Genomic DNA, 72089 nt, shown 5'->3' with positions numbered 1-72089 from the left:
TCGTGCTGACAAAACTCTCCCTCGACCCTCTGCTGGATCAAGAGTTAAAGGGACGTCATTGAGCTGAACGTGTGCTGAACTCGGAGGTGTCGTACGTTCGGTACTAGATCGGTTGGATCGTGCAGACGTTCGACTACATCAACAGCGTTAACCTAACGCTTCCGCTTTCGGTCTACGAGGGTACATGGACACACTCTCCCCCTCTCATTGCTATGCATCTCCTAGATAGATCTTGCGTGATCGTAGGAATTTTTTTGAAATTGCATGCTACGTTCCCTAAAAGTGTCATGCAAGCGGGTGTATGGGTCATGTAGAAGCTGTAATGGGTGTTGATGGATTGATCACTTATGTAAATAGGGAGGGGGGAGAGAGAGGAGGAGTACAATGAGAATAGGACGGACTCTGTATGGGAAGATAAGGAAATAAGATGAGAAGAAATGGAGCTACCAACCTTGGGGCTACAGGGGAATTGACGGCCGTGTTTGTCAAGGCCTCGGTCAACCACGAATGTGTTCATGAGCTCATGTATATTGTGAAGACACATAGGCCGAAAATTGTTTTCTTATCGGAGACTAAGCAGAATAAGGCGTGGGTGGAGGGGTTATGCCTCCGCCTTGGCATGAGTCATGTTTTTTTCGTGCCTGTCTTAGGTAAAGGAAAAGGAGTAGTAATTTGTTGGGATGATAGTTGCATCCTATAGTCGGATAAATTTAGTGAGCATTTTACTGACTAGCACGTTTTTCGACTAAATAAAATAAAATAGAGGACAACCTTTGTGTATGGTGAAACTTCTACTTCTAGGGGACCTGTAATGTGGGGTTTACTTTGGAGAATAAAACCTTTAGGTATGGGTCCTTGGTTCATGGTTGCAGATTTCAATGTAGCTACGTGGCAACATGAGCATTTTATTCTCACCGTAGATCTTGATGTATGATGAAAAACTTCCATTACCCCATCGTAACTTTTTTTGACTTGGGATTTGTTGGGATTTCTTGGACTTCCAATAACAAGAAGAAGGGGAGAAGGAATGTTAGAGTCCACTTAGACCACAGCAGGGGTTGCCCAGATTGGTATTCTATATATCCTTAATGCCAGGTATTTTCACACTATCTCTTCCAGATCGGATCATTGTCCTTTGTTTGTTCATCTCTTTGTCCCCTCTTGTACGAGGCTATTTCTTCGTAGCTTGAGATATGAATCTTATTGGGAATGTGAGGGGAGTTTATTTAATGATCATGGGAAGTTTTATTGGGAGAAAAGGGGATTATTATGGATTTAGGAAATGTGGCTGCAAAATTTACAGGATGAATGGAATCCTTACATGGGTGGAGCATGAAACATATTGGTTTTGTCCACACAAAAAAAGTGGACTAGGAAGACAACTGAGATGTTAGCCAGTAGGAGGGATAGTGTGGCTATTTTGAAGAGGAACAATATTCTTCATGATATGGATGAATTATATTTTTAAAGGAGAGATGATGTGGAAATAAAGATAGAGAATTGAATGGTTAAAATGTGGTGAACAGGATACTAAGTATTTTCACTGAAAGTCCTCTTGGTGTGCTAAGAAAAATAATATGTCGGGCCTTAAAAAGGTAGATGATTTAATCCTAGAGGATATTGCCGAAGTTCACTCTATAACAAATGACTTTTTTCAGAACTTATATGTTGGGAAATCTACGGTGGATCCTTCCTTTATTTTATCCATAGTGCAACCAAAAGTTAATCGTAAATATGTGTTCTGTTGTGCGCAGATTTTTAGATGAGGAAATTAGCAATGCACTGTTCCTTATTGGTCCCATTAAAGCTTCGACTCCGGATGGTTTTCCAGCAAGATTTCCAGAGGGGCTGGGATTTACTTAAAGAAGATATTATACGAGTCATTAAATATTATTTTGCTCCTAGAAGCATGCCCGTGGAGTGAATGACACGACTATTGTGCTTATTCCAAAGCTGAAGAATCCATTTGACCATAAATACTTCCGCCCTATTAGCTTGTATAATGTCATTTATAAAATGATTTCTAAATGTCTAGTAAATAGTATGTGTCTTATTCTGGATAGGATGCTATTGGCGACCCAAAGTGCTTTCACTCTTGGAAAACTAATTACAGATAATGCTCTCATTTCATTTGAATTTTTGCATAATATTGACAAAAGATCATAAAAAGAATTTCTGTGCATACAAGTTGGACATGGAGAAAACATACGATAGAGTGGATTAGTTTTTAAGGGTATGGTATTATCTCTAGATGTGTGAATGGATGGATTAATTGGATTATGGAGTGTGTAACATCGGTAAAATTCTCTATCCGGTTGGGAAGCATCTTCAATCCTTCTCAACTTCCCGAGGTATTAGACAAGGTGATCCCCCATCACCTTATTTGTTTTTTGTGCCTAATGCATTATGTCTGGTAATGAACGATTTTGTATATAAGAGAGGTCATGAAGAGTTGGAAATTAGCTGACAAGCACTAGGGGTATCTCAGTTGCTCTCTGTGGATGACTGCCTATTTTTCCTTAAATATAATTTCACTCAATATTTTATCATAAAAGAGCCTTTGGCCAGAGGACCAAGTTTCTACCATGGTAACTGTCGAGGTAGTAGCTGATAACTTTGAAGAGAGATATTTGGTCCTTCTGAATCCGGAGGGGTGCATGAAAGAGTAGTAGCTCTTTGGTTAGGTGTTGAAGCACATTACCTGTTGATAAATTGTTAACTTTAGGTCTTTTTTAGGTCAAAAGGTTTTACACACTAGGAACATGCAAGCGTGGAGGTTTGAGTCCTCTTTAAGGCATAATATGGAGAATGTTCACTTGATGAGCATTCCCTGTAGAAGTATTCTAGAAATTTAGGCTTTATCTTATCTTACTTTCCTAGTTGTGATAAGTCGTGCGTGTGATACAATGTTCCTGGTAGAGAAATTCTTTGAGTAATCCTATTTTTCTACACCTTGTAAATGTAGTAGATAATAGTGGAGCTCGAAAATTGATATGTAAACTATATGGATAACCCAGTAATGAAAAGTTTCATAAGGGGACTGGAGCAGGATACCATGAGATAGGATATCAAATGGTTGTCCACCTACCTTTATCATCGGAACCCAGGAGAAAGCCCATTTAGTTATGTTTTGTCATATGAATCTCTTATCGCCCGCTATTGGAGATCCTATTTGTGTACCAACCCAAGACATGCTTATTGAAAAGAAAGGATATGAATCTACCGCTTAGAAGAAAAGATATCATGATAGTTAATATGGGCCACCACTTGTGCGGACCCTCGTCAATTCCTTTGTGTGTCATTCTTGCGAACGTACTCCCCTATGGTACAATACACTGGGGGTGGCCCATCTACCAGGAAGCCTGGTGTTGGGCCGGCCTCGGGGCCTAGTAGGTGGCGACAGCATGGCTCAAGGAGGCAGTCTGACGGCCCATCTTGGAGGAAGAACTTCATCTTGGTGTACAAGCCCAGGAACCCTCACGCCCAAGGTCGGTTAGGAGCCCTGTAAACCCTAGCTCTTTCCCCCTTTATAAGGTGAGGCTAGGCGTAGCTCACATCCATCTACTACGTACACACAACTCTTAGTAGCTACATTCACCAGCCTCTTGTAACCCCCTCGCATGAGGTGATCCCACAACAATACAAAACAAAGCAGGATGTGGGGTATTACCTCACCATGAGGGCCCAAACCTGGGTAAACCACCCTGCAAACTCCCCTATGGTACTTTCTGCTACACTTGCTACCCTTTGGATCTGATGGTTTTCTACACCGCCAGTCGGTTCATCAGGCACGGACTACATGGGCCGGAGACAGACTCCAGATCGGATCTCTAGTCATGCCTGACGACTTCACGTCGGGCCAAACGTTCATCTTTGGCTCCTTCAAGTTTGTCGCCGACTGGTGAGGGATGCTTGACGAAAAGACATCGCCTTTCCACGTCAACACCATGTTTTCGGGCGGTTTGGTGTACTTCCTCCTGGCACTCGAGAAACAAATGCTACGTGGCATGCGCTATTTCCGTCAGCTAGCCGCCAATCTACTTTATTTTGCTGAGTACCTTCTTTTGACACTCATAATACTCTTTTTTAAGGGACAATGGAAGTAGTTCTTGCTTTTCATATTACAAGAGGGAAAAGGAACCAAGGTTCCAATGTGTCGTACAGAGACTTGAAACCCACACACTCATAGGAATACACTCTAAACACTAGGAAAAACCTATGTTGTAGCCTCCTTGAACAAACAAATCTCGTCTCTAGCCAGAGCAGTTATAGTTTTAGGGGAGCACCTCTTTCCCTCAAAGTTGTGCTTATTCCTCTCTTTCGCAAGATTTGATGCCACATAAACAACCGAGGTGATCTGCGCGGAAAATCCTGGGTGCTTGTGTAGGGCCCAAATCCTTCTCCACAATGCCTTGATTGTCATCAATGTTGTACCAGCATTGGCAACCTCCTCTTTGATGGAAGGATAGAAAAACTTCCCGCGAAAAAGGGCAGGTAAGCGTGAGATGGACAGCCGACTCGAGGATCTGATCACAAAACAAACACATGTCATTGTGTTGCCAGCACCTCATCGCTAGACGATACGTCATCCAGTTCCTATTCTAAATTGCAAGCCACAAGTAGAACTTCAACTTCGGCTTGTCCTTGATCTTCCAAGTTGCATGCAGTACGGTTAAGCGATGTGACCAATGAACTTTGCATTATATGTAGACATGGTGAAGTAGAAGCCGTTATTTGCGAGCTTCCAACGGATGTTATCAGGAACATTAGAAAGGGTAATGAGTTGTAGCAGGTCCCATAGTGTGACAAGTTGGTCGAGGAGCTGCTTGAAGTTAATTCGTTCAAAACCCTTCATCCATCAACTACCAGCTAGTGTGTCTCTTACAATGAGATATTTTTCGTCGTGCCAAGTAGAACAAACTGGGGGTAATAGCCTCGAGAGCCATGCTAACAGACCATCGATCATTCGAGTATCAAGCATGATGCCCATTACCCAGGATTATCTCCATGCAAGTAGAGATAAGCAACATGCCCATAAAGTCACAAGGGGTGGGGTGTCCTACCAAGGCCTTGGATTGCAGCTCCACTTGGTACAACCCCAGTGTATCCAGAGTGCACGGTTGAAGCAGACTATATCTTTGATGCCCGGACCTCCAAAATCCTTTGGAGAACAAACCCTTTTCAATTTGACAAAGCACTTGCCTCCACTGCACTCGTCGTCACCATTCCATAGGAAGTTCCGCTGAATCTTCTCCATTTTCTTTATGCCCATTCATCAACTACGAAACCGGTTAGCCTCCGCTTCACTCCTTGTCGCCATTCCATAGGAAGTTCCACTGAATCTTCTCCATTTTAATTCTCACCCATTCGTCAGCTGCAAAACCGGTTAAGAAGTAGGTTGCCATAGACGTCAACATAGAGTTTATCAAGGTGAATCTGCCCGGTCTGGCCATGAGTTTGCCTTTCCATCCTTTAAGTCTACCATCCATGTCGACAATGAGAGGGAGGGTCTCAGTTCTCCTAAGCTTGCGGTGACTAAGTGGAAGGCCTAGATAGCGACTGTCGGTGTCAAAACCAGCGGATCTCGGGTAGGGGGTCTCGAACTGTGCGTCTAAGGTCGATGGTAACAGGAGACGGGGGACACGATGTTTACCCAGGTTCGGGCCCTCTCTATGGAGGTAATACCCTACTTCCTGCTTGATTGATCTTGATGAATATGAGTATTACAAGAGTTGATCTACCATGAGATCGAGATGGCTAAACCCTAAAAGCCTAGCCTGTACGACTATGGTAATGAGTATCTCCCCCTCCGGACTAAGTCCTCCGGTTTATATAGACACCGGGAGGATCTAGGGTTACACAAGGTTGGTTACAAAGAAAGGAATCTACATATTCGGTCACCAAGCTTGCCTTCCACGCCAAGGAGAGTCCCATACGGACACGGGTGCAATCTTCGGTCTTCGTATCTTCATAGCCCATCAGTCCGGCCCATGGCTAACAGGCCGGACGCCCGAGGACCCCTTAGTCCGGGACTCCCTCAGTAGCCCCTAAACCTCGCTTCAATGACAAGGTATCCGGCGCGTAGATCTGTCTTCGGCATTGCAAGGTGGGTTCCTCCTTCCAAACTCCAAGATAGTCCTCGGATGTATTGAACGTATCCGGACCTGCAACATACACACCACACACAACCACAGAGAGAATATAATTTTACATGAGTCCAATCTGCTGACAACTTTCTGTAACATGACATCACATCTGTCCGGTCATAATTTCGAACCGTTTTTCGTCTGCCGCTCCATGTTTCGAGACGTGGTTGCCATTGGCACGTCTTGTCAAAGCAGAGATCGTGTCCCCTTATTTCGGGATTCTCATCAATACAGGCGTGGGTAACCCAACCGTGCCGTTTACACAGTCCTTGGGAATAGGCGAGTTTTAAGGAGAGTGGGGAGGCGCTTGACATTCACGGCCTTTATAAGGGGATAAGGATTCGTCCCCATTTACTCATGCCTTCTCCTTCCTCCACCCATCCATTCTCGAGCTCCAGCGCCCAAGCTCTAGCTTTCCCCGCCCGAGAAAGTACTCCAACCATGTCCGGATCCGGAGCTGGAGGCAAGTGGATGGCCTCCTCCGTTAAGAAGAAGGATATCAAGGAGCTCCGAGAGGCCGTATACCTGGCCAAGGACCCGGCCAAGGGACACATCGTCCCTACCCAGAGCCCCATGAGAGGGTTGTGTTTCTCGCGCATTTCGTCCGCGGGCTGGGATTCCCTCTCCACCCGTTTGTCTGCGGACTGATGTTTTACTATGGGCTGGACTTCCATGATCTAGCTCCCAACTTTATCCTCAACATCTCGGCATTTATAGTCGTGTGTGAGGCCTTCCTCCGCATCCCACCTCACTTCGGCCTATGGCTGAAGACCTTCAATGTGAAGCCGAAGGTGGTGAGCGGCCAACAAGCAGAGTGCGGAGGTGCCATGGTGGGCAAGATGCCCAATGTCACCTGGCTTGAAGGTTCCTTCGTGGAGATGGTGAAGGGGTGGCAGTCGGGGTGGTTCTACATCACCGAGCCGCGCGACACCAACTGGGCGGCGGCCCCCGAATTCCGATCCGGAGTTCCGATGCGGCTCACCTCCTGGCAAGAGAAGGGCCTAACCTGGGGTTCTTCGAATGAGCTGACTGGGCTCCAGACATGCGTCCAAAACATGATAACCAAGAGAATCAAACTTGTCAACGTGATCCAGGTTATGCTCATTAACCGGATCCTCCCGTGCCAACGCCGGACTTGCTATTTGTGGGAGTTCGATCCGGCCAAGCACCAGACGTTGCTAGAGCTCTTCGGCACGACGCACGAAGACATCTGGAAAGTGCTCTTCAAGGCCGGCGAGACACCACCGCCTACGACTGAGGATCGCGGGCTTAGCTTAAAACGACAGGCTAATTCGGTAAGTTCTTTCATGTTTTCAAGGTATAGCCTTTACTGGCATATTTTGAGGAAGGAGTCTAAGCCTTCCTATCAATTTTTTAGGCCTGGACCGACATAGCGGGGCGGATTAATTGTCCGGACCCACTACCCGAAGACGAAGAAACCCCACTCCTGACGAAGATGCTGTTTTCGGCGCCTTATGATGTGCCGGAGAAGAAGGTCAAGAAAACAGCCAAAGGGACCAGGAGTGGCCTTCGCCGAAGAGGTGCTTCGGACATGTCGTCCGAAGAGACTCACTCTTCGGCCGCCGAAGACGACGACGAGGAGGAGGAAGAAAGCGACTCCCCCTGAGGGGGGAAGGAAGAAAAGGGGGGCCTCCACAAATCCGGAGGCGAAGGCGCCCAAGAGGGGGAAGGGCTCCCTTGCGGATAACTCCGCGTGGGATGTCGATAGCAGTCCGGAGCGAATGCCCCGGGCCAAGCCTCGGGCCACCTCATAAGTACCAAAAACCTTATGCACATCCAAATGCCTGGCCTTTCCACTTTGTAATATGAATATGTTTAAATTATGCCATTGCGGTCCGGCCCGCGACAGCTCCCTGCGATCCTCGACAGAGGGTTCGCTAGTTCAAAGGAGATGGCTAGCATGTCACCGCCGCCCGCTCACTCTGTCTCGGCCAAGGGTGATGACGAAGTGGTGTCCCAAAGGACCTTCCCAGACCGGGGGAGGTTCTGGAGATCGTCGGGGTGGCGCCCAAGGATGACTCCTCGGCCGCCGGACACATGGGGGAAAAAGCCCCCATGGGGACTGGTGATGGGGGCCAAATTCCATTCGGCCCCCAGCCGAATACCATTCCGGAGACCTACGCGGCCCCGGAGTCCAGCGAACGGCCTTCTCCAAAAGGAGGAGGTGTGCTTGTTCCGCCGGTGACCTCTGTCCAACTAGAAGCACTGGATAATCTGCTGGAAGCGCTGCGAGGCGCTTCCATTGTGGATGAACACCATGTCCTTATGGGTAGGGTGATCGAGAAGGTTCAGTCCGCCAAAAGCGGACTGACCGAAGCCTGCGCTAGCCTTTTAACAGGCTTGGAGGTAAGTAATGTAATTGTAGAAAGAATATCACAGTGTAGATAGTAGCCCCTGATGCTCTGTTCGGTGTTCGGAAAGAAAAAGCCGAACAGAGGATCAAAATAATTTTCGCAGGAGTCTAACATAAGATGTCTATGTGAATAAGCAGGCGTCGCTGCTGGCTGCTGCCGCTCATACTGCGGAGGTCTCCAGCCTGAAGCAGAGCCTGGAGCGGGCCGAAGAAGAGCTCGGCCTCATGAAGAAGCAGCTGCAGGACAACCAAGGTATGCGGTAACCTGCGCGTATATTTAGGAAGGATGAATGTTTCGTGCTGACTAAAGTGTTATGAACTTTATTAGGGGCCACGACCGAGGTGAAGGCCCTTAAGAAGGCGTTAGCCGAGGCCGAGGACAAAGCGGCCAAGGAGCGCGCTGCGCGCGAGAAGCACGAGGCCCGGGTCAGTGAGGTCCAGTAAGAGCTCCAGGACGCCGTCAAGAAGTACGAGTCCTGAGCGTGATTCTAAGACGCAAGCGTCCGAACTTGCGAAGGCCCGCCAGAGCGCACAAGAGGCTCGAGCCGAGGCCCAGAGCGCCCTTCAGGAAATCCAGGCGGCCAAGAAGATCGCGGCGGGTAAGGCTTTCATTATGCAAAGCAAGTCTATGAAGGAAACGTTGCTTTTACTTACCCGAATTTGGAGCTCTCCAGGGGCGTTTACTGATTTGCCGCGCAGCATATCAGATGCTGCCGAGTTCTATCAAGCCGAAGAAGGGAGTTCCACAGAGAAGCTGTTCTGGTCTCAATATCTTGGACCAGAACATCCGGTGCCTTTCAGCGACCAGCTGAAACAGCTGGTCGAGCTGCACAAGGCGGCCGAGCTAGCCATGAAGGACCTGATAGTCCGACTATGGCCTGTCGCGCCGATACCGAGCAGCTACTTCGGACTTGTGAAGCGGCTTGTTAGTGCCTGCCCACGGCTTGAGGTCATAAAGCGGTCGGTCTGTATTGAAGGTGCACGGATGGCCTTTGCCCGCGTCAAGATGCACTGGGCGAAGATGGATGCCAAGAAGCTGATGACCGAGGGGCCGCCTGAGGGCAAGGAGCACCGTCGACCCGAGTTATATTTTGATGGTGTCCTGGAGGGATCCCGCCTTGTGGCGGAGCAATGTGCGAAGGATGTTATATTCCCATGAAAACATTCGTATTATCCTGTCCTGTAATATGAAACAATGATGTTATGTAATATAATGCTTGTGACTTTAAAATTTTACCTCCTGTGCGGCCGTTTATGAAATCTGAGGGTTGGCCAGTCGTCGACTTCTGCCCCCACGTAGATAGTACGGGGGTGTTCGGGATAAATCTAAACACTCTTTACTCCACATTCTGGTCCTTAAAGGAGGTGTTTAGCGCAACGAACGAGACAATCAGACTATACGGCCTTTATCGCCCTCACTTAGCCATAGGAGTTTGACAATGAGAATTTTGGCGAAGCCCCTGGTATTCGGAAGGCCGAACTTGGGGCATTATACGCACCTGATCGGATAAAAACCGATTCCTCACATAAAGCGGAAAAAATCTCTAAGGATTTGAAACCTCTCGAACAGCTGACCAGCTCTTGCTGCATCATCACAGTCAGTTTTCGGCTTTCTCTACTGAGGTGCTCGTCCGGAAGAATCGGGACACAATCGCAGTAGTTCTCCCTTTACTACCCTAGCCGATATAGCGGAACGTAAGGTAGTAAGCATAGGAGCCGGGCAACCCAACTATTGACCAAAGACATGATTCGGAGCCGATGCATATAATGCTATAAGTTCGGGGTGCCGAACTGTACTAAAAAAGGTGTTCGGACTTTATTGCCGTACTGCGGGGCGCGAAAGCCCCTGGTGAAGTAAAATGTACGAGAGTGTATGGGTGCAATGAGTAATAAATACAAAGGTAAGGCAAAAAGAAAAATCAAGTAATAAGCTGACGCTACCATTTATTTTCCATTGTAATGTGACTAATACGTCGGGGCGTACTTGTACAAGTAATGCAATAAGCAAGTAAGGCTATTTAACATGCCATGACCAAGAGCGAGCTGCGTGCGGGTATGTAAAACAGGTATAGCAATCGTTAGCAGAGACCACCTGGGGATTCCCTTGTACGTCAAAGCTCCTTGCCTCCTCGGTGTGTCCGTGCCGTGATCGGTCCGATGATCGGGTTATCAGAAAAAGCCTCGAAAAGAGAAAAACCCGAAAGGAAAAGTGAAGGTGTGTGAATCCAGGGTCGGTCGAGCCGCACTGTGGATCACGAGCTAGCTATGCCTCCGTCAATGCCCATGGGATTTTGAGTGCGTAGTTATATACGCGCGGTATGAATGCCGCTGTTTGATCGGGACTGGGACGGAGGCCAAATTGCTAACTAAGCTCTTGACGAGCCGGGCTGTCTTGCTGCAGAATAGTCCGGACTCTTTTAATGGTGTCCTGGGGCTTGGCCGCCGAACTAAGGTTCTGCTGGAAAAGGTCGCGTTGTATTTCTGCTGCTAAGGCCGTGGTATGCTCCTCGGTACGGAGGGAGCGTTCCGTATTTCCATTGATTGTTATGACGCCACGTGTTCCGGGCATCTTGAGCTTGAGATAAGCGTAGTGAGGTACCGCATTGAATCGAGCAAATGCGATTCGTCCGAGCAGTGCGTGATAGCCGCTGCGAAAGGGGACGATATCGAAGATTAACTCCTCGCTTCGGAAGTTGTCCGGAGATCCGAAGACGACCTCTAGTGTGATTGAGCCCATACAGCGGGCCTCTACGCCTGGTATGACTCCTTTAAAGGTAGTCCTTGTGGGTTTGATCTGTGATGGGTTAATGCCCGTTTTGCGTACTGTGTCCTGATAGAGCGGATTGAGGCTACTGCCACCGTCCATGAGGACTCGTGTCAGGTGGAATCCATCAATGATTGGGTCTAGGACTAGTGCGGCTGATCCGCCATGCCGGATACTGGTCGGATGATCCCTACGGTCAAAAGTGATCGGGCACGATGACCATGGATTGAATTTTGGGGCGACTGGCTCTATCGCATAGACATCCCTGAGTGCGCGCTTGCGCTCCCTCTTGGGGATGTGCGTAGCATATATCATGTTCACCGTTTTGACCTGGTGGGGAAACTTCTTATGTCCCCCTGTAGTTGGCTGTAGGGGCTCCTCATCATCGTCCTTGCTCTGCGATCCATTTTCCTTGTTCTCGGCGTTTAACTTGCCGGCTTGCTTAAAACCCAGCAATCGCTGTTGGTATGTTTGGCTAGTTTGTGTGGGGTGCCATGGATTTGGCACGGACGGTTAAGTATGCGGTCCATGCTAGATGGTCCCTGATTATTTCTTTGATACGACTTTTTCCGCTGACCGGACTTGGAGCCGCTGAATCCGGCGTTTACAGCAGTGTTATCGGTGTTATCGCCATTGCTTCGGCGCTTGTGTCTGCTGCGTCGGAACTTGCTGTTGCTGTTTTTGGCCTCGGAGGGGCCTGCCTCGCTGGCCGTATTTTTACTATGAGCCAGCCAGCTGTCCTCACCCGCACAAAAGCGGGTCATGAGTGCCGTGAGGGCTGCCATAGATTTCGGCTTTTCTTGGCCGAGGTGGCGGGCGAGCCATTCGTCACGGATGCTATGTTTAAAGGCCGCTAGGGCTTCGGCATCCGGACAGTCGACGATTTGGTTCTTTTTTGTTAGGAACCTAGTCCAAAATTTCCTGGCTGACTCTCCAGGTTGTTGGACTATGTGGCTTAAATCATCGGCATCTGGTGGCCGGACATATGTACCTTGGAAGTTGTCAAGGAAGGCTTCTTTCAAGTCCTCCCAGCTGCCGATAGAGTTTTCAGGCAGGCTGTTTAACCAGTGTCGAGCTGGCCCTTTGAGTTTTAGTGGGAGGTATTTGATGGCGTGAAGATCATCCCCGCGGGCCATGTGTATGTGGAGAATGAAATCCTCGATCCATACCGCGGGATCGGTTGTTCCGTCGTATGATTCAATGTTAACGGGTTTGAACCCTTCGGGGAATTCGTGATCCATTACTTCATTGGTGAAGAAAAGAGGGTATGCGGCGCCTCTATATCGGGCCGCGTTGCGACATAGCTCCGATGGAGTCCGTCTACGGTTGTCGGGTCGGGTGTGACTAGGTTTGTCACGTCCGAATAGGTAGCCATCATCACGTGTCGAGGAACATCCTCGCGATCCGTAGATCGATCGGGTATATCCTGCTCTACTATCCAGGGTTTGCCGGAGGTCTTATGTATGACCCCAAACTGTTTTGTCTCTGTTTTTTCGTGGCGGCGGGGCGGGCTGCTGTTCGGCTTGAGTTGCCGCTCTATCCCGACCACGAGGTGGTCGGTCCACCGCACTGTCCCGACCGCGTAGTGCTCGGTCGGCCGCATTACGCGAGGGAAGTATGGGCTCTGATGCCTCTTCATCGAACTGAGGTAGCAACCTTCGCTTCGGGTAACTCTTGGCTGGGCGTCTGAGGCCTTGTTCTTCGGCTGCCAGGACATCAGTCCATTTGTCGACGAGCAGATCTTGGTCAGCTTGAAGCTGCTGCTGCTTCGTTTTCAGGCTCCTTGCGGTGGCTATTAGCTGGCGCTTGAAGCGCTCCTACTCGAGAGGTTCCTCAGGCACGATGAAATCTTCGTTGCCGAGGCTTTCCTCATCCTCGGAGAGCGGACGGTAACTACCGTCCTCCGAGTCGTTGGGCCTGGCCTGTTCGTCGGGGCTAGCTTGCCCGTTTTCTTGCTCCTCCTGTTCGGATGTTACCTCAGCGAGGTCTTCATTGTTTTCGGCATCGTCCGGAGTATTCTTTTCACCGATGCCAGCATTGCTGTCTTTTGAACGACGTGACTTAGAGCGGCGCCGAGGACGCCGGCGTTTTTGCTGTGTCTCAGGAGGTTTATTCTCGACTGAATTTTCCTTGTCATCGTCGTTGGTTGTTTTGGGTTATCCACCATGTACACATCGTATGAAGAAGTCGCCATCCAGCGTCCAGTATATGGCAGGTTTTGGTCTTGCTCTTCATCAGCATCGTCGTCCATACCGTCGATGTCTTCGGAGCCGTAATCAAGCGTGTCGGTTAAATCCTCAACCGTGGCTATGAAGTGGGTGGCGGGTGGGAAGCAAAATTCTCCATTATCAGCCTCTAGTTCGTACCGAACATAGTTCGGCTGTGAGTCCCCGGCCAGGGACAAGTTCTTTAATGAGTTCAGCACATCGCCCAAGGGCGAGTGCTGGAAGATGTCTGCGGCGCTGAACTCGAAGATCGATAAGCGATCAAGTTCGGCATCCGCGGACTCACATGGTTCGGAACTTATACCCGGAGAAGAGTCCGGAGTTCCGGTGACACGAGTATTGTGTGAGGTTAAGTCCATGTGCTGCTCCAACGCTGGGGAATCTGTGGCCTCTGTGGTGGGGTTGAGCCTCCAATCCTTGGATGCCGCAGTGTGATCTGGATCTAAGGCCAGAGTGGTTACAGGAGCTATCTCCTGGATGCGGTCTGACGACAGATTTAGGTCATGTTCGTCAAGGTGACCAGGAGCGGCCGCCGCGGTCTCAAATCCGGCGAAGATCAAATCTCCACGGATGTCCGCAACGTAATTCAAGCACCCAAATCTGACCTGATGGCCAGGGGCGTAGCTATCGATCTGCTCCAGGTGGCCAAACGAGTTGGCCCGCAGCGCGAAGCCGCCGAACACGAAGATCTGTCCGGGGAGGAAGGTTTCTCCTTGGACAGCGTCATTGTTGAAGATTGAAGGGACCATCGAACCTTTTGGGGACGGCACAGTGGAACTCTCAATGAAAGCACCAATGTCGGTGTCAAAACCGGCGGATCTCGGGTAGGGGGTCCCGAACTGTGCGTCTAAGGTCGATGGTAACAGGAGACGGGGGACACGATGTTTACCCAGGTTCGGGCCCTCTCTATGGAGGTAATACCCTACTTCCTGCTTGATTGATCTTGATGAATATGAGTATTACAAGAGTTGATCTACCACGAGATCGAGATGGCTAAACCCTAAAAGCCTAGCCTGTACGACTATGGTAATGAGTATCTCCCCCTCCGGACTAAGTCCTCCGGTTTATATAGACACCGGGAGGATCTAGGGTTACACAAGGTCGGTTACAAAGAAAGGAATCTACATATTCGGTCGCCAAGCTTGTCTTCCACGCCAAGGAGAGTCCCATCCGTACACGGGTGCAGTCTTCGGTCTTCGTATCTTCATAGCCCATCAGTCCGGCCCAGGGCTAACAGGCCGGACGCCCGAGGACCCCTTAGTCCAGGACTCCCTCAGCGACAAAGCCCATCATCCCACCAAAATCCTGGATGATGTCCTGGAAATCAAGCTCCTCACACCTAAACCGGATATGCAATGCATTTCTTAGCACTGATCTTTAGTCCAAAGGCATCACCATTTCTCCAAAATTGCTCTGACCGCTACCACATCCTCCTTGATATGGTTTATAATAATGCCACACCATCCGCATATAAGCTTGTTTGAAGTCTGGTAGCCTTAGGCCCAAGCTGGGATAAAGCAACACATTCTGTGGCAAGATCCATCGGTCTAGGAAGGGGTTCCATAGCCAAAATGGACAACATTGGAGACTAGGGATCCCCTATCTAAGTCTAGGCATGTGCCTGAAGGTTCCATGAGTGCCATTAAGCAAAATTCTGGAAGAAGAAGAGCTCATGCAGATACGATGACTTTCCAAAGCTGACCAAAACTGAAAACAAACAAGGCCTCCAAAAGATATCCCCAACCAAGTGAATCAAACACTTTGGCAATGTTAAGCTTGAGGAAAATTATTGGCTTCTTTTTGTCTTGGCCTCTATCATAATATTGTGCACATAAAGGAACATGCCCTGAATACATCTCTTCTTAATGAAAGCGCTCTGGGAATGCGATACAAGGAATCATGCTCTAGGGCAAGCCTATTAGCCAGTAGCTTGCAAAGGATCTTGGCAATGCTATGCTTCAAACTTACTAGCATGTAATCAAGGGAGCTTTCGGGAGCATCCTTCTTCCGCAAGAAAATGATATGGGCTGAATTTAGGAGATTCCAATGGTATGTCCGGGGCGAGTGAGCAAGATTAGTAGTCTTCATGAGATCTCTTTATCAAGTGCCAAACGGAAGGAACTTGGCATAGCCCGCTTTGCCTGAAGGGGGTATGCCGGGTGCAACACTTGGCAATGCATTTGTCGAGTACAACACTCAGCAAAGCCTTTGCCGAGTGTTTTTGGGTTTTCGCCGAGTTCTGTTACTCGGCTTATAACGACATTTCAGTAGTGATGCCCCGTGCCTGAGCTTGGTTACTGTTACACAGTTAATTCTAAAAGCAAGTTCTTGCTATATTTTGTTGCGAGCTGTGTTTGATGTCTGCCACAATTTTGTTAATTTAAGAGTGACTTTTTGGTTAGTGGATGTAAAGAGTATGTCAAACAAAAATTAATTGTGGATGTGATCAGTTTGACGAACACAGTTTCTTTAGCTTTTTTATCTTAATAAAAATATAATAGCAATAGCTTTCTTAAAAGATTTTATAGTAATACAAAACTGATATCAAAGCACACACGACCTACACAACAACTCAATATCAAGACCTAGTCCTAGCGAGAAAGCGAGGATGCCACAACCAAACTACTAATAAAACAAAAATAACAAACATGACACCACAAATGCAGTTCTAGACCTAGTCCTAGTCGAGAAATCAAGGATGTCACAACCAAACTAAAAAAGACATGACACAATAAATGTTATGCTGAAGCGACCAATGACACACAACAACAAACATCAACCAACACTCCAAGAGAAAGGTTCTCCCAAACCAATGTGCTTGCGCCATTCCAACTACTGAATGCCAAATCATGGGTTTGCACCCTTGGGAGCAAGTCCGAGCAATCTCTAAGCAATGTCTTCACCAAGTGAACGACATGTGAACACCCCAATTACCAGGTGCAAGCAAAAAATATTAGACCGGCTTTTCACCTTGAAGTTTGTGGTTCAATACTCGAAAAGCACCATTTGGTTAGTTAAATTGGCCTCTTTCAGATATGTGTTATTGCAGAAGCTGACGTACGTACAACTTCCTTCACATGCTGACATAACACACAATGACACAAATTATCCTATACAAAATCCTGTGCATGTAGCAAGAGCTAGCGCATGTAGATCTAAATAAGCCTTTCGTGGATGTAAGGTAACCATCAGTTCGCCGGATGTTATTTATTTATGAAGATGATATACAGAAATATATACATATCTTGAGATTAATTAAGTTGAGACAAATGGAGATCCATACGAAGAAAATCGCACGATGAACAGCGAACAAAGGACCAGAGCAGATCATGCGGGTAGCCAGGCCGCATACACTGAACATGACACAACAAAAAATTGATTGGAAACTGTTGCTCAGGATTTATGGGATTTCTCCAAGCAATGATTCCGTAAGTTAGAAATTCAGGAAATGCGAGAACATGATTATACTCAGTTATGAGAGAAACATTGTGACAAAACTGGAGCAGAGCTACAACACAGAAGATACCAAATTCTTAAATACATGGTAGACAAAAGGACAATGCTTCTCTCATAACATTGTACGGTACGTCCATACGTACAAAGTTTACTTTTGCCCAAACGATCGAAGTATCAATGTATCATGATTACTAGCAAATGATCATGGCAGCTTACAACAGCATAGTACAACACAACTCAATACTACATCACAATTTCTTCCGAGTTCCGGCTAGCTACTTCATTCTTTTGATGCAGATCCATCCCTAAACCCTGAAGGTAAAAGATAAATTGAACTGCTAATGATGCAATGATAGCACATTAAAGAAGCTCACAGGTCTTAAGCACATCAAGACACCGGCCTGATATATACTGCACCTGCAAAGAAAAAACACACCAACATACATATACATCCATATGAATTGAGCTCCAGAAACATACTAGTAGTATGAATCTTGCACTGAAAACATACATGCACCATATGCTCTCAAGAGTCAAGACCTACTAACATCACTGAAGGAAAATCTACGTACGGATCTGCATCTAGAGCAGTGGCTAGCTGCTTGGAAGAATCAAAACCAACAAAAACCTCACTCCAAAGGCAGATGGATTCCCGGAAGCAAAGAGAGCAATCAAGTTGGTGATCTCAGATCTGGATAAAGAGGAGAGAAAGGAGGGAGAGGAGAGAGAAAGCGAAGACGACCCTCCCAATCACGAGGCAATGATGAAACTTTCTAGCTGCTGCATGCCAGAGACATGGGAAAGAGCGGAGTCAAAGCCAAGCCATCATTACAGCAATCTTCAACCTTTCTCGGTTCTCCCAACAGACGGACAAAAATAGTGCAGTCAAGTGTGTAAGAACTTCCTCCGTTCCGACTAAACGTAAACAAACAAACAAAAAACGCAGGGGAAGTGTAAGAGCAACCTCGGTCCTCACCAAACATACGTAAGAAACAAATAAAGCACTGTGAAGTGCAAGAAGAAAAGGGGAAGAACAGGAAACAAACTCTCGCTCACCCCCCCCCCCCCCCCCCCCCCCACCCTACACAAGAAACTTCACACAACAATCTCCTCGACATAAACTTGAAATGGTTCAGAAGAATAAACTACCCAAGAAACATCACATAGAACAATCTTGGCTGGCTACTATATCTAGATCTCATGGTTGAAGCTATCTCTGAGGGGAATGAAGCCTGGTCCGAGATCGCAGGAAGCTGAGAGAAATGAAAGGTTTCCATCCTCAAACCAGAGCGAGACCTTGAACCAGACAACATTCCACCCAGAAGCAAAATAGCTTCATATCCTCTCATCCTCTACCTCTAGCCTCCTCACCCTCTCTCATGCAACTCTCTCGCTATGCAACTTGCAGGAGGCTGTGGGTGAGGAGGCCGGGTATGTATAGACACACGGCGACATGGTCCAGTGTGGGAGGCCGCTCATGATGTGTGAATGATTACCCACATCATCACGCAAATCATTTCTTTTTCGGAGTCACCAACATATTCAACAGAGTAAATACCCACCAACGTGCATTCATTGAGGAATGGTGCGCTGCACAGCGACTGAGGCGTGGGCCGTACAGCGTTCGGGGCGCTCTTCGTGCCCACCTGTCAGTGACACAGGGCGCGCAAACGCACGCATTCAAGCGACCACCGGCAAGGCCACATGGAGAAAAGAGAAGGCATTAAAGAACGGGGTGAATGGTGACAAGAACACGGCCACAGAGGGTCGGACCTACAGCCGCGCCCGCTGCGGCGAAGGCTCCGGGCTCCATCCGGCCGTCCGTCGCCATCTGGACCGCCGATAGCGTAGGAGAGGCCGTGAAACCCTAGAAATGGGGAGAGACGCGCGCGCGCGGCAGCCGGTGGGGGGGTGGTTGAGTTAAATGCGCTGCCCAAGATTTGGAAATTTCTCTGTGACTGCTTGCTTGCTTGCTTGCTCTCGTGTGTGTTGGCCTAGGGCGTGCCGTGCATCATTTCAAAATTTCATACTGTACTATGCTCCATTGCTAGGAGCACACAGCTATATGCATGGTGAAAATTAACAATACTCCACCGGCTATGTGTGTGGCTGAGTCACTGACAGGAGACATGCGATATAAAAGATGCGCAGTAGACTCTGACTGCATGGGTTGGTACGTACCTACACGTAGGAGTTAAGACCTTGTAACTTATGGAGCTGTACGTAAACCTCTGAACGGCGGGTGTCAAAACCAGAGTGCATTTTTACCCTGGATCAGTAGACATGCACACATTCTTTAGCAATAGAAAAATGATCATCATATCATATCCTAATGTTTTCTAGTCCTCTGATATGTTTGATTAATGCATGGTGTGTCTTGTGACAAATAATCTAACCTTCTATCAGCAGGTTGTCCTATTATGGCGGCGCTAGTTACTTTTCAAATCGTTAGCTGGATAGTCATCGATCTTGACGTGGATGTCCTGGCCGGCATTACAAAAATATGAGCCACGTACGTCGCCGCTGCTTTTCTTTTTTCCTTTGGGAGCAGGGAGACTGCTGATTTATATGTCGTTACACGACGAGCAATACATGCATTTGAGTTGGCTCCTTGTTTCATGTGATGGGGAGGACCCTGTTGGTTTTTTGTTAGTACGTGTGTGCGAGCAATTAATTTTATGTCGACCATGTATTGGGGTTTGTTATATGGATGGTGAGGCGTGACATGCACATACACTGACAGTACAACACGGCGTAGTCTGCCGATCCAACGGCTATTCAGGCATGGCCACTGTCCTAGCTACCAATTATATAGGGTTCATATGGGGTCGAGTGTATCAATATGGTCGGCCTTTTTGCTCTAATTCCAAAAGGTTAGGCCGGCGCGTCATGTCATAGTCACATGCTGCTTGCCACACAGTACGTTGTACAACATTTATATACTCTTGCTAACCAATCATTAACATGCGTTGCACTACTTCACGCTGCTCTGGGAGGTTTACCATTGGAACATCTAGTCATGTTTGCCAAAACAACCCGCAAAAAAAATGTTTGCCAAGACAAAATATCTTCTTTATATATCCACCTGTAAGATATTATTTCGTTGTATGTATCACTCATTCGATCACACCAAACAAAAAAAAGTCCTAACTTTTATTTGTTTCTTTTAGCAACGAAATGATGTAAGGATATTACTTTGGACATTAGAAGTTCTATTGCACCCGGCCTTTGCATCAACGAGGATGCACACAACTATTTATTACAAACAACAAAAATGATCACTATGGTAAAATGTGCTAAGAAAAGCTAGATGCTACATATAACATGAATGAAAACACCTATCATGGAGTTTATTAATTCTTGCATAAAAAGAAGTCTACGACAAAAGTCTTCGACTTGGCAAGTTTCCTTTAATGCCATCTCTAAAAATAGCACATGCGCTCGCCTGCAAAAAAATGTGCTTCATGTTCAGTCGCCATGCCACAAAACATTATTAGGCCATCGTCGCCAATGCCTCCAGGAAGCCCGCGACATCGAAGTGTGTCCACTACCTAGTCCAACAAGTCGGTCCTAGGGTTTTCACCTAGGTTCAAGGTAGGTAGAAAACTCAATATGCCTCCACGAGAACCATGATTCCTCATCATCATTGTTGACTCTGAGGACGATGGTCACGTGGCACCATTCAGCGGCGACAGAGGTGCTTGATTGCCATCATCCGTGAAAGGCAACCACCACGACAAGAGAAACATGAGAGCCCCAACCACCATTGTCCACTGAGAGACCTCTGGTTGTGGCATTCTCTAGTGTCCTTGTAGGGGGTTGGATGTGATGGAACCGATTAGAGTTTGGGGCCTTTGGCTAATCGACTAATTTATCTATTATATAGTAAAATAATTTTATAGATAATAGGGATATGCTTGAAATTCTATTAAAAATGTAAAACACCCACTCGTCGATCTAGTGGATCATCTCTCTATTAGGATATAAACAACCGCTAGATCTAGATAAGTTTACCTAGAGCACATTAGTTAGATCTACTTAAATAGTTCGCATCCGTTAGATATTCATGATTGTACCTAACAGATTGCATCCATTAGATCTTCATACCATGCCTAAACAAATTATAAACTGTCATATCTATATAGCCCAACTAAGAACAACAAACATGTTAGATCTTAATGACCGTAAGTAAGAATATCATAGTTGGTAGTTGCGCTTAGACAGATCTTGGAAGACAAATATTTATAAGTGTACATGTTCATGCTTACTTGGACTTTTGTAAACGAAAATTACATATTAAGGTTGATTTAGAAATGTTATTTGGTCCTCATAACACACATGACAGATACAATGGACAGATACTTGATTGAGGCCCTCTAAAAAAATGCAGCCTCTATGGAAAGTTTTACCCTACCATCTTATACTCTGTAGGCAATAAGGACTATTGGTGGCATACAAATTTCAGAGTGGCAAAACTCAAAAAAAGGGTTGATGAGTGACTAGGCACTACCATGAACGTTAATAAAGAAGTACATAAATGAGCGTTAATTGCTAGAATGCAAGGCTTGAAGGAGTGTCAGTGCAAGCAAGAACCTCAGTGCAAGCCAACAATGTTTTCAATGACGATATGAGCGGAAAGTATGGAATGCTCTACATGGCCATGCGCATAGTGATAGAGACAAGTTGAGTTGTAGAGCAATGCTAGCAAGCACACAACTAACCCCCAACAAATGATCTTACATGCTTATGGATTTTGAATTAGTTTGGTCGGTGTCCTCGCAACTCCACACTTGAATGCATAAAGACACTATTTAGAAAATTAATTCAATATCATTATATTTTCTGTGAAATTTGTTTCAGAATCATTTTTTGTTATTCTTAGAAACATATATAATCGTATACAAAATAGAGTTCAAGTTATGCTTATAGGTATGCGTCCATGTCTAGAATCTGGTGTATTTTGCAATGAAGCAGTAAATGGGAGAAAAATGTCTTCGTAATATTAAAATAATTAATTAATATTTTCCACACACAAGAGATTGGCCCTCGCATAATGTGGTGTATTTCGGAAAGATGCAACTCAATCAGGCCTATATTTATTGAAGAAAGATATAACCATTGGATGAGAATAACTAAACAAACGTGAGCAACAGACCCCGTGATAAAACAAAAGGTTATATGAAGTTATGATCTTCATCCTTAGCATATCGATGCTCTTCCAAATCTTTTATGAAGAAGCTGCAAAAAATGCACAAGCTGGATTAACCTCTAAGGACTTGAGGAGCCTGTAAGACAAGATGCCAAACTGACGATTCATATCGAACCATTGGAAAAAAATAGGAGAATGAAGGGAAGAAATAACAGAGTCTTGACCAAAACAAACTAAAGTCATTGTCGTTGTGATCACTACCAAGTTTATAAGGAGTGTCGGACGACTATCTATTGGATCACAAGTTGGTCCCATGGTAGTGTGACCAAAGCACTTCTAGCCACATGAAGCTAGTTGCAATGTCCACACTAGGATGGGGTCAGAGTAGGAAGACTATTATTTCGTACATAGGTATATTTGTCGTCTAGATGTTGCCACAAGAACATTCAGCCCTAATATGCGAGAAAACATACCCATAGACCACAAGATGGTCTTGGGTGTCATATCACCGGAGAGCCAACAAGGTGAGGGAAATTGGCATGAAAACTGACAATGGTATTGTGGTGCTGCCCATCTCCTAGCGGCTATGGCTTGACGACTTGCAATGGTTTGTTTATCTTTTTTTCGTTGACTAGATAATTGCCCATGTGTTACAATGGGGTACAAATACATTTGTTTCATTCGCAATCACCGTAGTTTACTTGCCATTTTATCATTAACGTGATTACGTACAAAAAGCTGGAGTTTATAACTATCAACTGAATCATCATTCCTTGAAAATGAGGCAATATTTATTCACTTACCAAAGAAAACATGATTTCTTTTGGTAAATCTATAAATTTTCAACGAAAACCAGTAGAAAAAATCAGAGGTGGGAGGGAAAATCAAAAGAAATAAGGGAAGGAGGAAAGAACGTACGTACTTGAGTGATTGATTATCATATGAGGAAGGTAGGACGAAGAGGTGGTGGAAAGAAAAGTGAAACACGGAACCTTATATTTTTTTAAGTAGTAGAGATAGAGAAAAAGTAGAGAATATATTTGTTTTGTATCATGCTTGGCATTGCCTAGCGTTATTTTTAATAATAAATCATATATGATTGCATGCATCATCGCCCGCGGGAGACAGATCATCCTCCTTTTGAACAATCAAATAATGTGTTTATCTTCTTTCTACTAGAATAAAAAATGGGATCAAGAAAACAAAAGAGGATCTGAAGCACTTGGGTGCTCCACCTCCCTATATGATTATTAAATTCAAAAAATAAACTAGGAAAATTAAAAAAAATCTAGAATCTTCAGATATCAAACCTGGGTGTCCAATCTACTCCCATGTGAAGTTATGTGAAAAAATAGCAGGAAACGCATTCTCAATAAAAAGACAAAAAAGTCCTATCTATAAAAAAAGAACTATTTGGATGGATCAGGTCGGACTATATTTTCTTCGTCGCGGATACTTTTTCTGATATTTTTTCACGAAATTCACACAGGACTAGATTGGGCACCTAGATTTAAAATCCACAAATTTCAAGTTTTTTTAAATTTTATTTGTATTTTTTATATTTAATATTCATATAGGAGGTGCAGCACCCAAGAGCTCTTGTGTATTTTCGTTAACAAAACCAACAATCTTTTTTCTTTAGAATCACCGAAAAGATAGCACAGGGCCACTACATGAGTGATTTGGGTGAGTACCCATTCGAGTATGTGTGGGCCTCGTAGCGGTCCATCATCATCCCGACCCTTTTGCTTCTCCTCTTCTAGCGTCCACATGAAGGGGGGGCCACTGTTAACGAGCGCTCCTTCGGGAGCCTCGCAAGGATTAGCGTCACTTGGCGCGCTCTCAGCCATTCGCCACGTGTCGCGTTTTGGGTGCTTCTTCCGGATTTTTTTCCCGCACGCGTTTTCGGCTATTTAAACGGTTTTTTCTGGTCTTTTTTGACGTTTTAGTTTCCCACCGGTCTTCCTTAGCTCTTCGACAAAAAAAAATTGAAAAAAAAATTGCACAAAAAACCCTTTTTTATTTTTTTTTCCCTTTTGCGAGAGTCACGGTTTTGCTTCCGCGAGAGGCACGGTTTTGCTTTCGCGGGAGTCACGACCGTGCCTCTTGGAAGCGAAAAAATGCGTTTTCTATTTTTTCCCTTCCGCGAGAGTCACGGTTTTGCTTCCGCGAGAGGCACGGTTGTGCTCTCGCGAGAGTCACGGCCGTGCCTCTCGGAAACGAAAAAAACGGGTTTTCTATTTTTTTCCTTTCGCGAGAGTCACGGTTTTGCTTCCGCGAGATACACGGGTGTGCTTTCGCGAGAGTCACGGCCGTGCCTCTCGCAAACGAAAAAAAAACGTGTTTTCTGTTTTTATTTTTCCTTTCGCAAGAGTCACGGTTTTGCTTCCGTGAGAGGCACAATTGTGCTTTCGCGAGAGTCACGGGCCGTGCCTCTCGGAAACGAAAAAAAAACGCGTTTTCTGTTTTTTTTCCTTTCGCGAGAGTCACCGTTTTTGTCGGGGATATACCCCGCGGTATGACCCGGCCGGACTTGGCATTTCACTGATGACCCGGCGGAGGACTAGCGACTCATGGGTCTGGCGGCTCATGAACCAGACGACTCATGGATGGCCCCGACAACGGGTCAGATAGATGACTAGGCCCAAGGCCCAGAAGGCCGGTTCATGTTATGATGGGCCGGTTTAAGAGGAAAGGCGTGAGGAATATTTGTCTTACAAGGAGTTAAGACCTGGACTTGTATCCGGTTTGTATTAAAGATAGACTAGTCCTAATCCTAATAGGACTCCACATGTAACCCGCCCCTTCAACATATATAAGGAGGGGCAGGGCTCCCCAAGGAGGGACAAGCAACAAGAAACAATCTTTAGGGCTACACACAAAGAGCCGGCCAACCCGGCGACTCACTCATGATCATAATGAGACCTAGCCTCAAACAGCATGTAGGGTTATTACCGGATGATGTTTCCCGGGGCCCGAAGCTGTCTAAATCCCTGTCTTATGTTGCGTCTCTCGATTACGCCCAACCCCTCTCAAGCTACCACATAGATGCGTTGGCCTCGCGACTAAGTCCTCACACCAAGGACATCTGCCGTGAAAATTCCACGACAATTGGCGCCCACCGTGGGGCCTGCGCACGGTGGTGATGAGTTCTTGAAGGGATCTCTCCTAGGGTTCGAGAAGTTCGCGATCATCCGGATCATGAAGAGCCGGAACTGAAAGCTCCACATCAAGCAAACAGATTCCATGTGGTCTCTGTGAAATTTTCTGCCGCTGGCATAGAAGGATCCACGTTGTTGACGAATAGTCGGGACGTCATATACGAGATTGGATCAAGATGAGAGTTAGGATTGCATCTGTGTGCACTGTCATGCGCGACGAGGCGATCCATCTAAACTAATTAATTTCCGCTGCAACACCATCAGATCATTAAGTCGCCGAGACGGTTTCTACTATACATCTATTTTGCTGATCGGACATGCAACAGGTCCCGAGGCATCGATTCGTGGATGTTTGTGATATTCCCATCGTGTGAAAACCAAAAGCACGTTCATCTACTAGTACTACTCATGTGGAGGCAATACCTACTAGAGTACTATATTTCATATTTATAAATCCTTCAATGGCTGTTGAGCACTACATCTACTGATCCATCAAGCCATCACATCAAATCAACATGGTGCTAGATACTGGTACTAATACTGGATCGTCAAATCAAAGGTGCGAGGGCTCTCCGTGTCCGACCGTCTGACTGCGTCGTATGAGGTTCGGAGCTAAGATCCCGTTTAGATGACTACCTGGCGTTTCAGGTCTCAATCAGCGGCTGTTTAAACTATGCCGTATGTGGTCGGCAGCCTGCCGAATCTCCACAGCAAGCACGAGATTGGTATTTGCCATAAACCAACGCTTGAGGAAAACAGAGAACAAATTTTGACAGGTGCCAGGGCGACCTGCATCTACCATACGCAGCCGCTCCGAAACACCATCTCTGCCTCCACCTCGGCACTCGCGGCCCCGTCAAGGACTATCTCCGAGCTCCGCTGCCGGATCGCTCCGTGCTCTATACGCCTCGCTTCCGCGGTCTCCGTCAAGCCGTCGAGCCGGCCGCCCGTGGCCTCGATCCAACCCGCCGCGCCTCACTCCTCCGGCTGAGAGGCTGACCCGCCGTTGCGCCTCGCTTCCACCGGTCGCTGCTCCAAATTGCTCGAGAGCCGCCGCCGGAGCTCTAACTTACCCACCGCAGCCTTGCAACAAACCTCCAGGCCGCCTCAGTTGCGAACCACCGCGGCTGCAAGCTGTCCCGACCAAGTCGCCAAGCCAGGGCCGAGATCTCCGCACACCGTCTGTCTCCCGCGGCACCCAGTTGGTTCACAAGCAAGCAGATGTATACTTGTTCAAAAAAAGTACTACAGGAACCAACGATGCGTTCACGAGTCAGTTAGCGCTGACCTAACGGGTTTGCGGAGGTAAAAGACCGATGCTACTCGTCGCCACACATCAAAGTCTACATGCAGGCAATCATTACTTTGGAAGGGGGAAAAGGACAAAGGAAAAACACGTAGACGACGTGCATCTGTACGGACTATCTTTTGTGTCTAACTACGCTCAGTATCATTATCCACGTTCATCCGACGAAAAATACCAGGTGCTATTTATCCTATTTATTTGTAAAGGTGCATATTAATTCATCCGAGCAAAACTACTTTGCCCTGCTGTGTTTTATATATGCAGGAGAATTATTTATTACAAAGTGGCATTATACCACGGAGATGGAGGCGTGCCGACATCAATCGGCACAGGTGGTCGTCCTTACTCAACGGACTCCCGCACCGGCTTACAATGCTGTGGCCGACTCATCCGTCCGCGCCGCCTTACAACGCCACGGACGACTCCTTCATCTGCCCTCGTGGCGGTTCACGCATCCGCACCGGCTTACAATGTTGCGATTGACTCGCCCAACCACACTGACTTACAACGCCGCGGCCGGCTCATCTGTCTGCTCCCGCGGCCGACTCGGCCGTGATTGGTTTCAGCTTCACCGTGATGATCATCAACTCCGCGGTGGATAATTTCTGGCCTGACATATCAGGTGAAATCAATCCAATAAATTTTTATATATTATATATTGTTTTCTTTAAAAAGAGCAATTACTCTGGCTTGCGAGGTTTTTGATACAGGACAATTGTTCACTACATCAACACAACGTGGTTGACTCGCCCATCCGCGCGGCTTACCGCGCCGGCGATCGATTCGCCCGTCCGGACCGGCTTACAACGCCACGGCCGGCTCATCTGTCTGTGCCGCCTCTGATGCAACGGTCGTCTTTACCATCCGTCTCTCGCGGGTTGGTCTATATAACCACACTGGGTCGCACCTGTATGCATGAGCTGTTTATTGAATATGAGCGAGTCACTGCTTGGGAAGCCCGGTTTTCTTCCAACAAAACTGGAGGCAAATTATCATGCATTATCAACCGCCGTCTGCACTGAATGGTTCAAATGGGCAGGCGCACAAGTCGCCGCCACTACAGTTTCGTTAACTTCAAACAACCAGTTGGAAGGGACCATTGGCCGAGTTGCTGACACGGCTCATACAGAATCAATTATAACTCGCCGCAGTCACCTCAACCTTCTGTTGATTCACATCGGCTATCAACATCAATAATATACATCTTATGCTATGGTCAATATGGAGAATCTCAAAGCCAACTCCTCGAGTCGTCTTGAGACTCGGGGGCTACAATGATATGACTCAGCAGCATTGGTCGCTTTCAATGCATTCAAGAACTCCGGGTCATTGGAGGGAAGGATAACCCGGTTCCGGAGGCCACCACCATATTGATGGAAATTTAAAGGCCGTCAAAAAATTTCCGGTTCAAATTAAAGATTACGGTTTAAAATCCGGTTCAAGAGACATCTTTCTCCCGCAAAGCTTTGAAGCTCTCAAATCCGGTTCAACATCCGGTTCCAGGGAAATTTATTTGCCACAAAGTTTTGAAGCTCTCAAATCCGGTTCAAGGTAAATTTGTTTATCACAAAGCTTTGAAACTCTCAATATCCGGTTTTTCCGGTTCAAAAAGAATTTATCTCTCGCAAAGTTCGAGTTCTCAGGAAAAATTAAAGGGACCAAAAAGAGTCTGTTACAAAGCACAACCCAAACATAGGTACCCTGCTTTAATGACTATTGGGAGCTGATCGTATTCGAATTTAGCTTAACCCTTTAGGTGTGACCCTGATCGTATTCGAATCAGAGTCGTTAAATATTCTCACGATCACTAGGGGCTTCCTGTTCAAACATAGGTCGTATTCGAACCAAAGAGAACATAGCTGTCGGTACCCTCTTGATCGGCACACTGCCGAGCTCACTAGGGGGCTTCTTGATCGTATTCGAATCATAGCTCAACTCCTTTTGGGAACAGACGTGGATCGTATTCGAATCAGCGTCGTTAAACAACTCTCAAGGTCATTTGGGGGCTTCCTGTTCAAACATAGGTCGTATTCGAACCAAAGAGAACATAGCTGTCGGTACCCTCTTGATCGGCAACGCCAAAACCACTGGGGGCTATATGATCGTATTCGAATCTTAGCTTAACCCCTTTGGGACGGTTTTCTGATCGTATTCGAATCAGAAGCCTCAAAATATTTGAAGTCTCTTTTTTTTGCAAACAATTTTTTGGATTTTACTTGAAGTTTTTTTTTATCATAGCTAAGTATAAGTGTGGTTTTGTTTAAACCCGGCTTGGCTTTGGACGATAAGTTGCCAGCATGTGACAATCATCATATATTTGGAAGTATTGGCTTCTAAAGATTGGGTTATCACCCTTACTGCATAGGTCATGTAAACCGGCAGTACAAATTCAATATCACAGTGGTTATATGTGAGATATTATGACCCGCCCTGCGATAAACCGCCAAGGGTTCTTGTGATCTATTTGTGTGCAGGATAAGACTACATTTGGGTGGTTACCCGCCCTAGTTTTTGACGTTAAGTCGCCAGGGCATATGTTGTTTAAACTCTGCAGGATTTACAGAGCTGTGACTTACATAAATGATTAAATTCAAGCCCATCATCATAGATGGACATTGGTGTCCCAAAAGGGTTATCAATTCTTGATTTTCTCAAAGGCTATAAGCCGCCGGGTTGTACAAATTCCGGCTTACAATGGAGGCGTATTAAATCGCCATCGGCCAAGAGCCGCCGGGTATTTAAACTCCGGATTGACTTATCAACAAATGAGGTATTCAAAGTCGCTTTGGCACAATAGCTATTATTTTATCAATGGATATGATTTATTCTACAACGGAAAGAATAGTCCCGACTCGCTGCAGGCTTACGACCCGGCACTTGGGGGCTACATTATTTAAATTAAGATCACATCAAATATGCAAGTCCCATGTCACTGCCAGCAGGCACCATGGTACTTGGAGGCTAATGCAAAGTCATTTTTTGCTCATCTTATTGAAGACCCGACTCATCACATTATAATGAGCCGGCCCTTGGGGGCTACCAATTGCTCCTGTCAACAATTCAAGGTACACAAGCATTAATCCATTATATTGAACGATCCACTATTCAGTTGGTAGAGTACAAAGCTCTCAACCTCGTGGACGTGGGTTCAAGCCCCATGGTGGAGATTATATTATATACTGTTATTATCAATGAATCATATACAAGGTCCCAGTTCGGTAATATCTTACTGACCCGGCTCTTGGGGGCTACACGTGGCTGGTCAAGTTTACATGATCATATTTACAAAGTCCCTGCTCATTATTGCATAATGACCCGGCCCTTGGGGGCTACGCTGGTTGAAGTTTATATGAGCATAAGGCAATTACAAGTCCCAGGTTGCTGCAAGCATGACAACCCGGCACTTGGGGGCTACATAATATGGAGTATTCAGTTTTTATTAGTGACTGAGATGAACAATATGGATTTCTTCAAAGTGGCAGCATTTATATTGAAGCAAGTCTTAAGCCATCACTTTTTTCTACTCAAGACTTGGGGGCTACAGGTATTATATTATTATCAAAGAAATATTTTCAAATTCTCTGTTTGGAGCAAACCAGATTGACCCGGCGTCACCAATCATTATGACCCTGTGTCTACAACCCGGCGTCATCAATAATCATGAACCGGCGTTGGCAACAATCATGACCCGGAATTGTCAGCTTTTATAACCCGACAATGGTGGTAATCATAAACCGGCAAGTTTTACATCTTCAAGCCGGCTGGATATCAGTTGAATATTTCAGAGACTCATATTTTTGTCAAGTCAGAGCATTGAAGGCCAATTCAAATGGATTCTTTATTTACAAGAGCCAATATCAGCAAATGGGTTATGAAGCTGGCCTATTGACCCGGATATTCCAGGAGAAAATGTCAAGGACTCAAGGATGATCAGGTGCCGGTTTACAAGAATATTTAACCCGGAGCACAACCTGTCAAATTTGTTCTTGTGTTTATGTTGCAGGATCAGTTTAACATGGATAAATCCAAATTAAACTGGGGGCTAATGTCGGGGATATACCCCGCGGTATGACCCGGCCGGACTTGGCATTTCACTGATGACCCGGCGGAGGACTAGCGACTCATGGGTCTGGCGGCTCATGAACCAGACGGCTCATGGATGGCCCCGACAATGGGTCAGATAGATGACTAGGCCCAAGGCCCAGAAGGCCGGTTCATGTTATGATGGGCCGGTTTAAGAGGAAAGGCGTGAGGAATATTTGTCTTACAAGGAGTTAAGACCTGGACTTGTATCCGGTTTGTATTAAAGATAGACTAGTCCTAATCCTAATAGGACTCCACATGTAACCCGCCCCTTCAACATATATAAGGAGGGGCAGGGCTCCCCAAGGAGGGACAAGCAACAAGAAACAATCTTTAGGGCTAGACACAAAGAGCCGGCGAACCCGGCGACTCACTCATGATCATAATGAGACCTAGCCTCAAACAGCATGTAGGGTTATTACCGGATGATGTTTCCCGGGGCCCAAAACTGTTTAAATCCCTGTCTTATGTTGCGTCTCTCGATTCCGCCCAACCCCTCTCAAGCTACCACATAGATGCGTTGGCCTCGCGACTAAGTCCTCACACCAAGGACATCTGCCGTGACAATTCCACGACAATTTTGCTTCCGCGAGAGGCACGGGTGTGCTTTCGCGAGAGTCACGGTCGTGCCTCTTCGGAAACGGAAAAAATGCGTTTTCTCTTCTTTTTTTCCTTCCGCGAGAGTCACGGTTTTGCTTCCGCGAGAGGCACGGTTGTGATTTCGTGAGAGGCACGGGCGTGCCTTTTTCAGAAAGGGAAAAACCCGTGCTCCTGGTTCGGTTTTTTCGTCCGGTTTTTTTATGGTTCTTTCGTGAAAGAAAAGTCCGTCAAAATCTATCAACATGGGACTAGTTTTGAAGATCTCGACGCGAGGAATCCAACGGTGAAAGCGGTTTCAGATTTGGACGCAGGGTTTGAGAGATAAAACGTTTTGAATAAACGAATCTACGGAAAAAAGAAAACTCCCAGGTTGCGACAAGTGGTGTGCTGCATGTACGCCACTTGTCGCAACCTGAGAAGTTGGAGTGATCTTTGCAATGAGTACTCCTCAACTAGTGATTTCGAGTGTTGAACATATGTTTTGTGCATGTATATTATATACCTCAGCCCGCCTCCTAGTCATTGTATAGTTGAGGTTGTGGCCCACTTTGTACTCCATACATACGTGCGCTATGCATCGATAAATACATCAAGTCGCATTGCCAAAACTCTGGTTTCCAACATGGTATCATACCTCCGATCCTAAACCCTAACCCTCTGCCGCCGCCGCACCATGCCGCCGCTGTCACACCACGCTGCCACTGCTCCCGCGTCTTCACACCGCCGCGCCGCCGCCGCCCCCTCCACACGCTTCCGTCTTCCCTCCCTAAACCCTAGCAGCGCCGCCCCTCGTCGTGTCGCCTCTGCCACGCGGCGCCGCCTCTCCCTCGCCGCGCCGCCCTCCCCGCGCGCCGCACCACCTCCCCTCCCGGACCCATGGCTTCTCCCGGTTCCTCCGGCACCACCCGCACCAACCCGTTCGCCGGCCCTGACCCCGTCATCATCCGCGATCTCACCATCCTCGGTCGGGTTCCCGTCATCCTCGATCATCTCACCTCCACCTACTATGCCTGGAAAACGTACTTCTCCCTTGTGTTCCGTGAGTACAATCTCCGGGATCACATTGATGGCTCCGTGGATTCCCGGTTCATGGAGGACGATGAGGAGTGGATGACCATCGACGCCACTCTCATCCGTTGGTTCTACACCACCATCTCGAAGGACCTCTTCCAGACGGTGGTCTCTGCCGAGAATGACGCTCACGCCGTCTGGACCAAGCTCAACGGCCTCTTCACCGACAACGCGCTCCAGCGCAAGGTTTTCTTCCACAGCGAGTTCTTTGGGTGCCAGCAGCACGACTCATCTGTTGACGATTATTGGATGCGCCTCAAGAAGCTTGTTGACGAGCTCTGTGACCTCGGTGAGAAGGTCTCCGACGAGCTTCTTCTCAGCAACCTCATCGCCGGCTGAACGACGACTTTGGGAACGCCGCCTCCAACATCCCCCTCATCACCAACCCGACGTTCCCCAAGATCGTGGTGTACCTGAAGCTGGACGAGAGGAGGATGCGGATGTCGCGTACACGGGCCACTCACACGGCCCTCACCGCTGATACCTGCGGCGGCGCGCCGCCCACCGTCCCGGCCCCTCAGCCGTGGCTTGGACCGGGGCCCTTCCAGGCGCCGCCGCCACCCGGGTTCCCCTACCCGCAGCAGTAGCCGGCTCCACAGCCGCCCCCCGCCGAGCGCCGCGGTGGCCGCCGTGGCCGCGGCGGCCGCAAGCAACAGCAGCAGCAGCCGGCCGCCCAAGGTGGCGCGCTGCGCCACCTGCAGCAGCAGCTCCCGCCGGCGCCCTGGCAGGCCAGCCAGAACCCCTGGACGGGGGTCGTTCACGCGTACTCCATGCCCGTACCGTGCGCCCCCGTCCCCGGCTTCTTCGGCGCCCGCCCGGCCTCTCATTAGGCGCTTCACGCGACTCCTTACCCATACGCGCCCGCGCTGCCCTATGGCCCCTCCTCGGCCTATGGGCTGCCTTCGGCTGGTGGGTACCCACCGCTCCTCGCGGTGCCGCCTCCACAGCCGCAGCCGTCGGCACCGGCACTTCCACCGGCGCCTTGGGACCCCGCGCTTCTAGGGGCCCTCCACACCGCCCCCACGCCGCAGCAGTACACTGGCGGTGGCGACTAGTACATGGACACCGGAGCCACGGCTCACATGGCCGCCAACCCCAGTAACCTTCTTGCCGCTCACTCCGTTCACACTGCTGCTCGCATTACCGTGGGCAACGGTTCATCCATGCCCATTACTCATGTCGGTCATGTTGCTTTTCCATCTAACTTCATGCCATTATATCTTTCTAACGTACTTGTCTCTCCTGACATGATTTAAAACCTTGTTTCTGTTCGTTCTCTTACACGTGAAAATCCCGTCACCGTTGAATTTGACATGTTTGGCTTTTCTGTTAAGGATGCCCATACCCGGATGGTGCTCCACCAATGTGACAGCCCTGACGAGCTCTACCCGGTCCACTCATCCACCTCCTCCGTCGCTGCACCCATGGTGCTTTCCGCTGGAGTGGACCGTTGGCACGCTCGTCTCGGCCATCCCAACACCGCCACCCTTCGTCATATTCTTCGGAGTTTTTCCTTCACGTGTAATAAGATCGACGATCACACGTGTCATGCTTGTCGCCTCGGCAAACATGTTCGTCTTCCTTTTAGTACTTCATCGCATATTGCATCATACCCGTTTGAGTTAATTCATAGTAATGTTTGGACCTCTCCTATTGCAAGTACCACGGGCTATCTTTAATCTTGTTATACTTGATGATTTTTCGCACTATGTGTGGACCTTCCCGTTGCGGCGAAATTCGGATGCTATTGCCACTCTCACCGCTTTCTACTCTTATGTCTCCACGCAGTTTGGGTGTCCCATCCATGCGTTGCAAACAGACAACGGGAAGGAGTTTGATAATCTTGCGATCCGCAACCTTCTCGCCACACACGGCACGATTTTTCGTCTCACCTGCCCGTACACTTCGCAACAGAATGGCCGCGCTGAGCGTGTGCTTCGCACTCTTAATGACTGCGTCCGCATGCTTCTCTTTCACGCCAACGTGCCACCACGTTTTTTGCCCGACGCGCTTGCCACCGCATCACTACTCATCAACATCCGTCCCTGTCGCACTCGCGGGAATTTTGCACCTCATCACCTTTTGTTCGGCACGCCACCCTCCTACCTGAGCTCCGCATTTTCGGTTGCTTGTGCTACCCTAGCATCGCTTCCACTACTCCGCATAAGCTCGCACCTAGGTCCTTGGCCTGCATCTTTCTCGGCTATCCCCCAAACACCAAAGGCTACCGCTGCTATGATCCTATCTCACATCGGGTGATCACTTCCCGACACGTTTACTTTGATGAGATGGTTTTTTCATTTCAGCAAGTACCTTCGGATGTTGTGGCATTGCCCGCTCCTGGTGGCGACCGCCCGCGTGCTTCTCTTGGGCCGCCTCCCGGCTAAAAGGGTGCCCCCAGCGCCACGGGTCGAGTTTCTCCCCGTTTGGCTGCCTCAGGGGCCGCACCCCCCCCCCCCCGGCGCCCGTCACGCCCTCGGCGCCCCCAGCGTCCCTCTCTGCGTCCCCCGCGGCCTCACCTGCGGCCTCGCCCATGGCCTCGGAGGCGGCGGGCTCTTCTTCATCATCACCCGCCGCCCCAGACCCGTTGCCCCGCCCGATGACTCGCTCTCGGGCTGGCACTCTCCGCCCGAGCACGCAGTATACCAGCTATGAGTACCTTCTCGTTGCTTCCGTCTAGTCGTCTCCTCTCTAATCGTCAGCTTGAGCCGCCCTCCGGGATCCTCATTGGCTCGCTGCGATGCAGGAAGAGTTCGACGCTCTCCGGCGGAACCGCACCTGGCAGCTCGTCCCCCGGCCGCCTCATGCCAACATCATCATGGGCAAGTGGGTCTTTCGGCACAAGACTTGTCCGGATGGCACTCTCGAGCGCTACAAATCTCGTTGGGTGGTTCAGGGCTTTCGGCAACGTGCGGGGGTGGAATTCACCGACACTTTTGCCCCGATTGTTAAACCGGGCACGATCCGCACCGTGCTTCAGTTAGCCGTCTCCCGAGCTTGGCATGTGCATCAGTTGGACGTTTCCAACGCCTTCTTGCACGGCCACCTCGCTGATCAAGTGTTCTGTGAGCAGCCCACCGGCTTCGTCGACGCCAGACATCCAGACCATGTGTGAAAGATCGTGGATGTCGCCTAGAGGGGGGGTGAATAGGCGCTTTAAAATAATTACGGTTGAGGCTTGAACAAATGCGGAATAAACCTAGCGGTTAATTTATCAAGCACAAAACCTACAACAACTAGGCTCACCTATGTGCACCAACAACTTATGCTAAGCAAGAAAAACTACTTAGGTGATAGCAAGATATATATGACAAGAAACAATATGGCTATCACAAAGTAAAGTGCATAAGTAAAGGGCTCGGGTAAGAGATAACCGAGGCACGCGGAGACGACGATGTATCCCGAAGTTCACACCCTTGCGGATGCTAATCTCTGTTTGGAGCGGTGTGGAGGCACAATGCTCCCCAAGAAGCCACTAGGGCCACCGTAATCTCCTCACGCCCTCGCACAATGCAAGATGCCGTGATTCCACTAAGGGACCCTTGAGGGCGGTCACTGAACCCGTACAAATGGCAACCCTTGTGGGCAGTCACCGAACCCGTACACTTTGGCAACCCTTGGGGGCGGTCACCGGAACCCGTCAAATTGCTCGGCGAGATCTCCACAACCTAATTGGAGACCCCGACGCTTGCCCGGAGCTTTACACCACAATGATTGAGCTCCGAACACCACCAACCGTCTAGGGTGCCCAAGCACCCAAGAGGAACAAGCTCAAGGGTACCAAGCACCCAAGAGTAATAAGCTTCTCAACTTGTAACTTCCACGTATCACCGTGGAGAACTCAAACCGATGCACCAAATGCAATGGCAAGGGCACACGGAGTGCCCAAGTCCTTCTCTCTCAAATCCCACCAAAGCAACTAATGCTAGGGAGGGAAAAGAGAGGAAGAACAAGAAGGAGAACACCAAGAACTTCAAGATCTAGATCCAAGGGGTTCCCCTCACCTAGAGGAGAAAGTGATTGGTGGAAATGTGGATCTAGATCTCCTCTCTCTTTTCCCCCAAAAACTAGCAAGAATCCATGGAGGGATTGAGAGATAGCAAGCTCGAAGAAGGTCAACAATGGGGGGAGAACACGAGCTCAAAGGATAAGGTTCATTGGGGAAGAAGACCCCCTTTTATAGGAGGGGGAAAATCCAACCGTTAAGTGCTCAGCCCGCACACGAGCGGTACTACCGCTCCACGAGCGGTACTACCGCTCGGGCGGAAGAAGCAATGAAAAGGAGCAACAAAACAAGAACCTTGGGGCGGTAGTACCGCCGATAAGCGGTACTACCACTCACCCCAGCGGTACTACCGCTGGAGGAGCAGAACACGGGACAAAAGGAGGCAGGACAGAGCAAAGTACGGTGGCAGTAGTGCAGTAGCGGTACTACCGCTCGACCGGAGCGGTACTACCGCTTATAGGCGGAACTACCGTGCCTTAGTGCCGCGCGACTACCGCTGAACCCGACACGAAAAGAGCAGACCCAAAATCGAGGCGGTAGTAGAGCGGTACTGGAGCGGTACTACCGCTTGACGCTACAAGCGGTACTACCATTGCCACCGCGGTACTACCGCAGGGAGAAAAACAGAACTGCCAAAACTTCTTCATATGAGCTCCGAATTGAGCAAACTCAAGCTTGTTGGATACAAGACGACGAGTAGCATCAAAACAGCGACAGGGGAGGTATGCCAACAAATAGAGGAGTGAAACCTCCAACCGAGAAGAACTGGCATAACCTCCAACATCGAAAACATCATAGAAGATGCGAGTGAACTCCGTTTTCGATGAACTCGAGCTTGTCATCAAGATGACCATAAGCTCCAAAACTCACAAAGAGAAGAACCAAACAAGAACCAATAAAGATGATGCAAGGATGCAATGGTTTGAGCTCTCTATGAACGATACGATCAAGCTACTCATCGAGAGCCCCCCTTGATAGTACGGCAATCGATCCTATAACCCGGTCTCCCAACTACCATCATGAGACCGGTAAAATAGAAAACCTATCAAGAGCAAACCTTTGCCTTGCACATGGTCCACTTGAGCTAGATGATGACGATCTTGACTCCCTCAACATAGACCACCTTTCTTGATTGCGTTGGCTCGATGAAGACTAGTTGATTGCTCCCCCCATACTCCACTATGGGTGAGCCACCCTTGCGCACATCTTCACAAGTCCATTGTCACCACAATGGCTTCAAGCATTTGATCTCTTCGTGATGCTTTACTTGAACTTGCCCGCTTCACTTGAACTCGCACACCACAACCTAACCCCACAAAGAACTCTCACGAAGACCATGGGTTAGTATACAAAGCGTAATTGACAGTGCTTACCATACCATGGGATCGCTTGATCCCTCTCGGTACATCTTGTGCGCTTTGTGTGTTGATCAACTTGATTCACTCTTGACTTAGTCTTGATCAACCTTGACTCTTTCCAACTCTCTTCATTTGGATGATGTCTTGAAGGTAAACATGAATGATCACACAATCTTCTTCTTCAAGACATGCTTGCAATAAGCTCAACTCTCACATGACCAATCTTTGGATAATTCCTTAATAACACCTTGGTCACCACATAAACTCCTTGAAACCAACACATGGACTTCAAGAAATGCCTATGGACAAATCCTTCAAATCTAACTCAAGGCAACCATTAGTCCATAGAGATTGTCATCAATTACCAAAACCAAACATGAGGGCACCGCATGTTCTTTCAATGTGTGCTTGATCTCCCGTTCCCTTTACGGGTTGAAGCGGGCGCCTCGGGCCTGGTACCAGCGCATCACTGCGTTTCTGCAGACGCTCGGATTTACATCCACTCGCTCCGATGCGTCCCTCTTCGTGTACCATCACGGAGTTGACACGGCCTACTTGCTTCTATATGTCGACGACATCATCCTGACGGCATCCACTGCCGAGCTCCTTCAGTGGCTCATTGCTCGTCTTCGCGATGAGTGCCCTCAAGGACTTGGGGCCCCTGCACTACTTCCTTGGCATCGAGGTGGTTCGACGGCCAGATGGGTTCTTCCTGCATCAGCAGCGGTATGCTCGTGAGCTTCTTGATCGCGCTGGCATGCTTAACTGCAAGCCCGCTCCCACGCCCGTCGGCGCCAAGGCCAAGGTTTCCGCTCTGGAGGGTTCTCCCGCATCCGATGCGGCCTTTTATCGCTCCGTCGTGGGCGCTCTGCAGTACCTGACTCTGACGCGCCCCGACTTGCAGTATGCTATTCAGCAGGTCTGTCTTCACATGCATGCTCCGCGCGACTCTCACTGGACCCTGGTGAAGCGTATTCTCCATTACATACGCGGCAACCAGTCCATGGGACTCACATTGACGGCCTCCGCCTCCACCGACCTCGTCGCCTACACTGATGTGGACTGGGATGGCTGCCCGGACACACGGCGCTCCACCTCGGGGTACTGTGTCTACCTTGGGCCGTCGCTGATCTCGTGGTCATCCAAGCGACAGCCCACCGTCTCCCGCTCGAGTGCCGAGGCAGAGTATCGGGCAGTGGCTAACGCCGTTGCCGAATGCTCATGGCTTTGTCAGCTGCTCCAGGAGTTGCTTTGTGATGTTCGCAAGGTCACGCTCGTCTACTGCAACAACGTCTCCGCCGTGTACCTCTCCGCCAACCCGGTCCACCATCTTCGAACGAAGCACATTGAGCTCGACATACACTTTGTTCGTGAGCAGGTGGCTCTTGGGCGCATCCGGGTCCTCCACGTCCCAACGGCGCAACAGTTCGCCGATGTCATATGACGAAAGGACTGCCTACTTCTGTTTTCGAGGAGTTCAGGTCCAGTCTTTGCGTCTCCGGCGACGCTTCGACTGCGGGAGGTGTTGAACATATGGTTTGTGCATGTATATTGTATACATCGGCCCACCTCCTAATCATTGTATAGTTGAGGTTGTTACCCACTTTATACTCCATATATACGTGCGCTATGTACCGATCAATACATCGAGTCGCATTGTCAAAACTCTCGTTTCCAACATCGATAGAAAGGGATATGCACGCCCGCCGGAGGGAAGAAGCTAGAGCCCATGAGGGCACGGCAACGGGACAAGCGCACCGGAGGAGCTATTGGTCTCTGATCTATGAACATGGAGTGTAGGCGTCGCATTCAGCTATAGATGCTTGAGGTCGTCGTTGCTCCAGTAGAGACCGTGTCTTTACCCTTCAAGGCGTTCTTGGCTCCTGCTGTTCATGTTTAGCCACTTGTGGCAAAGGAGTAGACCACACATGATGGGGCTAGCAAGCTTTAGCTGCCCGGCTGATTCCCCGCTCCTTAACTCGTGTGTTTCTGGCACAGTGCTACGGTAAAACTGCAAGTTTGTAGTAAAAAATCAACGTCAGATGTTCGCGTGACCGTAATTCCTTGACCTCTTTTGGATGTCTGACTATGCGCCGCGCCTTCACGGAGTCACGGTCTGAAGTATACGACGCGCCGGGTCACGTCCGAACGCTGCCGCGCGCCCCGTCTACGGGCGTCTCATTCCACGCGGTTCCACTTCCGCTTCCACACGGGGAAAACTCTATTTCAACCCGCGCTGGCTTCCGGTGGCGCGGTCGCGCGGACTGCCGCGTACGTGCCGGGCCAGCTCACCGGCGGAGCCTAGATCACGCCAGCGAGCGGCAAAAATAGAGGAGGCACCGCTCGCAAGCGAGCGAAGTGGGTTGGCCAAGTTTTGTCGCGCGTGCAGTCATTCGTTGCAACTGGTCAATGGTCGAACAGTAAAATGAAAAAAGAACATACGAGGTGCGCGCCAGTGAGCGTCGGGCCGCGGCCCATGACGGGGAGTAGCGGGCGTTGCACAGCTTACCTGGCATTGACGGCCTGTTTCTTCGGAAAATCCTATTGGACGCACATTGCGTCAAACTGCCGGCGCTTCGCACATGCGAGCGACCGAGCAGCGACGCCATGGGCCGGCCAGTGCACCTACAATGCCAGCCGGTTTTGGGAACCTTCTAGAAGGTTCCAGAAGGTTCCCTGAACCGGTTTTTTTGTTTCTTTCACCGGTTTTTCTGTTTCTTTTTCTAATTTCTTCTTTCTTTCTTTTTTCGTTTTTGGTTTTCTAGTTCTTTTTTGAAACGTTATTTTATCTTTTTAAACTAAGTGCATATTCAGATTTCATCTTAATTTTCGAAAAATGTTCTTGCTTTTAAAAAATGTTCTTTTTTTGAATTTTCGAATTTTTCTTCTTCTTTTCGTTTTTAGTTATTTCTGTTTTTTATTTCTTTTCTTCTTTTTTTGTTTTATCTATTTTGTTTTCTTTATTTGGTTTGTTATTTCATTTTCTTTTTTCTCCTATTTTTTATAAAAAATATTCAAATTTTTTGTGTTTCCATAAATTGTTCAGTTTAAAAAAAATGTTCCCAAAATTCAAAAATGTTCTCGTTAAACAAAAAAGTTCAAAACTTTCAAAATTCATATAAAGTACCAGATTTCAATTTTTTGTTCACGTTTTCAAAAAATGTTCGCGCTTCCAAATTTGTTCAGGATTTTTTAAATCTGTTCTCCATCTCAAAATTTGTTCTCAATATTCAAAAAATGTTCGTGCTTTAAGAAATTGTTCGCGCTTGCAAATTTGTTCTCCGTTTCAAAATTTGTTCCCAAGATTCGAAAAAAATGTTCACGCTTTAAAATTTTGTTCTCTAAATTCAAAAAAAATCGGGATTTTAAATCACAATTTTGAAAAATGTTCTCATTTTCAATTTTGTTCCTTTTTTCATAACTGCTTGAGGTTCCCAAAAGATGTTCGTGTTTTCAGAAAATGTTCCGGTTTTCAAATTTTGTACACAATTTCAGAAAAATATTCTTTTGTAATAAATACTTGCAAATTCAAAAAAAAGTTTGCGCTTTTAGAAGTACTTAATTTATATGAAAAATGTGCGGTTGTAAATTTTCTTTCAGCTTTTGAAATTTTTTTCCCATATTCAGAAAAGTACTTTGTTTTGTGAACTGATATTTTAAGCTTTTGAAAAGTACTTAGTTTTGTGAAGTGATATTTTAAGTTTTGTCGCTACTGTTAGTTTCTTTTAGGTTTGCGCTGCCAATTTATCATATGAATTAGCTAGGCATAGTGGCTAGCTCGGCGCATACATCAATAGGATGACACGGGTTCGATTCCCAGCCGATGCAATCCTTTTCGCTGATACGAATGCGGAGGAGATGTTTCTTTTTTGCGGGAAAAACTTTTAATCTATTCATCTTCAATCATGATAGTACAACGACACTAGAAATAATAAAAATTACATCCAGATTCGTAGACCACCTAGCGACGACTATAAGCACTGAAGCGAGCCGAAGGCGCGCCGCTGTCATCGCCCCTCCCTCACCAGAGCTGGGCAAACCTTATTGTAGTAGACAGTCGGGAAGTCGTCGTGCTAAGGCCCCATAGAATCAACGCACCAGAACAGCAATCGCCGCGGATGAAGAGTGTAGATCAGAAGGATCCAACCTGAAGACACACGAACAAAGACGAACGACGAACAGATCCGAGCAAATCCACCAAAGACAGATCCGCCGGAGACACACCTCCACACGCCCACCGATGATGCTAGACGCATCACCGGAACGGGGGCTTGGCGGGGAGACCTTTATTCCATCTTCAGGGAGCCGCCGCCGTCTCGCCTTCCTGAGCAGGACATAAACCCTAACAAAGCTCGAAAAAAGATCTAAAAACGGTAGGGATGGCAATGGGTAGGATATGGGCGGTACAAGCTCCTTGTGCCCAAACCCATACCCATGGAAAATTTACATACCCACCCACTTCAATACCTGTGGGCATAAATTGGCACCCATGCCCATACCCATCGGGTATCCTATACTCAATGGGTATCCAGTGGGTACAATATATAACATTTAAATTTTTTTAAAGGTGGAGAAATGAGTTAAATTCAAGTGACGATGGGCGAGCAGTATAGCACTGACATGGCCTCCTCTGATGGGTGGCCTCTTGGAGGAGTATAATCAGCCGTTGGTGGAATCCCAATGTAGTGGAAGGCGGTGGTGGGAATGGGGGATTGCTAGGTCGAGAGTTGGACAGCAGTTCGGTAGCAAAGGTTCAAGATTTCGTCTTCTTTAAGGAGTCGCATAGGACTTAGGATGAGTGGCAAGCAGGTGATAATGGGCCTATGAGCTATGGTCGGTTGAAGGAATATGAGATTTAGGATGGGCCACAAGATTTTGATGTTGACCTCACATGACATAGGAGTTATTTTCATTTATTAATGTTTTATGGGTATCCATTGGGTTACCCATGGGCATAATTTCATACCCATGCCCTACCCATATATTTTACGGGCATGGATACCCATTACCCGTGGGTACAAAATCTCTCCAAGTCTTGCCCATGCCCGTTGTTTTCGGGTAGGGTACCCACGGGACCCATACCCATGGGTAAAACTGTCATCCCTAAAAAACGGAGCCCTCCCACGGGCAATGCGGAGGAGATGTTACTCGAATACAGATACAAATTGGAAATTTACTCAATTCGAACAGATACGAACAATAGCGACATATTAGTTAAAATCTAAGTCAATAGCTATGCAGCACAAAATAATCCTCTTAAGACATACAATAAGTCAATGTAGATAGCTTTATGAATAAATACTACTATAATGCATAATAATTTCAATTTTAATCATACAAAAAGTAAAATTTGACTACTTTTTAGGGTTTTATTGTTGGATAATTGGCATATTGGAGCTATAATTTCTTAAATTAGCTCTCACAATTTTATTCGGATACGAATATATCAATTTCCATATCCATATTTGTGTCAAAATCCTATACTCTCTCCGTTTCAAAATATAGTGCGCCCGCGCTTCCCGAGGTTCAACTTTGGCCATAAAGTTAACCAACGAGACCGACTACGGCGAGAGCAAAAATTATATGATTGAAAACTTCTTTTGAATATGAATTCACTGGTATAATTTTTGCTCCCGCCGTAGTCGGTATCGTTGATTAAATTTATAGTCAAAGTTGAAGCATGAAAACCGAGGACACGCTATATTTTGAAATGGATGGAGTACCATATTTGTATTCTTATTTATAAAATAAATTCAGATACCTTCCCTTTCCATTTTAGTTCGGATACAGATGTTTCAGATACGAATAGTCATTCTCTCGAATATGAATGTCAAATATTTTGGATTATCCACTTTCCACCCCTACCGTGAAATTATACTAGTACTCGCGGCGCTCCGTATAGGTATAGCCCAGTAGTTTTCAAGGGCCAGAACAGAGGCTCGTCTATGGGGGCAACTGGTACGCAAAAGGTGGAACTTACTTTCATCTTCAGCTCATTTTTTTTAAGCACTGACCGTAGAACAATCGTTCTACGGTATTTTCATTTACTTAAAAAAATACAAAGTATAAGTACAAACAAGGCTCCAGGCCCAACCAATACCAGTTTTAGGGAAAAACATGTCTAATATCAAAATCAGCTTAGATGTGCTGTAATCCAGCCTTTGAAAGTATCTACATGTCTGGCCTTGATTCTGTGAGTGAGAAGCTGCAGATCTTTCTTGAGAAGGTGTTTCCGGGACATTATGGAAGGGTTCTTATGTTCAAAGATCCAACCATTTCTCTGCTGCCAAATGTGCCAACAGCCCATAGTGATTATATGAGTAAATTGCAAGAAACCACCAGTTTGAAGGCTTGGTTTGCAGAAAACACTACGTTACTTTTTTTGACAGAAAGTACCGCATCTTGTGTAATCTTGTTGCAAATAACACTGATTGGCGGATTAGAGCGCTTTAAGTATGTTTGTGACAGGTGGGTCCAGATTTTGCCGACGTGGCATAACGACTCGGCCGAGACGGCGTCATAGTCGACAGGGGCACACCCGCCAGCTGGATTCTTCGATTCATCCTTGTTTCTCACCGGAAATTCCTCCTCGATCCCCTTTCTCATGGTGGACGCAGGTGTGCCGCCACCCACGGCCGATCCTAACCGCCACCACACGGCCGGACTGCGCCGTGACCGCCGGCGTCGACAACGAGCCCAGCCCTCCCTCTACTCCTCCCTGTTTCCTGGATCGACCGTGTACGCCGCTGCCATGGACCAGCGTCGTGGACGCCACTGCCATGGACCAGCGTCGTGGACGCCGCCGCCATGGACGAGCGCCAAGGACGCCGCCGCCTTGCCGTCGCGGCCACGCTGCCATATCAGGTTCGAAAGAAAAATTGTTGGCCGCCTTGAACTGCCTCTCCTTTCCGAGCACAAACACGGCCACCACCCGCGCCCAGTCGTCGGGCTTGAGCGAGGCCGGCTTGTCCCTCACCTCGAGGATGGTCCTGCGGTCCGGGAGGGAGACGGGCGGGATCCGGCGGAGGCGGGCGGCCTGGAGGAACTCAGTGTGCTTGAGGTCGTTGTGCTGGGCGAGGAAGACGGCGGCGGAAAGCGGGTAGGGGCGGCCGGACTGCTTGGAGGCAAAGGCGGTGGGGAGGTTGGCCGGGAAGGTGTAGTCGTCGCCGAAGAGGACGTCGTCGCCGTTGAAGATGATCTTGTCCAGGTCGCCGCGGGCGGCGTAGTCCCAGAGCACGGCCAGGGGATCCATGGCCACGCCGCCGGAGCTCTGCTTTGGCTTGGCTTCTCGCTGGATCAGGCGGCTCTGGGGTTCTGCTCGCGTGCTTGGGTAGGCTCCAGGGAGCTGATTGCTTTTTTGGTTTTCATCTAAGGGTTCCTTTAAAATTACAGGGACTTGTTTGTAAATCTAGACAAATACACCATCTAACGCCGTCTCAGCCGAGTCGTTATGCCACGTCGGCAAAATCTGGACCCACCTGTCATAAACATACTTAAAGCGCTCTAATTCGCCAATCGGTGTTATTTGCAACAAGATTACACAAGATGCGGTGCTTTCTGTCAAAAAAATGTAACCTAGTGTTTTCTGCAAACCAAGCCTTCAAACTGGTGGTTTCTTGCAATTTACTCTGATTATATTGAGGGCAAATTGCTTTGGAAGAACTTCCATACTAAGCAAAATCTCATCAATCGCTGAAATTCCCCGAACTCTCTGTATGTTGATTGAGCTCCAGCAGTCGAATGCAAAAGGACAATCCCAAAACAAGTGGAGAATTGTTTCATCTGTATCAAGGGTGCATATGGCACATTTCTTGGAGGGCAGGGGAAAGATCTTCCTGTCCAGTAGCCCTCTGGTATTAATTCTGTCATGAAGAAACAGCCAGAAAAATATTTTGTATCTTGGCATGACTGCACATTTCCAAAGATCCCTGAAAATGGGGTGAGCTGAGTTACCCTGTTTCAACTGCTTATGAAGTACATACAGATGGCCGAGAAGTTATTAGCTTTCCAACTGTAGGACCAAATGTCTTTGTGATCAGAGAGCTGCACATTGTTTAAAAGATCTTGCAATTGAGTGAATTGGTGGAAGGCTTGTGCAGACAGTGGTGTGAATTTCTCGTTCTGACTTTTCATACCGGTCTTTATGCACGGCTGCGTGAATTTTCTTTTAAAACTTGGCATGCTCGGCAAATCCTATTCCCAGCCCTATGCAAGGATAGTGAGCCATACATCAAGCAAAAATGGACATAAAATTAAAGAGTAAGGATCAATTATTTGCAATGATGCGTGGATTGGTAAGAGCTGGAAGGAGAGACTCAGTTATGGTTTGATAAAGAGCATTTTCAATGCTCAATCCAGGAAGAAATTAAAAGGAGACATCATATTCATAGGGGAGCATTGTACTTTAAATTGGTAGTCCCGGTGGTTGAAAGAAGACAACAATAACTCATCCACTCCCGCGGTGTTCTTGCCGCTTGGCCAGCTCAGCGTGGCGGCATTTTAGCCGGACTTTTTTGTTCGTTGCATTTTAACCCTTTTTTACCAGGTCTTTAGCAAAACATTTTTTGAAATTAATGAACATTTCATGAATTAGCTTAGTTTTTCTTAACTGATGAAGTTTTTTGTAATTCACAATCATTATTTGAATTTTCAGAACTTTTCGAAAAACATGATTTTTTTTGAATTCACCAACATGTTTTTCAAGTTCAAAAACATTTTTTAATAGGCATACATTTTTTCTAAAATCATTTTTTTAATCCACGAACATGTTATGATTTCTTGAACATTTTTTAAAAAGTCCATTTTTTAGAAATTTGGAACTTTCATAAATCCCTAATTAATTTATAGAATAAAAAATAAAAACATAAAGGAAAAAACGAACTGGAAAAAATAGGGCGCGTCCCAACCTGCGCAGGCGCGGGGGAAGGGTTGTGCGCTGGCTCGATGTGCAGCGCATAGGCAATCCATCTTTGGCACATCAAGCGCTGTTTTATGCTGTTCCCGCAGTTTGGTGCACACACCCAAATTGTCTTAGGGTCGGCCATTTACCTTTTTTTAACCTTCAAAAATTATTCATACGATGACGAGATTCGAACTCCTACTGTAAGGTTTACTACCGGACCCAGTGGGCCTTTTGTTCCTTTTCTCCATTCTATGCATGCGTGACTTGGTTTTCTTTCAGTTTTTTCTTGGTTTTTCTTCTTATTGTTTATTTATTTTTATGTTTTAGATTTAATTTTATTTACTTTTATGTTTTCATTTTTTGTGAAAAAAATTTAAATTCGTGAATTTGTTTTTTCAAATTTGAGAATTTTTAGCTCATGAACCTTTTTAAGTGCATGAATTTTTAGCACTAAACTTTTTAAAAATTCTTTATTTTATTTCAAACATCATGAACTATTTTCTAATTTCATGAACTTTTTTCAAATTTTGTAAAAAAATCTAAAGTTTGAACTTCTAGCTCTAAAAGTTTTTTAAAACTTTGTGAACTTTTCTCAAATGCATGAATTGTTTTTCAAATTCGATGAACTTTTTCCAAATTACTAAACTTTCTTTTGAACTGGTGAACCTTTTCGAGTTCGCAAAATTTTTCAAATCGGTGGACTTTTTTTGAACCCGTGAACTCTTTCAAATTCTTGAACTTTTTAAATTTTCTATGATCATTTTTCAGTTCCTATTTTTATTTTTTTCGCATTTTCTCGAAAACTCAATGGTGAACCGGTCAACCATGACTTGACAACGTCTTCTCCTCTCAACCATGTGATGATGATGATGATGATGCTATTTTGGATGTTATTCCCACTAAAGTGCCCTCAGATATGAACGATGCATTGTGCAAACAGTACACTAATGAAAAGATTAATGCTGCTTTGTTTTAGATGGGGCCTATCATGGCGCCAGGCCCGGATGGTTTTCCAGCTTTGTTCTACCAGACTCATAGGAACTTTTTGAAGAGGAAATATGTCAGGTTGTTCGTAATTTCCTAGAAGGTAAACCCATCCCTAATGGTTTCTGTAATTCTATAGTTGTGCTCCTTCCAAAGTTGGCAAGGCCGAAAGAGATCAAAAATTTCAGACCAATCGCCCTTTGTAATGTGTTGTACAAGATTGCCTCCAAAGTCTTGGCTAACTGTTTTAAGGTGTTTCTACCTGAGGTCATCTCATATTTCCAGAGTGTGTTTGTGCCTAACCGGTTGATTACGGATAACACTCTAATTGCCTACGGGTGCCTACACACCATCTGCCAGTAACGTGCCACGCAACCATTCTTTGTCGTGAAGATTTATATGATGAAGGCTTACGATCGTGTTGACTGGAATTATCTTCATGGCTGCCTCTCCAAACTTTTTTACCGGTTAAAACAACAAGAGTGACTCTTATTGTTGCATATTAAATTTCTAAGGGGTTTTCACAAAAAGTGTTTACATGGTCAGGGACCAAAAGAGAAGAAGAAAAACACAAAAGAGTAATACAATAAGGGTAGGAGTTACACAATCAGCCCCTGAGAAATGCCTTCAACAGAGGCCACAAGCTCAGGCTTAACCCTGAGTTTTAGAATGGCAAGATCTTCCTTAGAAAGCCTACATCAGTCCTGGATAGAAACGTCCACCTTATCAAAGTAGCATCTATTCAGCTGCTTCCATATATTCCACACAACTAGAATCATAACTTCCTGGAACAAAGGTTGTGACCAAGTAGCAACATCCCGATCGAACATTTCTTGCAGCCCCAAGGGAGTGTCCCAATGAATGTGCAGGGAAACCCAACACACAGTAAAGTTACATCCAAATAAAAGATGTTTGTTGGTCTCCAGAGGTTGGGTGTTGCAAAGCAAGCATGAATGGTCATCCCCTATATTGAAATGTCTCCTACACAACATGTCCCTGGTGTTCACTCTATCCATCAGCATTTACCACACGGACGCTTTGTTTCATCTTGCATTTGGTCTTCCAAATTCTAGTGATGTATTGTGGCAGGCTGAGATTTCTGAAGTAGAATTTGCAGAACTTGATCAATTTTAAATGATGTGTCCCTCAACAGGTTATCCGTTCATCTGCCACCAGAGGCTCGAGAGCAACCATGTTTAGCTGATTATTGAATGAATCCAATTCTTGCTTTTGCTTCCAAATACAATGTTAGGTAGAAGTTGGACGTCGGGCCAGGGTTTTCATAAAACTTGGAAAGAGAGATATCCTCATCAAAAGCAAATGAAAACAGGTGGTCGAATCTATCGTGTAAAACTTCCTCAGTTAGCCAGAAATCCTTCCATAGAAAGATAGTGTCACCAGCTCTTGGCACACATGAAGTTATACCTCTGTAGATACAAATCAAGGAGAATGTGTCACGCCACCAGAAGGACCCACATATCGACATTGTTTGGTGTGGGATGTCATTGTAATATTTATTCCATATAATCATCATCCATGGGACACCTCTCCAAACTTGGTTTTGTTTATGCATGTTCGCTATGCAGTCAAGGTGAATGGAGAGCTCACTGATCCAGTTGTGCCATCAAGGGGCATTCGACAGGGGGATCCAATTAGTCCATACTTGTTCCTTTTATGCACCGAAGGTTTGTCTGGTTTGTTAGTTCAGAAGGAGAATCATGGAAAGCTAACTGGTATAAAAATGGCCGTCTTGGCCCACCTATATCACATCTCCTCTTTGCCGAGGATAGCATCTTCTTTGCTAGAAATGATACTCGTAGTGTGGAGGTGTTGGAGTCTATCTTAAATCTCTACTGCCAGGGTTCTGGTTAGTTAATTAACAAAGATAAATCTGCATTGTTCCTTGAAAAGGGCTGCCCGAAACATGTCAAACAGAGGGTTAAATCACGGCTTGGGATTGCCAATGAGGCTTTTAATGACTCTTATCTTTGGTATGCCGACAGAGGTTGGCAACTCTCCAACCAATACCTTCAAGTTTCTGCTTGTCCGGGCATGGGCTAACATATTTGGATGGACTGAACGGCCTATGTTTTGGGCAGGCAAGGAAGCCCTGTTGAAAGCTATCATCCAGGCGATCCCGACATGTATTATGTGTTGCTTTCAACTTCCTATCTCCACATGTGAAAATTTCGCCAAATTATTTCCAATGAGTGGTGGGGTCGTGAAGATGTCAAGCGAAAACTACACTGGTTCGTGGGAGTAGCTTCCTACCACAAAGTCGCTCGAAGGAATGGGTTTTTGAGACATGGCTTTATTCAACTTGGTTATGCTTGCCAAGCAAGGTTGGAGACTACTAACGGACCTTCGTCTCTCTGTGCTCATGTCCTTAAGGGAAGGTACTTGGCCAATTCATGTTTCTAGAATGACGAGGCGCCGAGATCGGCGCAGCTACATGGCGTGCAATTCTGGCGGTCAAAAAAAGGAATTCGGTGGGATGTTGGTAATGGCGAACAAGTTTGTATCTTTTGTGATTACCGGATCCCATCAACGTCTCTGCAATGCATGCGTCCACTTTTGCCTATCCCTGCAAATGTCAAGGTTCTTGGAATGAAGAGTCTATCAGAGCTTTTTTTCAGGAATGATGTTGTTGAGGACATTATGTGGATTCCTATTAGTAGGCGTGGAGGTGAAGATTTTGCTAGCTGGTTGTTTACAAAATTTGAGGATTATTCGGTCCGCTCGGCATACAATATGGCTCGATCAGAGTAGTTTCAGATAGCTTGCAGCAAGGCTGGGCATGGCCTATGTTCAAACATGGCTACCGAAGAGAGGAGAATGATGGAAGGCCATTTGGTTTGTCAAAGCCCCAAACAAAATGAAGATGGTGCTCCCTCGGTACTGCCTTCCCTCGGGGGCTCAATTACAACGACGTCATGTGTTGGACGCCGAGTCTTGCTGCTTATGTGGCTGGTTTGAAATAGTGGGGCGTTTTATTTTCTGCATGCGTGCCAAAGCGGTATTGGGTGCAATCAAAAACTTGACCGGCATAGTGCTATGACATTTAGAATTCAGCAACACCAATTTGTGGCTCTTTGATTTTTTGTCAAAATCTTCGGATAGAGATGCTACGGTTTTTGATTGTTGCTATGGGGCATACTGGGAAGCTCGAAATGATGGTCGGCAATCTCATGAAGCACCACCGATTCACAATATAGTGGATAAGATTCGAGCGTATTCAGACTTGATCATGCAACACCTTTTCATCTCTTAACCTATCAACACACGTGAGTCGGCTTCAACCAATCCTTCCTGGACTCCAACGCCATCAGGTATGGTCATGATTTACTCGGATGCTGCTGTTTTCTCGAACTTGAGCAAGTTTGGAGCTGATGTGGTTGCATTGAACCATGATAGGTGTTGTATTGTTGCCTGTTCTGAACCCCTTCGTAGTGCTCTCGAACCTGAACTGGCTGAGGCTTTGTCCCATCGTAGAGTTGTGCAATCGGCAAAAGATGAAGGCTTCTATAATGTTATCTTTACTTCGGGTTGCCTATCACTAGTGCAGAGAATGAACTTGAGACCTTGTGATCGCTCCAGCATTGGTACTGTTGAAACTTGTAAGAATTTGTGTGGCTCATTTGTTAGTCAAAACTTGTAAGAATTTGTCTAGCCTTGTTTTTCATTGGTGCTTCAGATTGCATCCAGAAGACTCTTAAGAACTTTGTTAAGTCATCAATAAAGCCGACGTTCTCTCAAAGAAAAGTAACTGATGAAGCACTAACAATGTTTTGTTTCTTCTTTTGTGCAGCTACTCGATCTACCAAGCGTGTAGTGATTGATCAGGTTTGCTTTGCTTTACGACCGGTGGGAAGCGCAAGTATATATATATATACAATTTGCAGCGAATGATTATTGCATCAAGAAAAGTAAGACCCGGTAAAAAAAGAAAACCAAGTATAAACAAAGAAGAAACATAGAAAACCAAAACGAAAAAAAAAGGACGAAGGCACACATTCCTGAACCGGCGCATATGCCTCATCACTGCGGGGCGTTAGCGGGCGATGCAAACGAAACGGATGATATCCTCGCTATAAATGAGTTATAGCATTCGAGCTCACATGCTTGAGGAAGACGGCTAAGTTCAGCCGACTGTGGAGGCCCACGGGGCCGAGCGGTGAACAATCTGATGACACGTTTGGAATTTGGAAGTTGGCCCAACCGAGCTACATCTATTTTTAACATAGTACATACGCAGATGCCTACATACATACACATACACGCATTCATATGAACGCACGCACACGTACTTTATCCTTACAAGCGCCTTTCAGATATTGAGTCGGCACAACATCTTGAAATTAACGAATTCACTATGAACACCTTCGTAGTCGACGGGGACTTCTTCTTTCACTGAACGAATATCGCCGAAAAATCTGAAATAAATTCAGAAAAATGCGAGCACATATGCTAAGTCTAGGACTTAAACATGCTAGACTGGTTCCATCACAAAAGAAAACTAATATAACCATCCAAGCCACGCTAAGTTCGCCGTCTACATCTTTTAGTATTCGTGTGGGGGTTCCGTGCGACTATCTTGTGCTCCCACACAAAAAAAAAAAAAAAACAGTTCAAACATGGATTGCCGGCATCAGAATAGTGGAACCGATCGAATTGGATTCCCGGTGAAGGGAGCGCTGGAGACCACTCACGATCAGATGTACTTTGAACCCCAGCAGTAGGGGCCGGTAGGGTTGATCAATGGACAGTGTTGGACACGAGACTCTCTATGCTACGCACGACACCACTGTCCACTCGTAGTAGAACAGGAGGAGCGCGCATGCCGTATCCTCAACTAGTGCAGCCGTCGTTCTCACAGATCGATGTCGCGGCCGGCCGGCATCTTTCAGAACTAACTGATGAGGCACTAACAATGTTTTCTTTCTTTTTTGCGGCTACTCGGTATGCCAAGCCTGTAGTGATCGATCAGGTTTGCTTTGCTTTACGGCCAGTGGGAAGCGCAAGTTGATATAGGCTTCTATATATATACAATTTGCAGCGAATGATCATTGCGTCAAGACACGACCGAGCTAGCTAGGGTAACCCCTCCATGATCGCGTCGATCTTACCAGTGATCTTCCATGTGCATGTGCATGCACGCTCGAGCCTCACCCTCGAGCCGGACCGATCGATCGATGCCACCTTTCCAAAAGAAACTATGCACATATATAGGTACGGTGAGCAGCATTTGTAGGTGTGCGAAAAGACAAGAGACCGATCGATCGGGAGAGGATACGGAGAGGGAGCAGGATCCCATTTTCTAATCCAAGTGCGACGTTATCCCCTGCGAAAAAAGGCCGGAGATAAGCGAGCAGCTAAGCTAGCGCGCGAAGTAGTGGAGGCTCCCTTTCGCCGTGTTTCCTTTCGAGGATAAGCCGAGACCGATTGGTCGACATGAGGCAACATGTCTATATGCCGCGCGCACGTCCCGTGGGCTTCATTGGCTAGTTTTATTATTCTGACAATACAAGACACGATTTGATATCTTCCGGTCATTAGGTTCTTAGCTAGCTGCATAACTCTCAAAGAAAATTGTACAGAGGCGCTGCTCCAGTGGCAAAGATAGAAGTCTCATCGATCCTGGCTACACTAGACTACGTCAAAACGAGAAAACCGAAGCCGTTCGATCATATTTAGTCACATCGCAGGCGAGAAGTAGTTTCAGGATCATATGATTTTCCTCGAGATTCTTCTAACTTCTTAGCCACGCGGGGCCGACGGTGCAGTAGGCAATGCAAATATATAGCCTAGGCATCTATCAAAGCAACAGGGGAGACACGAGGAACACGAACGTGCCGGGGCCTTCCTCACCGAGCAACACGTACCGTGGCTGATCCGACACTTTTGAGGCAGCTTGATCTCCGTGTCTCCGGCCGTGACGAGTGGCCGATAGAGTTTGGCCTGTGGCGGGGACGGGAATTCATTCCCCTAGCTATAACTAAGCTATGATGTAACCATAGAAAAAAGGCATCGCTAGTTTGATGAACAGTTTTGCTAAGTTTCAGTTGACTTAGACTTCGTTATGTGCCAGTCAAAGTTATACTCCTTTAATCTTGCATGAAGATTTTTTAGTTTTTCTTTTTACTTCTTATATACTATATCACTTGATTTGGACTAGACACATCCTTTGATGAAAGGGCAAGGCTAGCCGTGGGTTCGGCCGGGTAGGACGACCCTCACCTCCGCTACCTCCTGACTGTTAGATGCAGTTAAACGTGAACTTTGGACCGTTTGTTGGTTGCAAGCTAAAAATCAGCGGACACAATATTTCTCTTGCAAATGTTTACAACATCATCGCCCCATCTGAACGTCATAATACTTCAAACAAACCGTGCAAGAATGCTTTTGTGCATGCAATAAATCTCTGGTGGTCACGGCTAATTGCCGAGAAGAATTATCGCACTTATATAGCACAGTAACCAACGCTTGCAACAACATAAAAATGCTATGTGTTGCAGTACACTCAAAGTCATTGCAGCATCACCCGCAAAAAAAAGTCATTGCAGCATGTCACACGTGTGTTTGTAGCAAACCACAAACAATGTTGTAACATGTCCAAGGAACATATGCGACTTGATTTTCCCCCAAAATGCTAACCTTCTGCAACAAAATTTTCAGACGTCGGTGTCTTCACCTCGAGCTCGCTAGAGCTCTCCCGCTACCGAATCCGTTGAGCCCGGATCCATCCACCCACGAGCCCCATCTTTTCTATGCCTGGTGCCATGGGCAAAAGATATCTTGTTTTCATGCTCTAACTTGAGCTCCACCATGTAAATCAATGGCAACAAAGTTCCATGACCTTTACCCAGTATGTGCAAAACAAACAGAGGACCGTGGGCAATGGTGAGAGGAATGGTGCATACATCTGCCAGTGATGTGGGGTTGTAGGTAACGACATGGCTCTAGGTGTTGAGGAATGATAGTGGTGGCAATCAATGACAATGACGCTTTGAATGCAACACAGAAAAGGAATAAAAAGAGGGGGTCATGCAGAGAGGAACAAATCATTTATGGGAAAGAGAAACATCGGGAACCATGGGAAACATGTTGGGGAACGTAGTAATTTTAAAAAAATTCCTACGCACACGCAAGATCATGGTGATGCATAGCAACGAGAGGGGAGAGTGTTGTCCACGTACCCTCGTAGACCGACAGCGTAAGCGTTATCACAACGCGGTTGATGTAGTCGTACGTCTTCACGATCCGACCGATCAAGTACCGAACGTACGGCACCTCCGAGTTCTACACACGTTCAGCTCGATGACGTCCCTCGAACTCCGATCCAGCCGAGTGTTGAGGGAGAGTTTCGTCAGCACGACGGCGTGGTGACGATGATGATGTTTCACCGACGCAGGGCTTCGCCTAAGCTCCGCAACGGTATTATCGAGGTGTAATATGGTGGAGGGGGGCACCGCACACGGCTAAGAGATCTCAAGGATCAATTGTTGTGTCTCTGGGGTGCCCCCTGCCCCCGTATATAAAGGAGCAAGGGGGAGGCAGCCGGCCAAGGGGAGAGGCGCGCCATAGGGGGGAGTCCTACTCCCACCGCGAGTAGGACTCCTCCTTTCCTTGTGGGAGTAGGAGAAGGGAAGGGGGAAGGAGAAAGAAGGAAGGGTGCGCCCCCCTTCCCTAGTCCAATTCGGACCAGACCATGGGGAGGGGTGCGGCCACCTTTTGAGGCCTTTCTCTCCTTTCCCGTATGGCCCATTAAGGCCCAATACGAATTCACGTAACTCTCCGGTACTCCGAAAAATACCCGAATCACTCGAAACCTTTCCGAAGTTCGAATATAGTCGTCCAATATATTGATTTTTACGTCTCGACCATTTCGAGACTCCTCGTCATATCCCCGATCTCATCCGGGACTCCGAACTCCTTCGGTACATCAAAACTCAATAAAACTGTCATCGTAACGTTAAGCGTGCGGACCCTACGGGTTCGAGAACTATGTAGACATGACCGAGACACGTCTCCGGTCAATAACCAATAGCGGGACCTGGATGCCCATATTGGCTCCCACATATTCTACGAAGATCTTTATCGGTCAGACCGCATAACCACATACGTTGTTCCCTTTGTCATCGGTATGTTACTTGCCCGAGATTCGATCGTCGGTATCTCGATACCTAGTTCAATCTCGTTACCGGCAAGTCTCTTTACTCGTTCCGTAACACATCATCTTGCAACTAACTCATTAGTCACAATGCTTGCAAGGCTTATAGTGATGTGCATTACCGAGTGGGCCCAGAGATACCTCTCCGACAATTGGAGTGACAAATCCTAATCTCGAAATACGCCAACCCAACAAGTACCTTTGGAGACACCTGTAGAGCACCTTTATAATCACCCATTTACGTTGTGACGTTTGGTAGCACACAAAGTGTTCCTCCGGTAAACGGGAGTTGCATAATCTCATAGTCATAGGAACATGTATAAGTCATGAAGAAAGCAATAGCAACATACTAAACGATCGGGTGCTAAGCTAACGGAATGGGTCATGTCAATCACGTCATTCTCCTAATGAGGTGATCTCGTTAATCAAATGACAACTTATGTCTATGGCTAGGAAACATAACCATCTTTGATTAACGAGCTAGTCAAGTAGAGGCATACTAGTGACAATCTGTTTGTCTATGTATTCACACATGTATTAGGTTTCCGGTTAATACAATTCTAGCATGAATAATAAACATTTATCATGATATAAGGAAATATATAATACTTTATTATTGCCTCTAGGGCATATTTCCTTCAAAACATGGTTGGCACATGAAACGAGACCTACGTGAACATAATATTACCTGCCAAGGTAATCATTTCCCGTTTTGAAAATACTTCTACTTTAGAAATGGAAGATTCTTTTTACATGTATCTAGGTTATACAACCACAAAGATCTCAACTCCTGATCTCTGCACTAAGGATGCACATAACCAAACAAATGCACATGAAAACTAGGTCAAACCCAGTGACAAAGTAGAGTTGTTCAAGATAACAGGTGTAGAAACACAATTGTTTATAAACCTAGCAAGAATATATTTTGATGTGAAGACTAGACCGTCACACATGTTGGAAAAAAAAGGTCCCTTACAACCCTCTTGAGTTGTGAGTACACCACCATTGCCAACTCGTGGTACTCCTACTGTTGGAGAGTGTGGATCAAGTATGGTTCATGGAATGAGAGGCTCCAATGATCTCACCAAGTACACAATATTTGGTTCCTCTATTGAGAGGCTGGCATCCAAGCCCTACCAAGTCGAAGCTACCCCGCGTATAATGAACGAGGTGAAACTGAGAAGACCAATCATGGGGGAAATGTCGACCTCGCTTCTGTCATGAACCACTTTGTCATAGATAGTGTAGACACCATCATACATGTGCCAGGCGGAGCATGGGCACACTTCCTGGACGATTTTCTAGAAATTGCCGCAGATTTTCATCTTCCTAATTTAGTGTCGCTACATATATGATAAAATGATTTTTTTTTCTCCACGGATGTAGCCACTTCTATGATGGGTTATCTTTTCCGTATGGTCGTTTCCCCACAGAACTCACTTTTTCTTGTAGTGAACGGCGTAGGATTGAGTACATGTGGAGCTGAGGAGGGGGTAGATCAAGCTCAGGAGCACCAAAGATGGCGATATGATAGGGTAGAGAAGTAGCAACCAGATTCCGTGGGGGTGCAGCAGGATTTGATGGCGGCGCGGAGGACTCGGTGGCACGTGGCTGGATTGAAAGGTGGCACTGCAGATCCCATGGGTCTCGCTATGCATGTATCTACCCATCTGAGATCACCGATCATCGATGGTCGTCTTTGTTGTGCTCCCTTCGTCCTAGGATAGTAGGCACACACACATACTTTTAAGGATGTAAATTTGACCGAGAATTAGTCCAACAATACGTGGTACTATTATATAAATTTGATAATGTTAGATGCACATCTGAATAATAAATTGGTGTAGATTTATGGTGGTGTAGAACTCATACTTTATTGTCAAAATTCCTGTTCAAATCTAAATCTTAAAAAATGTGTGTGTCTACTAAACTAGGATGGAAAGAGGGGGAGGCCCTATGGCTCCTGGAGCATTTTCTCCCGCGTGAACAGTAACCAAAAAGATAGCAAATGTTTTTTGGAAAATTCTGATTATTTTGTAGATCTTTGTGTTAGTGTTGCAAGCATCCTTGACAATTTTCATGCAAAACGGAGCAGCAGTGTTTTGTCGGTGAAAAAAAATTTGGGTGACATTTGGGGGTAACATTTGGTGTTCAGTTTGTTTTTGTTTTTCACACGGGCCAAAATACTTAACCTTTTTGTGTAAAATTTGTAGATAGCATTTGGATGTGACTATGAATGCATAAATTCTTTGTTGTGATTTTTTTTTACATTTCGAAAGTCATTTTCGCGCGCAGAAGCACGTGCTCCCAGGAGCCAAATTGAATTTTTGAGAAAGAGTAGTGTAAGGAGGCGCAAGGAGCAAATTAACAAATATGTCCAACACAACAACATGCGGCACCACCCTCGGTTCTAGAATCAAGCTTTTGTCAATTAAAGGGGTTTAAAAAACATAGGGGTTCCCTCATTATTATATGGTACATTAGGCATATATATGATGTTAAATCCAACTTAGACTAAGGGAATCCATGCACTATGAATATACAATGTCTAAACCGAGCACATAATGGCATGAAGTTTTAATCATCCTTATCTAGCTAGCAAAAGCACGCTAGATATGCGCGTCCAAATCAACCAACTATACAATAATAATAACTAGCCTTATTACAAGTTGATACCCAGATAACAAACGCTATTATTGCTAAATATGGATATATACTTTATTATAACGTAGAAAGTACTCCCTCCGTTTCTTTTTAGTTTGCATATAAGATTTGGTGAAAGTCAAACTTTGTAAAGTTTAACTAGCTTTGTAGGAAAAGATATCAACACTCACACTATGAAATCAATATTATTAGATGCATGATAAAATTAATTTTCATAACATAACTTTTGTATTGTACATGTTGATATTTTTTTCTATAAAGTTAGTCAAACATTGCAAAGTTTAGCTTTGACCAAATCTTATATGTAGACTAAAAAGAAACGGCAGAGTATCAAGTAGCAATACGTGGATGTTATCTTTGCTTATGTGACGAAACATATGATTTTTAGTGGTTTGTTTGGATTATTTTAGTACCTTCTAGTGATTTATGTGAGTTTAAAGTGATATGTGTTAATTACTACTTGCTCTTGTTTATATATCCCTTGTATATGCATGTAGTATGTGCCCATTTCCGACTTTTTTTTTAGAACGAAGACGCCAGATGCGTCCGGCTTTAACTTAATAAAGCCCCCAACAAGCAGCGTAACATGACACAAGTCTTAGTACATCATCAAAATCCCTACAGGCCCTCGCCAGCATGATACCAATAGAGTTACGTCGAAAACCAAACAGGCCGCAAGCAGTTTTACAAGGCAGAAGCCCGTACAGAGCGCGCAGACTCGCCAAGCAGCAAAAGGGACCACGTCCTAGACCGTGGTCGAAGGCTCTCTAGCCAATACATACACGTGCATCAGGCGATCTTGAGCAGTCTTGAATATCTCAGCATCCTTGCGCCTCCCCAACGAACTCCACTGCTGCAAGAAGAGGTTGCCTTTGTAGATGATATTAGCTGGATGCGATGGAAAACATCCCTCAGTAGTAAGCTTATTCCTAGTTAACCACAAAGCCCAGAGGAGTGCCCCTACACAACTCCACATCACCCGCTTAACAGGCCCCTGAATCGCATCTAATATGTGCATTAGCTCTACCGCCGATCTGGGATCCCACTGCACACCGGCCGCGGTCCGGACTGCGCTCCACGCAAACCTCGCTAGTAGGCACCGAAAAAAGATGTGATTGGCATCTTCTGGTGCACCACACAACGTGCAAGGGCCGGTGGCCGGGCCATTGCGTTTGGCCACATTCAGGGAGGTGGGCAGTTTGTTACGGAACAATTGCCAAAGGAAGATTTTGATCTTCAGAGGCAGCCGCGCTTTCCACAGCCCTTTGATCTCAATCTGCGTCGGCCATTGACACATCTTGTGATATAGCGACTTAACCGTGAACTTGCCCGAGTTGGTAAGCGCCCAGCTCACCGTGTCTAGCTGGCCCGTTAGGCCAACTGGGCTAATTAGCTGAATCAACGCCGCTAGGCTAACTTGCTCTTGCCCGCTAAGTTCCCGTTTAAAGTGGATTTCCGGTGGGGATGACGACAACGCATCCGCCACCGCCATTGCCGGGTCGACGGCAATGGCATACAGGTCACGAAATTCGACCCAAATGGGCTGGGCACCAATCCAGTGATCTGTCCAGAAACGAGCGGACCGGCCATTCCCAATCGAGAATTTTGCCCCCACGGCAAATGTCGGTTTGATCGCCTGCAGGTCGTTCCAGAAGGGGGAACCCCTCGTCCTCCCTTCGAAAACATTCCCGTTCGGGAAATATTTAGCCCTTAGAAGATCTACCCACAACCTTGCTGCCCCTTGGGTAATCTTCCAGATCCATTTACACATCAACACGATGTTGAGAATCCTCGTGTTGGTGATCCCAAGGCCTCCCAAAGCTTTGGGTCGACACACCCACGCCCACATGACCATATGATATTTACGGTTAGGGTCCGTTCCTTCCCAAAAGAACTTGGATTGGAGAGTGTCCATCTTTGCATGGACCCCTTCCGCGAGCAGGAAAAGTCCCATGGCAAACATGGGTAAGGAGGATAGACTCGAGTTTGTGAGGACGAGCCTTGTTGCTTTCGATAAAAATTCCCCCCTCCAAGGGCAAACCCTGCCCCTCACCTTGGCACATAAAGGTTCTCAATCCTCTATGGTGGGCCGTTTGGTGTCCACTGGGAGGCCTAGGTACACAAACGGAAATTTACCCACTTTGCAGTTGAGGAAATATCGCTATGCGTTCCCCTCCTCCGGCTCTACCCCCATGAGAGCACCTCGCATTTGTGGAAGTTAATTTTAAGACCCGACATGAGCTCAAAACTAAGGAGAATCGCCTTGACCGTAGCTATGCTATGTTGGTCCGGACGAAACAGCAGTAGCGTGTCATCCGCATACTGCAAATGGGTCACACCCCCGGAATGAGGTGGCCAACCAACCCTTTGATATGGCCAGCCTCGGCTGCCCTCCGAAGCATAGCGGAGAGCGCATCCACGACTGCCCATTTCCGACTTAAAGTTTATTCCCTAACCATACCATGTTTGAATTCGACCAGTATTCGAATCTGCATCCATCCCGATTTTGAATCCGAAAGTCATACATGCCTTTATGCGCTAGACCATTTCCTAGAGTCGCCACTGACTGTCTTCTATCGTATGCCAATGATAAGTGTTACTAGTGACAACCATCTATCTTCCTGTCAGAGATGACCAACCATCGATGCTTGTCCGTGTAGTGCTCCCCTCGCCTTAGTTTAGTAGGCACATACACTTTTTGAGATTTAACTTTGATCAAGAATTAGCCTGATAATATGTGGTTTATAGTATACAAAATTGATAATGTTAGATTCAAAATTTGAAAAATAATAATCAAATGGTGTAAAAAATGGTATATAACTATATTTAATTGTTCAAAGTTGAAAAATAATAACTCATATGAGATGGTTGTATGCATCGCTTAATGCAGAGGCGGGGGAAAATCCTCCTTTTCAAAAAAAAAATTGAATCTTAGAAATGTAGGATGGAGGCAGTAGTATAAGGGAGGTGCTAGGCGAAAGTGTTGTTGTGCACTCGAGCTCATGAGCTCGGGTGAACAATAAAATCCGGAAAAATATTTAAAAATTCAAAAAATCTGATTTTTTTTTTTGCACGAAACATTTATGTTTTCTCAACGTGCATGCAAAATTTCGCTACGAAATCACATTCGTGTAGATGTGAGCAAAAAAACAAAATTGATGCTTCAAAAAGATTGATATTTGGAGCATTGATTTTTTTTGCCACACCTACATGAATATGATTTCATATCGAAATTTTGCACACATGTTGTCAATGTTTCTTGCCAAAAAAAAAGATTTCTTCTGTATTTTTTTAACATTTTTTCGGATTTTACTGTTCACACATGCTCATGTGAGCTCGGGTGCAACAGCAGGGCAAACTAACAGACATACCAAAGTACTGACCAACATCACAACATGTGGGCACCATCACTTCATTGCTTTTGCCACTGAAAGGAATTTATAAAACAAAAAGGGTTGCCTCATTGGTACATGGTACATTAGGCATATAGATGGATGATGTTGAATCTAACTTGACCAGTGAAATCCGTGCACTATGAATTTATAATGTCGAAATCGAGCACACAATGCCAATGCCATGAATTTTAATCCTCCTTATCTACAGGTAGCAAAAGCACGCTAGATATGCGCGTCCAAATCAACCAATTATACAGCAATAATAACCAGCCTTATTACAAGTTGATGCCCGGATAACATATACTATTATTGCTAACGACCCACGCACAAAAGCAGCAAACAACCGTATCTGCGTCTAATCGCTCACATGTACTTGCCGCAGCTTTCCACCCTTTGGCGTTGTCTGCTTATCTTCTTTAGACGTCCGTTTTGTCTGGATTTTATTTGTTTGGGGCAAAAATACAGACATCCTCATTCACTTGCGATCGTGCGGCCATCGATGCACCCAACCGGCCCGCCTCATCCCAAACTGTCCGTTTATTTGGACTTGAAATTTGACCCAAATAACCCAAATAAACATTGTAAATAATATAAAAGCATTAATATAAAGATTAAACGTCCACAACAGTCAAGTTCAACGCATTAATATAAAAAAAACTTAAAAAATATTTTAAAAAAACCTAGATAAGGTCCGTCGCCGCCACGGCCACCGTCGTCTTCTGTAGCCGCTGTCCTACTCATCATCGTTGTCACCGGTGAGGTCGACGTATGGAGATGGCTGCCAGAGGTGGGTTGGCGACCCCTGTCAGGCCGGAGGCGTCTGTTGTGTCGGGTGCGCTGGCGCCTGCACAACCTCTTCCCGTGGTGGGGAGGGTGACCACGGGCCGGCGTCCACCTCAGGTGTGCACGACACGGTCTCTGTCCACGTCGGGACTGCCCAACGAAGGCCGGGTTCCATCCCGTCGGCTCCTCCTCCCTCAGCGCCTCCGAACGGACGTCTTCCACGGCCTCTTCCTTGACGTAGGCATCCAGCTCTGGGAAGGCGACGTCGCCGGCCGCTGACAGGGCCATCATCTCCTCAAGGCCTTGCCATTGGCGCTCGTCTTGGCTGTGGAGGAAGTCCTCCATCACCTGACTCATGAGCTCCTCCTCCTCGGTCGTCATTAGCGTGGGTGGTGCTGGGGACGGCAACAGCGTAGGAGTCAGGCCGCGAACCAGCCTACACCCGCGTGGCTGGGGCGGGCTGGGAGCGCGCGCGGCGGTCAGAGCGCACCCGCAGCCGGACTCGGAGCACTGCCGGCAAAAGAAAGATTGTCGGTGTGTGTCGTGCTCGTCACGGAGCCACGTATCCCATAGCAGGGAGTCGATGGCGTACCTCCAGTCATCGATGAGGCAACACCGGGATCGGTGGAATGGGCACCCGATCCATGAAGAGATGCCAGTTATTGGGGAGGTGCACATCGCTCCACGGTAGCGGCCTGCGCGTCTCCCAATATCTCTTGCAGATCTCCGCCTTGACGTACGGCCGCATCTAAGGTGCGGCCCCGTCCGGCGAGATGTGGAATATGAGCGGTGGAGGTGGAGGTGCAGTGGTGGAGCGACGACGACGACCCGACCTCGTTCTCGTGCCTCGTCTTGCAACCGGCGAACCAGCGACCAACCATTCTCGCTGACGGAGGAGGTGGAGGAGCGGCAGGCTAGGGTTTGCTTGTCGGGGCTCGAGGAGGCACGCGTCGATGGAAGTGGAAGCCTATGGACTGGCCGATCCACGACTTTCACATTAAAAAGGACGACGGCCGGGTGGATGGCTGGCAGCTGGCAGGTGGGTCCGATCGCCCGTGTGCAATTAATTTGGGCGGTAGAAGGTGGTGGGCGACCGACAAACGGATCTAAGGCGGATGAGGAGCGGGTGCGTTGGACCGTCTTCTCTGTCCGTTTGGGCCGAATCGGACAGGCCGAAGGTCGAGGTCGTGCGTTGGAGTTGGCCTTATATATCACACCGCGCGCACCATGGGCGGCATGCACAGGGCGCGCCAAACCATCAGCTTGTCACCTTCCCGCCCATGCCCGAGCAGAACACCGGAACAGAGCGAGCGAAACAAAAGCTAATTAAGCGACCCATGGCCCAGGGAGGCGATGCCGCCGCGTGCCGCTGCAGTCTGCCCCTGCTGCCACTGCCACCGCGGCGCCTCCTCCTCGTCGTCCTCGTCGCCATGCTGACCGGTAAGCCGCGTACGTGCAACCGCAAGCTCGCATGGAGTGGCGAAGCGCGAGTTGCATGCATCTCTTGAATGTGTGCATGCATGCGTCTGATGTGGCGTGACCCGTTTTTTGCAGCGGTTTTGGTGGCGGCGCCGTCGGCGAGGGCGGCGTGGGTGGAGGACTACCCGTCGGGGGTGCCGTGCGGGGCGACGATCCCGGTGGAGCAGTGCGACCCGGGGGACGCGGCGGCCAACAGCGCATGCATGGACGTGTGCCACTACGGCGGGTGCCGCCGCGGCGGCCGCTGCGTGTCGCTCGGCTTCGCCAGGGGCCGTGGCTGCCATTGCAGGTGCTAGCCTGCCGCACGGTAGCTTCCATGTTCTTGCAGTTCGCCAGCGGCTCTTCCCGGCCTTTTTTTCCCCTCTGTGTGTACTTGAGTGGTACGATCTGTGCAATATTGCGTTGGGTGGTTTCACCTGCGCAGTCGGTGGCTTCTGTTTGCTCCTCCGTTTTTCTGCATGCACAGCCTAAGGCCAAAAGTCGTCTCTCAAATCGTGGTCGCTGTCCGTCTCAAACTGGACAAATTTCATATAAACTAAACGGTTTCTTTTAAATTGAACCAAATTAAAGGAAATGATTAGCATCCACCGGCGGATTGCTTCCAAACGTCAACCGCCTCCATCGTCTACCACGTGTCCATGTGGCCCCACCAGTTCTTCACCTTTCCTTCCCCAGAAACATCTCAATCCTATCGCTCTCCGTCTCAACCAAGAACAGCTGCAGTGAAGGGCCTCGGCTTGTACGGGTATCAATTTTGAATAGACTATAAATTTCTGCAACAAAACCTCCGTTACAGAATAATTCTACAACAAGACCTTTATTGCGAAAAATTCTGTAAATTTCCCGACTTAATTTCTGTAACAAGGCTGTTGTCACAAAAATTTCTACGGCAAGTCCTCTATTGCAAGGGAAAAAACTATAACAAGACCTTTGTTGTAAAAAGAATTTTTGCAACTTGACATGTGTTTAAAAATTTCTGCAACATGACCCACGTTGCAGAAAATTTTCTGCAACACGACCTATGTTATGATGGTACAGGTTGGCGCTCGACCACTCAATCCGTGGGATCCGATGGCTTGTGAGGTGTCCGCCAGCTGACGCGTAGCGGATCCCCAAATTAATACTCCCTCCGATCATAAAAAAGTGTCGCACCTTTGAACTAAAGGTTGAACTAACCTTAGTTCAAACTGTGACACTTTTTTCCGATCGAAGGAAATAATATTTTTGACATATTTCATTGACAAAAGCGCACGTGACATCGATCTTTCTTTCTGATCCTGTCGCTCCTGCCCGCCTTTTTCTTCCTTCAGCGCTAAAAAAAGTGCTAGGTGTAGGATTCAAACCCAGCACCTATTGTGTTTATACACATCATCCTTACCACCACAACAACTAGTACTGGTTGTTGTCTATAAAAAGATAACGAGGTTTTTGAACCTTTTTACTACTATATGAGAAAAGAAATGAAAAAAAAATCTTGTTCTTTTTCTTTGGATTCTCCAATAACTCACGTACAATCATCATGATATCTGGTTTCATGAGTCTCTAGTTGATAATACCTTATTAATTTTCGTGCGGGGGTGGGGGTGAGGGGGGAGTTGATGAAATATCCGCTTGGTAACTTTTTGTATGAATAGCATGGTAACTCGCACATCATAGACCTGATAACTCGCATATCACCGACCTGATAACTTATATAACTCAGTCCTGATAACTTTGGCGTAGGGGTGGGTGTTGATGAAATATCCCCCGGTAACTTTTGGTTTGAATAGCATGGTAACTCATACATCGGAGACCTGATAACTTATGCGACCCGGTCCTGATAACTTTGGCGAATATAGGTGATGAAATATACCTCCGATAACTTTTATGTGAATATCACGGTAACTCACACATCGCTGACCTGATAACTTATGTACCTAGGTCTTGGTAAATTTGGCTACCGGGTGGAGGGAGGCACGTTGATGAAATACCCCTCGGTTATTTTTTGTGCGAATAGCTTGATAACTCACACATCGCGGGCCTGATAATTTTGGAGAGAAAAAGATGTTGGAAACAAATCTTGATGCTAGTAGTTTCTATATTGTAGTTTTATAGCCTAGAAATTCATGATAAAGCTGAGAATGGAACTCAAGACTTCAATATTGAGATCTTAACACAATAGCCAACTCACCCACTACTTTGGCTCCTGACAAGTTCAAATAAAATACCACTTTTTTACCATCCAAAATGAAAAAATTGTTAAAATATACCCGTTGTAGCTTCTATGTAAATAAGATGACAACTTACGTACAATTAACCTGATAGCTTACATATAAACGCATTGATAACTTTTCACCATGGGCGAAAAGTTCTAGAAATATGCCCTGATAACCTAGTGCAAATAGCATGGTAATTTATGCACCAGACACCCGATAACTTACATACAACACATTTGATAACTTTTTACCCATGTGAAAAACGTTACTGAAACAAGTTATCGTGCTTCTCATATTATAGTTATCAGGCTTATCATAGTATAGTTATTAGGTTGCTCAAGTCATAGTTATCACGCTGGTCATGCCAAAGTTACCAAGCAAAAAAAAAAGTATTATCACTGATATGACAGAAAAATGAAAGGTTCAAGTAACCTTGTTTATATACAATAGACAGCAACAGAAGGTGGCTTAGTTGGTTATTGGGCTCAAAGTCTAATAAATAGACTTGGGTTCAAGTCCCCTTTCTAGCATTTTTATTTTCTTTTCATATTGTGTAGCCAAAAACCAGAAAAAATCACTAGCCATTTACTATTGGTGTATATGGTTTTCGAGAGAAGAAAGAAAATCAGTGGAATCAAGCGTGCAGGTCACGAGAGAAAGCTGGGTTACGATCTGTTGCTTATTTTTAACCTAGTCTAAATCTCCGTATGTCGTGGAGAAGTTTGTGTTCCACGTCCTATCCTTCCCATGTCCGTGAGCTCCGAGAAGTGAGGTCCACGATCAACGTGGATGGGCCGGTCTTGTGGTCGTTGCGGTCAGGCAAGAACACTGCAGACGGCGTGACCGACGCGGAGCTGGCGACGTAGGCAGCAACATTCCCATCCATGATCGCCTGCATCGCCTTTGCGTGTGCCTCCGCATCGATCTTCGTGAACAGGGTTTTAGTCACTGCCCGCAGGACGGGCAGCCGCTATCGCTCGTGGCGGATGTCTGACTGGTACAGCGTCCCCTGCTCATCCAGGAAGCCTGAAGTCTCCGCGACCATGGCCACGACGGCATCCTCGTTCGTCTGCTTGACGATGATTTGTCCCTCCCCGAGCCAGTGCTGCTCGAGAAGCCGAAGGTTGTATCGCTGCTCCTCTTGCAACATTGTAGGTTGTGTCGGCTCCTCCTCCGTCGCCATGACGGAGTCGTAATGCGCATGCACCATGATGAAGCTGACAACCCGCACGGGAACGGGTGAGGGCTTGGCCTCATCATCATATGCCTCCTGCATCGTGTGGTCATCATCCTCTTCCTCCAAGCTCTCCTCCAGTGAGCTCGAAGGCAGTCCAGCCTCTATGTGCCACGCACGCCGGGCCTGCCAGTTGTTAGCAAGGACCGCCTTCTCGTGCTTCTGCGCCGATGAGAGCCGCTTCCACGGCACTCTGCCAGTCGCCATCACTGCGCTAGCGGTCATGGATGAAAGGAGGAAGGAGAAGCGGAGGTGGTGCAGTTTGGGTTGTGTGCAACCGTGTTTATATAGTGGGCGTCCATCAGGCGAAGCAGCGGTTTGAATGCGGGCAGTGAGTTTCTCGGATGGTGCACCTGTTCTATGCCGGGTAGCCGGCTTCCATGCAGTAGGAAGTAGTCTCGTCGCCCCGTGTGGTCACATTGCTCTGCGACGGCATTGAACGTGGCGTGGAGAGCGAGCGAGCGGACACAGTGTCGGCGGTGCTCTTCACCAGTGTGTCCCTTCAATGTCCGGCATGTTGCAGAGCGGTCATATTCACTCTAAACCAGCATGAATGTGGCGCGGGACGATTGGAGCGGTCGCACAGGAGAGGCGAGTGTCTGCACGGGAGAGGGGTTTTGAGTGGGACCGTTTGCCAGACACATACGTGGCGGAGGTCCAGACAGAAAGCTCCCCTTGATTTGGGTCTGATTTGCGATAAAACTGACCGCAGATGTTGTCCATGGACAAATACGCATTGAATGACAAAGTGCGTATGAACAGCTGTCTAAACGTTTTGTGGGCTATTTGAGGGTCCTTCTTGAAGATGTTCGGTCTCTTTTTTAGGAAAAGATCGCAATCGCCAGGTGCCTTTTGTTCGCTACCCTTTTTAGCAACCTCCAGCTCGTGTTAGCTACCAACTGCGTCCTACAATTATCAAACCAACGGTTATATATATCTTTGCCAGTGATGGTTTCCGTACCTAAATAAAGTTTTCAATGATCCCGGTTGCCAGAAGCGTGGCGTTTGTCGGCTTGTCCGCGCCGAACGCTTTACAGACCTTTTCTGATGATTAATAAGTTTCAGCCCTCCAGGGGTTGTTAGGCACAATTCAGTTCTATGCGACCAACAATGTCACACTATCAAACCATGCTGTTTATTCCCCAGCAGAGAACAACACATAGTACCACATATGTACCTGCAGGGACAAATTACAACTCAATACATCACACTTCGCGCACAAACACAAACACAAAAAGAACTATAGGTGGGAAAGCCAGCAGCACCACAAATATCTTCTCTCCTTTTTTGGTTCATCCAAATCCTATACTATACCGGGAACACGACATGATAGAAATCTGTTCACGCTTTCTGTAAACACCACAAGCTGATCAGGGACATAGCATTGGCAGTGTTATGCTTGTCCCTCTAATGGGGGGTGACAAGCATCAAGTGGCCGGCACCAGGGACCTCCAAACAACCGCACACACCAGGGGTAGGCACCATGCTGTTCTGAACAGAACCATCCCTCCCAAGTACGCTGATCAGATAGAAGGCTCTATAGCACATCCGATACCAGCCAAAGAACAGGCGAAACGAAGAGAAGCGCAGTGGGCTGCAGACCAGATAGGCTTTACATTCCTTGGATAAATGTCACCGTCTGGCACTTTCGGTCATCAAGCACGAATGTACATCGCTGGAGTTATATGTGCCTGTCTGTCAGCGAGGCTGTTCTGGATGCAGAGGTAAAAAGATGAAGAAAGTTGCCGGTTGTACAGGTGTGAATTTCCAGGCAGATATAGGGCTGCAGGGTGATGTATTTACAGTTACTGTACAGTGTTTTTGGCTGGCCTGCCGATCAAACGACTTTGCTGAGGTAGCAAACTGCACCGGACCTGCCCCTTGACATGGAGTAGCTCCCCATCAATACCACACCCATCATGTGTATTCGGGCCTGCCTTAAGTCTCACGGATCGTACCTGAAAATAAGCACAGCAGTTTGTCAAATGAATGAAACTAGAATTGGATAATTGTTTCCGTCATGATGAGTAAAACTGGATGCTCAACAAAGAGGAGCCAAATCCCACCTTTACATATTCCACATTCGGAAGAGAAATGTGTTTTCCAAACTGCAAAAGCACCAAAAACCTTAATAACCTTAGCCTCCCACTTCCACCAACCAGCAGCAGGTCCAGACAGTTGTCGTCATATTCAGCCTTGGGAGCAACAATCTGGGAACTTAAACTCTGCACGGTCTTGCATGAATGGTTGCATACCAATACACCGAGATAGCGCCCTTTCCTAATGACCCATCTTTCATCTAAGCTTGGGACTAGTTCCTTAGTCAGACCAAGCTCAATGTCATCTGATGGACCATGTAGCTCGATAGGAGTTTCAGGTTCCCAATTAGGTTGATTATCCCATTTAGGCTCCATATCCCACTTGGGTCCTGTATCCCACGCAGGTCCAGGATCTGAAATTGTGGATGATGTGTCTTCTTTATCATGTGTTGTGGTGCCCTTAGAAGATTTAGTGTCATTTGTAGCAGTCAAACCTGGCCACGCTTTTTCTGTCCTTGACTTTGATTTGGATCTACGCCAGCTGGGAGTTGATGCCTGAGGATGGAGCGATTCTTCTGGTTCTTTGAAAGTACTTGTCCTCCCTAATGACTGGCGTTTTGATTTCGGATCAAGTGCACGCACAAGTTCAGATGGTTCATTATTAGCACGTGGACTAGAAACTTCTGGTTCTCCCCCAGACATTATGCTCGTAGACATGATTGAATCAATGCTAGACAAACTTGAGGCGCGTGGTAAACATTCTGCTCTCGACCTCTGAACTACATCGTCATAGAGGTCTGACGTATCAACCTTTTCTTGTCCCTCCACAATTTTATGCCCAGCACCATCAACATCTGCTGCTGGAAGATACTCCAATTCAAAACTGTACTTTGGCAAGCACAGGAATTTCAGAAAACCAGCAACAATGTAACGGAGAGGACCAAAACGCTTCTGGTATTTCTCTGAGAGCTCAAGAACTGCAGCATATAAATGGAAACTCACTTTAGTTCAAGAAGCTAATTTATATTTTAAAAATAAGAGAAAATTTCCTGAAAATTCAAGTATGTGGTACCATCACTAACAAAGCCAAAATACGAGACTGTTGTGCCAAAATGCGTAGTCCCACTCTGAATCCATTCAACAGAAAAAACATCAATAGGTGTAAAACCTCCCTGCAACGAACAAACAATTTAATGAATATTATTACTTTGACTAGACATTATATGAAAAAACATAGACAATAAAGTTGCAAGCACAATAATTGATGGTATCGACACTAAACAATTCAAATAAGAATAGGGTAGCATCTCTTAGATGAAACTACATAGTCAATAGCAAACATGACATACAGGTACAACATATTTTCACTTTGTTGGCGTCAGTGTTAAGACATGGTTGGGTGTTGCTGGCAACATGACAATAACACAGTAATGCAGAATCGAAAGAAAGCTACATCGAGGAGCGTTATGGTCATATTAAGAGTGGAGCTGTGCTGTATTTTTGTGTGGGTCCATGGTGGAGGGATCTCAGGGAAGCCTAATGAACAATTACAAAGAAGTAACTCGCATGTGACCATGTGAGGAAGATGTACTGTCTAGCGGTCGCTACCTGCCCCATATAAAAAACATGAGAAAAGATGTATGATAAGAAAGACTCAACAATAGGACACGCTATAGTCACGTGAATTTGGGATGAAGCTTCCAACAGAACAGCTAACATTAGGGCAGTGACATACAGGCCCAGACAAATGGAACCATAGGGAGGGCAGACAATTACAAATGAAAGAAGAATATTTATTTGTAAAAGAAAAGAAACAGAAACAGAAAGATATTTGGATACTGGCGTTTCAGTGTACAAGCACCATTAACCACAATTGATTAAATTGTTTTACATCAGGGAGCTGAATCCCTAAAGGTGTATCTATGAACATAATCCTACCCAACATGATGAGTAACATTTAGGTTCTTTAATAACTCTTACTTCTTAAAATGTGATGTCAACAAATTATATGCAAAGTTGCAAAGAGGAGTGAAAACATACATAGAAAACCGTCAGTAAAACTGAACAAATGAAATGTTATTTACCCTGACAATGGACAATGCTGCAGAAATTGGATCTTTAACACCCAAGACTGTCCAAACAAGTGAGTTATCAGATCCTGCAGGTATTATACCAATTGGAAGAGAGCCTGCCTCAATTTGATCATCTCTGCACAGAAGACCATTGAGTACCTACGGAATAAGTTGATTGTTGCATCAGGACCTGTAGTAGCACTTAGCACACAAATATCTATTTTCACAACAGGGAGAGGATGAGTTCGGGAAACTACCAAACAAACAGGCTCCTTGAGTGCTCATGGAAATAGAAAGGTTAGACAGTAGTAAACATACATGACCCTCAAATGTTAAAGATTAGTATTTAGTTGGTAGTACTGCTGAAACAATTTAAACCTTCTGAGTATCCAAAACCCAGCAACTTTGTTCAATGAACTCAAAATTGTTGTGGCATAGCAAAGTAGAGAATATGGTGTATGCAAACTTTTTAT

The 72089-nt window shown here is 46.7% G+C and overlaps 4 protein-coding genes across 6 annotated transcripts in view; 3 read left to right on the top strand and 1 right to left on the bottom strand.

The window, feature by feature from the left end:
- Positions 1-32140: 32140 nt before the first annotated feature.
- On the top strand, positions 32141-32674 carry LOC141028685 (uncharacterized). Its single transcript, XM_073506112.1, has one exon. The coding sequence runs from the start codon at positions 32141-32143 to the stop codon at positions 32672-32674; it is 534 nt and encodes a 177-aa protein (XP_073362213.1).
- Positions 32675-35075: 2401 nt separating this feature from the next.
- On the top strand, positions 35076-35450 carry LOC141028669 (uncharacterized mitochondrial protein AtMg00820-like). The gene has a single exon (XM_073506111.1). The coding sequence runs from the start codon at positions 35076-35078 to the stop codon at positions 35448-35450; it is 375 nt and encodes a 124-aa protein (XP_073362212.1).
- Positions 35451-63846: 28396 nt separating this feature from the next.
- Positions 63847-64529, top strand: LOC109778018 (uncharacterized). Its single transcript, XM_020336578.4, has 2 exons — positions 63847-64037; positions 64152-64529. The coding sequence occupies exons 1-2, from the start codon at positions 63878-63880 to the stop codon at positions 64370-64372; spliced, it is 381 nt and encodes a 126-aa protein (XP_020192167.1). The 5' UTR covers positions 63847-63877; the 3' UTR covers positions 64373-64529.
- A 4089-nt stretch (positions 64530-68618) lies between these two features.
- Positions 68619-72089, bottom strand: part of LOC109778036 (sphingoid long-chain bases kinase 1) — a 9419-nt gene continuing 5948 nt past the window's right edge. For all 3 annotated transcript variants that reach the window (XM_020336600.4, XM_020336602.4, XM_020336601.4), the window contains 4 exons: positions 71629-71775; positions 70617-70716; positions 69572-70521; positions 68619-69463 (listed from right to left, as the gene is read on the bottom strand). In XM_020336600.4, the coding sequence (XP_020192189.1) occupies positions 69311-69463; positions 69572-70521; positions 70617-70716; positions 71629-71775 (1350 nt within the window). In that variant the 3' untranslated portion in view covers positions 68619-69310. The remainder of the gene's footprint in view (positions 69464-69571; positions 70522-70616; positions 70717-71628; positions 71776-72089) is intronic.

The sequence above is a fragment of the Aegilops tauschii genome, chromosome 1, assembly GCF_002575655.3.
Source record: "Aegilops tauschii subsp. strangulata cultivar AL8/78 chromosome 1, Aet v6.0, whole genome shotgun sequence".
Taxonomy (NCBI): domain Eukaryota; kingdom Viridiplantae; phylum Streptophyta; class Magnoliopsida; order Poales; family Poaceae; genus Aegilops; species Aegilops tauschii.
Note: the sequence above shows the minus strand (reverse complement) of the source record. Positions and strands in the feature narration are given on the sequence as shown.

Coding starts and splice junctions, on each gene's coding strand:
- LOC141028669 (XM_073506111.1), top strand. CDS start 35,076: ATGCAGGAAGAGTTCGACGCTCTCCGGCGGAACCGCACCTGGCAGCTC.
- LOC109778018 (XM_020336578.4), top strand. CDS start 63,878: ATGCCCGAGCAGAACACCGGAACAGAGCGAGCGAAACAAAAGCTAATT. Junction 64,038..64,151: donor CCTCGTCGCCATGCTGACCG/GTAAGCCGCGTA, acceptor CGTTTTTTGCAG/CGGTTTTGGTGGCGGCGCCG.
- LOC141028685 (XM_073506112.1), top strand. CDS start 32,141: ATGGCTTCTCCCGGTTCCTCCGGCACCACCCGCACCAACCCGTTCGCC.